The sequence below is a fragment of the Phoenix dactylifera genome, chromosome 11, assembly GCF_051530095.1.
Source record: "Phoenix dactylifera cultivar Ajwa chromosome 11, Ajwa_hap1_PhDact_Kaust_v1.1, whole genome shotgun sequence".
NCBI classification, from domain to species: Eukaryota; Viridiplantae; Streptophyta; class Magnoliopsida; order Arecales; family Arecaceae; genus Phoenix; species Phoenix dactylifera.
The window spans coordinates 18,519,260-18,591,348 of NC_143200.1; the positions used below are offsets into that span (position 1 = coordinate 18,519,260).

The window sequence follows — 72,089 nt, forward strand, 5'->3', positions numbered from 1 at the left end:
AATACTAATAATCGAACTTATTCGGGTACTTCAGAATATAACATCTAGGATTCGTATATTATTATTATTATTATTATTATTATTATTATTATTATTATTATTATTATTATTTTTACAACAGCTACCCATTCTATGCTAGCAGAGATTAGAGCAGATGTTGTATAGCAGAGAACTCCTATTTTTCCTTCATTCTTTCTTCCGTATTCAGTCAATCATTATGGCCATGTATGAGATGCACTTAAATTTTCCCTTAAAATTTGGGTTATACAAGTATCAATTGCACTTAAAATTTCCATCTTCCCAGACTATCACGTGCTAGGGGGCGCAATATCGGTGGTGTTACTTTGATCTATTTCGGTCAATTTATGTGACTAGTGGGGGGGCTTCGTAATTTCCTTTCGAGGCTGCAGGAGATATTTGCTGCGGCTGATGTAGGCTAAGAAGTTGCGCCTCCCCGAGAGATAGGGAGAGGGAGAGGGAGAGTCGTGGCCGGCGGAGATAAATGGGAACGCCTTCGCCTAAGGAGAAGCCGAAAGAAACCGTAGAAGTTTCTAGGGGCTTCTGGAACACCTGACGGGACTGGGACCCGACTCCCCACCCAGGCGACTGCTCTCCTCCAGAAGGCTAATGCAGGATTTCCGGTCGATACCGGGAGTCGCGGGCCGCATCTTCGGCGGCGGGGAGGACCCCAGGCGGCCGGGAGGGTACCCGGCCGCGGCGGCGGCCCAGCAACCGCCGATCAAGTGCCCGCGGTGCGACTCCACCAACACCAAATTCTGCTACTACAACAACTACAACCTCTCCCAGCCCCGGCACTACTGCAGGGCCTGCCGTCGCTACTGGACCAAGGGTGGCGTCCTCCGCAACGTCCCCGTCGGCGGGAACTGCCGGAAAACTAAGCGCTCCTCCTCGTCCTCCTCCTCTGCTGGCCGCGATAGAGACAGCCACCGATCCGCCGCCTCCCTATCCAGCAGCGACAACTGCAGCCTCACCGCCCCCACCATCGAGGCCTCCACCTCCGTCTCCACCACCCCCTCCGCCTCCTTCCCCGACTCTACCCTCTTCGCCTCCTCCCAGACCTCCCTGCCCAACCCTCCCTTCCATCCGCCGCCGCAGCTGGTGGGGTTGGACACCCTTGGCCACCAGGCACCGGAGATCTTCCCGGAAGCGGTGGGGGCAAGCAGCTTCACGGGACTGTTGCCCGCCGCCGCCACTTCACCATCGGCCCTCGGGTTCACCTTCTCCGATCCGCTGCCGCTCGGTCCTCAGCAATCGCCGCCGAAGGCAGCGTTCACGGTGGGGCAAGACATCAGGATGCCGGGAATCATGGATCAGACGGTCCCCGTGGATCTACCACTGTTCCAGGGGCGATCGGGAGGTGGCAACGGCCACACCGGGCTGGAGTGGCCGGCATCGATGCCCCCTTCCCTCTTCGATCTCACCAGCGCCGTCGATCCGGGTGCGTACTGGAACCAGAGCCACTGGGGGGACGCCGATCCCTCTCTCTATCTTCCGTAATTAATTCCTTGTTAACCCCCATAGTTATTAAAAAACGGATGATCTTATTTACCAAAAAAGAGAGAGGGAAAGGATGTGTGTGTCTTTTTATTATGGATGTGTTTGTTTTTTCTTTATTAGGTTGTTTTCAAAATTAAAGAAATATAGAACAAAATGCAACAAGTTATTTGTTTTTCCTCTAAATCATTTCCTTAGTTACGACAATTAGCGTCGTCAAATCTGGAATTTGTTTTGTTAATCAAGGGGCGGGGGGAGCCGACGGTCTGCCACGTCAGCGGTTGGAAACGGACGAGGTGGGGTGCGTGGGGTACGGCGCGGTCGGGGCCCACGGATGCCGGCCCGGCGCATGCGTGGGGGACGTATGCCCACGTGGTTGGGGCCGGGGGCGTGGGTTTGGGGGGTACGGAGGGAAGGCGTCGGAGTGGTGGGGGCGGGGCGGAGCCGACGGCGCACGCGTGCTGTACCCGCCGACGTGGTGGTGGCCGGGAAAGAGGGCTTGGCGTCGTCCGGTGACGCTGGTACGTTGGTGGTGGGTGTGACGTAAAGGTCGTGAGGGAACATGTCAGAGTGGTGGGGACGGGGCGGAGCCGACGGCGTACGCGTGCGGTACCCGCTGGCCAAGCCACGGGATGGATGTTTCCGGAAGGCCAGTTGGCGTGACCCAGCCTTCTGTGGTCCGCTCCAGGGACGTTTATAGGAAAAAAAATTCTTACCATCACCTGGCACGTGCTGCACGGTTGAAGGGAATATGAGATGGCTGTGATGGGAAGCATTTGAGCTTGAATACTAAAAATAAATTATTATATATAATACATGGCAAGATGATGCACAAATATATCACGGATAACTTAGTCATCTAATAAATTAATAATATATTTAGATAAATCGTTACATAATTTTTAAAAAATGGTGTTTATTAGTACCTAGTACATGATCGGATAATACACACTTAATAAATTAGTTATCTAGCAATCTAGTATATATTTTTAAGAAAATTGATCTACAATTTTTAAAATATTATATTCATCAGTATACATATACAATTAAATGATACACAATCGTTGATATTTTTTATATACTACAAGCTTTTTTAATACACATACAGTGGTGATCCAATACACACTTTTTTTTGGTACTAAAACGGACATTTCATACAACACGGGTACGAATATACCTAGTACAATCTGCAACCAAAAGGTTCCGGAGTGCACCGGATAAGTCATCCTCACCAACTCATAGGGTGCCTCCTGAATGGCTCGCAACATATGCCGCCACCCAGTCTGTTACCCCGTTAGCCTCACGATAAACATGCATAGCCCGAAAAGTAATCCCCTTCCTCACCATCAACCATATGTCACGGAGCAATGGATGAACTCCTCCATCGCTGTGAGGGCTCTTCCAGACCTAGCTGATCACCGTGGCCGAATCGCCCTCCAAGAGGATGGAACTCACATGAAGTACATGTCGCGCATACCGCAATCCCATCCAAGCCACTCGTAGCTCTGCCTCTGAGATCGATGTATCGAAGATCTGACAACCCCCTGCTCCCACCGTGCTCGAGCTCGGACCCCTAATGACAAACCCCGCCCCTCCCTTTCTGCCCCCATTCAGGACTAAGCCATCAAAATTGATCTTTAGGAAACTCTCAGGTGAAAAACACCGTATGAAAAGCTGCCGAAGCAGTATGGGGGCCCCAGGTGTCCCGAGCTGTCAAAGGTTTATAATCCGAACCTGTATGAAAGAACTCTGCTGCCTGTGCCCGAGCCCGCTCCATCACGAATTGCGGGGACGGACTGGGCTCCATCACTTTCAATACACACTAAATAGCTATGTGATATGTAGCAAGCAAATTAGTCATGTAGAAAGCTGATACACACTTCTAGGTAAATCAAGGTATAGAATATGGTATTCATTAGTACCAGTATACAATGCACAGTTTTCTAGTTTTGTTTAACATAAGAAATTATATACATATCATTTCTTTGATTTCATGAATTCTTAGGTTCAAAGATTCTAGAAAAAAAAGAGGAATTTGAAGAAGAGGAAAGAGACCGAAAGAGGAGAAGAAAGACATTATGGATGGAAGAGATGGCTTAACGAAGAAGAGAACGAATTGAGATGCTTGATGAGAAAAAAAGAGAATGCCACGTTCGGTTTTCTTTTCTTCATTCTTTTTAATCACATGACCAATGACTTTATTAACAAGAGAAATCCCTTTGAGTTTTTTCTTTAAGATGGACATTAGAAAAAAATGTGGCAAAATAGAAAGCCCACCCCATTTTTTTTCTATGGTGCCCGCCCTATATGATTGTTGATCGTCAATCAGCTACTTGGTTCCCTTCCCGATATTTCCCTCTTCATCTGCAATATATCTTTATCTATAATATATCTCTTAGTAAAGAGTTAGGTTGAAATCTATGAGTAGGTGAACCATTAATCCAGGAAGTCATAGTAACGAGTCACCTTCTAACCAGGCCCGTGTAGCCATAAATTTGAAAACCGCCAGGGCGTAGTCCCTCCCAAGCTTATGTCTAACAAAATAGGGATGGCTCAAGTTTTCACTAAATTCTTTAAACAAGTTGTCCATGAATAACAAGAGTTCGGGCTAAGATTAACTAAGCAAGCTGTAAGCTGTAGCTCCTGCTCAATTAATGAAACGAGCCAATTCTAGGAAGCCTTCTCAAGCTCCTCTCGTTTACACAGCACCCACCATTGTCCATTTAAGTGATTCGAACTAATAAATAGATACTGATTGAACAAAATTATTATATGATATTATTATTTAACAAGATGAATCAAACAGAAGTGAACTGGAGAGGACCCAAACACCATTGTCAAATTATGTGAACTTTTGTGTCTTTAATCATGTTGCTGAGATATGTACCAAAAAGAAAAAGAAATCATGTTGCTGAGATTGCGTTTGGCATGAAACACCATAGGATCCTGAATTTATTAGTGAATTCAATGTTTCATCTCAATTTTATTGTCAAATTCAGTACAGCTTCAAGTAAAGATGAGTTCTGAACCAGGAGGTACTAGCAACTATCCTTTTTCTTGCGGTCGACAATGCCAAAGAATTGGAAGAAGACTTTCATCATATTGATTCCGAAGAGGCAGGATCCCGTAGAGCCTGGACACTTTCGTCCAATTAGCCTATGCACCACCTTTTACAAGGCAGTGGCGAAGGTTCTTGTTCGGTGGATGGGGGAGATCTTGCCTAGGACCATGTGTCTGAAGCAGGAGGGTTTTGTTGGAGATCGTTCCATTTCTGACAATGTGCTTATCGCACAGGAGTTCATATCAGACCTACAACGGACACTGGGGCGAAGAAGCCTAATGGGAGTCCAGTTAGATATGGAAGAGCTTACGACAGGATAAGATGGGACTTCATGGCTCAGTCATTGGAGTGCTTTGGTTTCCACCCGTTATGGATTCGGGGGATCCAGAGGTGCATTGATGCCCATCTTTTGCCATTTTGGTGAATAGCTCCTCTTCATAGTTCTTCGTCTCATCAGTGAGGCTGAGACAGAGATGCCCCCTGTTGCCGCTATTGTTCATCATCTGTGCAGACAACCTGTCTTGAGCACTTCGGGCGGCATCGACCAAGCAGGAGGTGGAAGCTTACAGTCCAGTACCGGGTATGACTCAGATATCTCATCTACTTTTTGCGAATAATTGCTTACTATTAGCCCGAACGACGAAGAGATCGGCTAAGGCACCCCGGAGGGTACTAGAGGAGTACTGTGCGGTGTCAAACCAATGGGTCAACTGGGCCAAATCTGCTATTTGCTTTAGTCCAAAGACTTGGGCCGGAGTCAAGTCAACTATTATGGAGATCCTGGAGATCAGGGAGCAGGAAGGCACCTTAACATATCTTTGGGTTCCCATCACAAGCCGACGGTTGTGTAGAGGGGAGTGCAGTTCCTTAGAGCAAAGCAGCAGAAGGAGGCTGGAGGGCTGGCAGGCGAGCACCTTGTCCATGATGGGCAGGATCACTTTGGTACGATCAGTTCTTACCTTAATACCTATCTCTTATCCAACACCTTGGTGCCTATTGCAGTATTGCAGTGCTTGGAGCGTTCTTTTAGAAATTTCATCTGAAGGAGGCAGGGGAGCAACAGGGGTGCCCACTTACTGGTGTGGAACACGCTCTGCCAGCTGACCAGCTATGGTGGCCCGAGGATCCACTCCTTGATCGAGCGACGGGAGGACTTCGCCACGAGGATGGCTGTCAGGTTTATAATGGAGCAAGCAAGTCTTTGGGGTTTCTTGATGAGGGCCAAGTATGGGAATCCGGCACACTCGTCGATATTCCGTGTGGGCTGACCAGCTCCTTTTTGTGGAGGGAGATATTTCCCGCGCTCCTTTGGTGATCCCGAAGATCAGATGGAAGATTGATGATGGACATGCGGTGGATGCTCTGAGAGATTGTTGGTTAGCCGATGTACCACTAAGTAGGTGGCCCACCTACGTCGACCTTGGCGAGTTGGAGGGGTGCAGGGTTTGTGACCTGTCTGTCCCTGGGGAGCAAGGATGGGATGTGGATCTCGTACGATGGACTTTTGGTGCGCAGCTAGTAGAGCGGGTGTTGGTGGTGCCGATCCCGACAGGTGAGGTGGCGGATAGGAAGGTGTAGGGCAGGACTGGCAGATCAGAGGTGCGGACCCAAGATCTTTTTGGGTTGGTTGGGAGGACTGCAGCGCGACAGATTGAGGGAAGGTGGATCTGGAGGCTGCATATACACTCGAGTGGCACTATTTTTCTAGAAGGTGGCCTATGGATGTCTGCCCATCAGGGGGTGTTAGCACGGCGGGGTTGGCTTTCCCCGGGTTGCGAGGTCTGTCAAAGGATGAGGAGTTTATCCACCATGTTCTTTTTGGTTGTCTACGGGTGGTTCTGATCTAAGAGTGCGCCTCGACCTTCGCCGGGTTGTGTCAAGGATGGACATCGACAGAGGACTTTCTGAGTTTCCTGACCGAGTCCTCTCGAAGACCCGAACTTTTGGAGTAGTGGATTCGGGCAACTTATCTGGTTTACCACTGCTGACTAGATAGGAACACCCGAGTATTTGAGGGTCGAGGTGCACATCCGAGAGTGGTGGCGGACAGGGCTCTACTTCATGCGGTGGAGATCCTTGACACTATTATGTCGTCATCCCTTGAGTTGGGTAAAAAAATCTGAGGTTCTCATAACGCTCTAGTAGCGTCCAGATTTATACTTGTCTTCCAAGAGCCCCTACCCTCTGGTTTCCTCAAGGTGAATTTCGACGGAAGTGTTAAGAAGGATGGATGTTGCGGCATTGGCTTTGTTATCAAGGATCAACAAGCTAAACTTGTGATGGCCGAAGGTCGACGTATTTTTGATCAGTCTGTTGTTTGTGCCGAGGTTAGAGCTGCCTAAGAGGGCATCTCCTATGCGAGACGAAGGCTAGAGGATGGGAGACTCTACTATGATGATCAAAAGGATCTAAGGTCCCGAGAGTGCTCTTAGGAAGTTGCAGCTGCTCTATCACATTCGCTGACTCTTTGGCGAATGCAGCGTTGCTCGAGCTATCCATACTCTCAAGGAGGCCAACAACGCTACAAACTGGATGACGTCCTATGCGGCTAATCACTCCTGCGAGTTTATCTGAAAGACCCACGCTTCTTTTGTCTCCTATGTATATTTTTTTTATTGCCTGATGCTTTGGGCTTCACTCACACCCATTGCAGGCCAATGTACCAAAATAAAATTTAATAAAATAACAAAAATATATCCACATTAAAATCCAAGGAAGACTATCACCTTCCAACAGGAGGCTTGCGAATACATGCGCACTAATCACAAGAACACAACTTTTAACATTTTGATGCCTTCCAATCGCTCTGGAAATTCTTTAAAACTTTAGGGATCAGCATTTTCTAATTTTATACATTTAAAAGGATAAAAATATGAAGTTTAGAAATACATGTCATACAAAAAATCACACAACTTTTCAAACATATATTTCCTGCAGACCAGGAACGATATCCCAGGCACTCCATAGAACAAAAGTATCCTAGATCACCTCTTTTTGCCTTTTTTGATCGAAAAAGGGAGCTGAAAGCACATAGCCTGAAAAAAGAAATTTTTTTACTGCTGGGGGTATTCATGGAAACACAACCTGAAGGTTATTGTTTGATGAGCTTCTCATGGGTGGCATTACAGGGTAAACATCTACAGAAAGAAAACTTGACCTGGAGCTCAGAAAAGATAACAAAGGAAATTTGAAGTTTAATATGAAATCTTCGTTATTGGAAAAGTCTTTTTGGGATGGGAGGGTGCATGAAGGACAAGAACTACAGCAGCACAACTCTTTTTGTCAAACAACAGTTGTATTTTTTGTAGGATGTACAAGTAAAGATACTAGCAAGAACATACTACCAACAGATTTATAATTCACAACTCTCACCAAGACATGAACATATGTATCATGACCATCCAGGGTTTCCCATCCAACTAGACTTGAGACAACACAACTTTGATCAAGGGAAAAGCCAAGAAGTAACTCTTCTATCAAACCACAGACCTTTTTTTTTTAATGAAGAGATGTACATGCAGAACTACTCATAGATCTTATAGTTAAAAACAACATACTACCCACAGCTCTGATTACATGATACAAACCATTATCCCATGCCACAACCCGCTGAGCCTGCTGTAGAATAAATTAAGCAGGATATAAACAGGAAAAGGAGAAAAAGAACTTCAAGGAATTAAACATCATGATACAAAATCAAGATGATGTATAATGGAATAAGGGAATGCTGTAAATCTAGAATTTACAGCAAAGAAGTCCCACCCTCCAACCCCGATGCTTCCTTAAATGCCTGCGATCTGCTTTTGCCATTTTGACTGGGCTGCTGTTCCACTCTGACTGTAGTCTGTGCATTAACAAAATCAAAGTAATTAATTACTGGGAATGTAAAACAGGCAAAAGTAGATTAGGGAAAAATAATCCACTTAATATAGTAAGGCTGTCAGATAAACATTACATGAATTTGCAGGTTTTATGAGCAGAGAAAGAGTTTTCACTGTGATAAGGTTATGATTAAAAGACACAAAGATCCAACTAATTTTGTCCTCACCTGAACATTTTAAAATTACATCTCCGAGTTCCTTACTTGTAAAAAAAAAAGAAAAAATATACATGTACTAGAAGGGAATAAAAAAGGAATGGGATGGAGAACCCACCCAAGGTAAACTATCCAGGTCCAAGTACATGGGATGTACTACCCAGGGCTTAAACCCAAAACAACACCCTTGGGGAAAGAAAAATGAAGGGGTTGGGGGGAGGGGGGTGGGGTGGGTGGTGCGTGTTTGTGCATGACCACTAGAGTGTTGCTTGGTTCAGACATACCAGAACACTATTATCTTGTCTACCTGATCTGTCTGTCTACACTGCAAACCAGTACAGCAATATTATAAAGCAGATCAGAGAAGATACCTACCGACAACATATGTTGCATATCTGAATTTTTCTAACAATAATCGAGAAGAATAGCTCAAAGAGAGAGGTCTCCACAAGCCCAGTATAAGGTGGAAGTTACTAAAACCTGTTGCCACAGTATAATAAGCTAAGACATTCATGGACTCCTATGTAGTTTAGCCAAAATTGGAAGCTAAATGAAATTCCAAAAAAGCAAATCTCAAAATCTTTTCACAAATTGTTTCCTGAGAGGCATTTTGATGGATACACTAATTAAAAAGATGTAGAAAGAAAGGACCCAGCATTGGCAAACTGGGACAACATGCCAGTGTCGTTGCTTACATGCATGTGATTGTAAGATTGTAACAAGCTGTACTCAAGATGATGTTCTTATGGTTAGCAGAACGACAGTTTATAGCACAAACGAACTGATCGATAATTTTTGACAAGGAATGTTAAAAAGAATCTTAAAAGTAGGCTAAAGCAAATTCGCAAACTAAAAAAAACTTGGTGCTGCCATGTAGCAAATGAGAATATTAGGAGAACTATACCCAGCATAGGGATTCCATATGGTAATGTATTATGCCATCAATTTGGGGTTGTTTACACATACTACTTTGTCATGTTTTCCTATCCAAGGCCAAGTCCTTTGATATAGAACGTTTCTAATACACTGCCTCGGTCCAAGTCTTTATTGGCTTCATCAACCTTTTATCTAACCTTCAACCTAGATTTGAAGTCTCAAAGGAGATCCCTAGCCAAAGTCACAAAATGTTGAAAACACCTGGAAAAATTTTCACATTGTGTCCTTTATTCATGCCATTGATAACATCTTAAATACTGCAGAAACAAAGAAAGTGTCTACCGATCTCCAAGTGACTTTTGTATTGGTAAACTTGCGAAGTGTATAAATGTAATAAAATGGATAATGGAAAAGATAAGAATATAAAGAAAAGAAGTAGCTATAAAGATGCTAATAAGATGAGATAAATTGTCATGTAATTTCTTAAAATATGATAATACAGTATACTTTTGGTTATTTCCTACCACCAGTGAAATGCTAATTACACTATATATGTGACAATTACCCAGGTTATTATTTTCCTTATTCCCATTACTTTCCTTAGGCCTTGCTACCAAGGCCACCAGGAAACAAACTTAATCCTTTCTTGCCAGGGTGTCCCACTGCTAAATTAGTCAGCAGGAAAATACATTTGATGAGCAGTCCACCTAACTCTGTTACAAACACCCAGTTCAATGAACTTCTAAGTTCCCAATTTTATCACAACATATAAAAATTTCACCAGACAAGCATTTAATTTAATTGCATAACACAAATAGTCGCAATTTAAGCATTCCATGCATGTGGATAGTTGGAGTGCAGAATTGGAATTGCTCAGAAGGAAGGTTATACTTACACCGGAAATGCAAAGGAACGAGTGCTGGTTGTGCTACTATCAGACCGAAGAGAAATGCTACCAGAATATGGTATATGCCCCGAGGAAGAAATTGGGCCTGACATGTAAACAGGTTCAGAGAAGTCTGCATCTAGATGATGATTATGAACAAATGAACTTCGAGCTGAAGTTGTAGCATTATCAGAAACTGCCTCTTCGGTTACTGGATCATTTTTAGCCTGTCCATCTTGTTGCCTATCTATTTTCTCTTTGCCCTCCTGGCCACCTACTGATGCTAATCCAGAGACTCCACTTTCCAGCTCAGCATTAGCAGGGTTTCCCATGGTCCCGCTGCTTTGGTTGGACTCTTTGGCATCAGATGGCATGGCCATATCTTGAGAGCAAACATCTTTTAACGGACCCTGTGATAAACTCTTAGCAGGTTTTTCCTTGATCCCACTACTTTCCACAGACTCACAGACGTCATATGAAGCAGATGTGCCTACTAAGCACCCCTCTTCCAATGTATCCTTTGATGAGCACTTAGCAGGACTTTCCTTGATCCCGTCGCTCTGCTCAGACTCTCCAACATCAGATGAAGAAGATGTGGCTGTCAAGCACCCATCTTCCAATGTGCCCTGTGATAAACAAATAGAAGCATTTTCCTTGGAGCCATTGCTTTGGGTGGATTGTCTTGCATCAGATGGCACAACTGATGTTGTAGAGTACTCCACTTCCAATGTACCCTGAGATAAATCATAAAGACAAAATGTTGATAATAATCCAACTTTGCTGATCATATTCCTATATCACAGGAAGCACATTCCTATTGTTTATATAGTGAACCAGACATTTACTATTTGAGAAAGACAGAAGGACAGCAACTGAAAAGCGTGACAAGATTCAACCATTGTTAAACTGTAGGAATGTTACGTAAACATTTTCTTCCTCAAGTCCTCATCAACAATAACAGGAGATACTTTGAGTTTAATGCAGGAAATGGAGATGTGTTTACTTCCTCTGCAAACTCCAATCTCAAAAGGCAATGAGATTATACCAGGTGTTTAAAGACCCTTATTCTGGTCAGAAAATTGCAATCTCACACATAGACAGCAACCACTCTATGAACTTTCAGCATAAAATTAGCAGTTTTGAATGAATCATGTATCATGAACATTTCATATTAACTTAAGTTATCTCATTTGATGGTGGCATATCAAGGGAATCATTAATCATAGAATCTACTTCAATACCTGACAATTCAGGAATTAAAGGCCAGGTTTTATATTTATATATCAGAAGAAATAACTGAAAGTGCTGCTGCACATCGAGTACCTGATTAAATTTTTGATGATCAGCCAATTGTTTTTTGCTGCAGTCGATATTGGTAGGCTCCACTCGCAGGGAATCGGTTTCAACCTCTTGCAGAGAGAGGAATTGTTTAAAACTGATCTTCTCATCAGATATATCACTCAGGAACGGATTAGTTGCATGAAACTTGTTTCCAACTTTAGAAAAACTCTGAGAATAATGTTTATGATCATTGCTGCAGTCGAAATTGGTTGGCTCCACTTTCTGAGAGTCTGTTTCAAACTCAAACAGAGGGAAGAATTGGTTTAAACTGATATTCTCATCAGATATATCACTTACGAATGGATTAGTTGTATCAAACTTGGCACCAACTTTGGATAAACTCCCAGAAAAATGTTCTTCCAATGCATTCTTTTCAACAGAAATAAGATGCTCACATGACGTAGACTTAGAATCATGCACAGTGGTTGTATTACCATCTGTCATTTCTTTGCTCAGAACAACATTACCACTTTCCATGGTATAATTAAAACTAGAAGGAAACCTCTGGCTTGACTCATCATTTTCTACCAAAATCTTCTCAAGGGAACATACCCCTTCATCAACACATATGTCCTTTATATTGTGACAGGCACCATCTTTATAACAATCTATCATCTCTGGTGGTTGAATTTCAGTAACAGTTTTGTCAGTGCAAAACTCGGTCTCATTTTCACCCAACTTAATTTCATCAGCAGGAATGGTACATGGAGCTTCCATACATCTATCATCGCTCTTCTTTCCATTAAAGGACTCTTTAATGCCAATATAACTTTGCTTTGATGGATCTATGTATTCACAGCCTTTTTTCTGTATAGATGACATACGATCATCTTCTCCTTCCCATACAGCCTTGTTCTCTACATCCAACATATTAATCATCAAATAATTGTCATTATATCTAATGTTTTTGGAGAAAAATATGAACAGAACTGTGAAGATAAGGTGGCTCACCATCTGCAAGCAAGGACAGATTATAATGCTCAAGAACACCATGAAGCTTAGATGCAATATCAGGAAAGATGCAAATTTGTGTGTGATAATCAACTTCAAGCAACATAATACTAAATATTACGAAGAAGAATATATTGCAAATAATATGTGCATAAATGAAATCTTAGAATAATAATTACTGATGAAAACATTTAGTTGTATTTGCAGTTTTTGCTGAACTGTTTTGAAATATTTTATTGATACTACTGTGAAAATGAAGGAAATCAATCATAAGACTATTCCCGTCAGAATGGGAGTTGTGAAGACTCAATCTGACTTCAGCCATCAACAAATTGGTGTTGAATTCAATTGTCCGCGCAAGAGAAGCGCACCGTGAAACATAAAAGAGCAGCTATATATCTACATTATGTATTACAAAGATTCAGCCTATATCACAAATGGCAACAGGAATTCAGAACAGGCATCGTGGAATATGAAAGAAGAGAAGGTATGATGAAGGGAATTGTGTTTGTCCCTGAGACCTGTAACCCTAACAACAAAATCATCCAACATTTTAGCAAATTTAATAACTAACATTTTGCAGTTAATACAATAGAAATGGAAGACATGTGGTTTCCTTAACTAGACCATTAAGAAAACAGAAAATTAGGATGTACATTGATTACTATATTGCAAAAAATTTGAAATAACCCCCACACCAACCAATAAAAAATGGGCACTATGCTGGACAACCATCTAATATGAATCAACAAGAAAAACTACCTTTCTAACTGAAAATTCATGAACTAAAATTTCATATTTAAAAAAATAAAAAATCTCCACTTTTTAAATATTTTTGGAATTGCATTCATCTCTGAGGCCTATAAGCCAAAGAAATAGTGTTAGGAACAAAACTGTGCAAGGGATTAGTTACAAAATTTGTCAAGTAAACGGAGAGTTTTACATCCTTGGGAGACAAAGACGCATATCAGGCTAATTGCCACATTTAATATGTCGATGGTGATAAGAACTATGACATATACAAGATATTTATAAAATGAAAAGGATATCAATTTAAGAAGAAAGGGATGCACCTAAAATGGTACCAAAATGACTGATACCTTGTGGCCAGCCCAACTCCCACTATTGCAAAGGTCTGGGGAGGGTCAGATATACAAAACCTTACCTAGTTTCATTTTTTGTTACTCTGCTCAAAGCATGGCCACTGTTTATAATGTCCTACTCAGGCAACTTGAAACACAATCATGCTTCCTGCCATAAATTATCAAAGTCAATAATCAAAAATATGGCTGCTATAATGAAATTAACTGAATGCATTTGAGGCAGTTACTAACAATATTTTAATACATAAGTTCACATTACCAACACAAAGTGACTTTGTCTGAGATAGTGGATGGCATTCAACAGAAACTAAACTAATAAAATGCATGATATAAAATTTATGATGTTTACTGTATTAATAAGCTCATTTTACAGCGTCAATATAATTTTATTCTTGTTATAACTAGATAACCCTGGCACTTGTGACCCACTGACTGTTAAATGGCGTGATCAGATCCCAAACAATGACCAGTAGGAAAGATAAGCTTTAGACTGAAGGTGGGGGAAGCTAAAAAGGGAAAAACTATTGCTAGGAGCTGGCAAAGCATGACATGTAGAAATAACACTTGATACTCAGATAATTTCAGACAGGAAAGACATAACCAGAAGCTAAATTCAAGCAAAAGTAAAGTTAGCAACCTTCAAACTGGAACAAGATAACAAATGGGATAATCTCTCAACAATTGCTACAAGATAACATATAATTAGGCATTGAAAGAACATAAATTCAGATAGCTGCAAAGAAGACAATAATTAGCCTAAAGACCATGTCGCCATGCCGAATGTTTCGGAACTCCTGCTGCACCACAGAGGATATCAACAAAACCCCTATATATCTGGAGCTACAATAAACCATATTTGTGATGCGGAGCATATTTCAAAGGATATTATGTTTCGTGCACAATGCAGGACAGCCAAACTAAATGCACCAACTTGCAGCCCAAAAAGATTGAAAGCAATAGATCGTAGCAGCACTGTAATAAAACTCAGAAAGTGACACAACGCAGATAACAGAACCAATTTGATGAAAGGCCAACAACCCATATATGCATGGACCTGCAACTACAGGCATTCCAGCTTGCAAACACACAGAGTTGGTTAACAACTATAAGGTACTCTGTTCCAACAGGTGTTTTGAAAAATCTATTGTGATTGAAACAATGTTATAACGATAACATATCATACGAAATATGTTTAGACACCTAAGATCACACAACAATTTATCATCAGCAAAAAAAATTCAAAACACAACTAGATACTAATCCATTCAAGAATACTAGAGAATAGGCAGGCCTAACCATCTCTTACTACCACAATTAAGATTCTAACTGATGCGCTTGTGGTCCATAAAGAATTAGGGGAGAAGAATAAGAGAGGAGGGATTTTGCGGCTTATTATATCATTTGAATTTCTCAATCACAATACAGCTAAGTACACACTCGAAAAAGAAGGCCAACGAACCAAAAATCGCAGAGAACCGAATTGCTTTTCTTTTTTCTGTTTCTTTTTCTCCTTGGGGTCTTTGGATTGGAAATAGGATCCTTTACAACAAGACTGGAATCCAAATGGGTTTTTCTCTTCCCCAACCTCAGAAAACCAAACGACACTTTGGAACCCAAAGTTTCAAATGCCACTAAGATCTCATCGCACATCCCGCCACTCCAAATCCCAACAAGGAAAACAAGAAACAGAAAAAAAGAAAAGCAAAATCTTTAGCAAAAACAGATCATAGGAAAGGGCTTACCCCCTCAACCTCTCCATCTCTCCAAAGCCAAAAAAAAACCCATTTGCCTCCATCGGAAGACGATCGAAGCAGCAGCATCAGAAGAAGAAGAAGAAGAAGAAGAAGCTATCAGCTAAAAGAATTCCAATCAAACAATAAATAAAAGTACTCGCACATACTTATATCATATTATATGCCCAAATAGCCCTCATACGACCAGTATTAAAAGAGAGAATCCCAGAAATCGAGATCTAGGATCTCTTAAAGCTGAAGGCATAAAAAGGCCGTTGTCTTTCTAAATTTTTTTTTTGTGGGTAGGGTTTTACGGGGTGGACTAGAGAAGAGAGAAGTTGTGAGGAGGTGGTGAGAAGAGGCTGGGATTAATTTAATAAGAAGATATATATCATCGAAGGCAGAGAGGGGAGCGGAGGGGCACTGCCACGATAATAAAGTCAAATGAGAGAGGCATTTAATATAATACTGTGTTAACTTTTTATTCTCTCTCTCTCTCTCTCTCTCTCTCTCTCTCTGGCTCTGCTCCCCAACGCTACCAAAAGAGACGGCAGTTTAGGGCATTAATTCCGGAAGCAGGGGAGCAATTTAATAAGGCGAACGGCCTCCCCGCTTGGATGCCCCGCCGGCGACGGAGGTTTGCTGTTATCGGCGGCAGCCGCACGGGAGCGTAGAGCTCTAGGGTTAGGGTTAGGGTTTAGGGATAATAGTGGCCCTAATGATGATATCGCAAAAATTCCGATCGGGAAACGGAAAGGAAGAACAGGGTGCCTTGCTCCCGGCGAGAATTCGGTAACCGTTTCGACCTCGATGGAAAAAATTAACAAAACAAAAATGAATCCAAAACCCGATTTCTTCGGCGGGGAAATTCTTCCGGAACCGATTTCCGGCGAGATTTAGGCGCTCGCACAAATGTAAAACCCGATTTTCCTAATTTTTTTTCTTCTAACGTGAAAAAATGGAAACTCTTTGGCATCTTTCGATCGAAATCTACACGATCATATATGTCCTCGACGGTTCGAACACGAAGACCAGAAATCCAACAAAAGAAACGAAAACAAAAAAATGATCTACGAACTCTACGGCGCTTACCTATCAACTCTCCGAATCGAAATCTATTAGAACTCCATCGATTTTACCTACTAACTTCTGAGACTTTTAAGCTGTATCCTTTAAGGAATTAGACACAAAAAATCTTCTCGCATGCAGTGGAAAAAAAAAAATCGGTAGTAATCCGTCGTTCTCGAATTAATTGCATCACCATGGTTTGACTTTTATTTTTCCAATTCTAAATTAGGATCGGGGCGGGCCCCGTGAATCAAGTCGCGATAGGAAGCCTGCCGTTATGGATCAAAGCCGATCCGCTGTGGCCCAATTGCAACGCAAATCTTGCAATTCGGAAAAGGCCAAAAAAAGGACGTGGAAAAGCGGGGTAGTTTGATGATGGCTGACACATGGCAGCCTCAGGGACGGTGTCAGGGGCTGGAAGGTGACGGAGAGGGTACATCAGTGTGACGTGGAAATGATGCAAGAAATTCGATAGTGCGGTACAGTGTACACGCTTTCATTCACCAACTCTCTTCAAAATTGAAATAAACCCAAAACCAGAACCTTCCATGTTGGTAGGTGGGACCACGTGGAATTGGAGTTGCGTGTTTTTTTTGTGATAAGTTGATGCAGTAGAGTGCATTATTCTTGCCATTAATATTCCATCAGGAACACGAATGCTTGATGCATGAACCTGCAGTGACATCATCATTCTTTTTGATTTTGGGATATACGACGGCAGAAGGTCCTCCCCCGGATATCTCTAATCCATCAAGTTCTAATAAACAGAGTAATTCCACCAATCACCTGTTTTTATTCCTGCTCAATTCAGCCGTCATACGTGGCAGTCAGGACCTACATGACCATTCAGCCAATCATCGCCTTCCACGGAAAATTGATGATGTAAGTCATGATGGAAATGGGTGATCCATAGCAGTCTTCAATATCAAATTTGATTCCAGAATTCCAGTAAAAACTCGCAATGCTAAGGTCATGGTCTCCATCTTAAAAATGCTTTACAACTTGCGTGAGAAGTGGGTACGAAGCGGGGTAATAGAATTATCCTGCCTTTATCCCGGGATAAGTTGCTTTATTCTGAGATCGGTGGTTGCTTAGATCCCTAGAACTAGGGTTATTTTCAGATTTATCCCATTTCATTTATAAAATGACCAGGAACCATGAAGCCAAGAGCAACTTTGTCTGTTCAACCAAACAAATTCACTATATACTTTGATACAACCTAATTAATAATAGGGGGCCAGAATTTTTTTATCCAAACAAAAAAAGAAACACATCATCCCACCCTTATCCCACCTTATTCTATAAAATATGATGTGTGTTTAGGGATAAAATTTCAAATATCCTAGAGATTTCTCGCGCCGTGTATCAATGAATGCTCAATGGACCGTTTGATGAAGAGATAGAACGATTCAAAACGACAACTAAGGAGATTCCATGGCTGGAAAACCATAATACCAAGTTTAGCGGATCTGAGACCACCTTGTAAAAGATGTGAAATTTATCTAAAAAATATCGTGCATGGTTGCATGTGATGGATTCAACCTATATTCTGATACAGTGGGAATTGCGCATCCAACCGATTCAATCATTTGACTGAAGCTTTAGCCCAGAACACAGTCTAAGAACTGGGATTTCCCATATGATCTGAAGAAATTAGAGTTCACATGCATAGATTATGAGCTCTTTTAAATTCTTGACTAATATAAAAACTTCCCGAGGATCTCTCTCTCTCTCTTTTATCAAACAAAGGAATCTTCTCACTTCTCGGTCACCTGGTCTTCTCTGTGATGTTTCTTAACCTTGTGGTGCAGTGTCCTCTCGTGACTAGGAAAGCATAGTGGTTTGCACCCAAACTAAATTTAAAGAAGAGCATTAAGTGTTCCTCGGCAGCCCTCCCTTCAATGTTTACATGAACATGATGTGCATCACATGTAAACAGTACCGTTCTAAAATTGGTCAAGTGTCGATTGCCCTCATTTGTACTTGACGGCTTGTAGCACAAGGAGCTGACCTTTTTTATCACTAATCCATCTAATATGTTTGCAAGAAGGAGATGGCATAATTCAAGCCCGGCAGGCAAGTGGAATGGGAAAGAATGATAAAAAGAGATGCAGGAATGATAGCCAGAAGATGAACAGAAAAATCAAGAAAATGTATTAGATAGTACAGCTGCAATGTAGTTGGATTAGTTCTGCCTCCATCTTAAGTTATCTTTTAGAAAACATTAACTTCATATAAATCCTGATCTGGCCCTTCTACTTAATGGGTTAGATTGAGTTAGATGAAAGCAAGGTAAAAAAAAAGAAAAAAGAAAAAAGAAAAAAGAAAAAAAAAAAAGAAAAAAAGAAGCAAGGTATACTTCTAGTAACCTTTACAAATATTTTAAACTGATCTTGATCAAGTTATCATGCCCATTAGATTAGTTCCAATACTGCAAGATTCATATTTTAACTGGATTGAGCTCAAACATCAGCTTGAGGCCACTCACATACAACCGACGGGTTCCAACTTTAGGCGTTGGGAGAGTGCAGGTCAAGTTGAGAAACAGGCCAAATTTGAGTTTGCTATAATTTTATTGAACCGCAAACAAAAGACATTCCAGCAAAAGCAGCAGCACAAGCGCACGGGCAAAGAGAATAAACTTTTAAAAACCATTATAGAAAACATACGATCCTTTTCAATATACTAATTCGATGGTCAAAAATTTCCATATACCATTATAGGAAGCCAACATATCCTGAAGTCTTCCCTGATACAAAATGGTGGAGATCAAAATTTCTACCAACATAGCATATGGAGATCACCTAATTTTTTTTAAAAAATTACTCTGATGTCAAATGTGACAGCAGACTTCTAAAAAGAAAGAAATCACACAACATGTAGCTTTGGATTTAGCAATGCTATGGTAACTCAGAAAAATTGCTCAAAAAAGTCACTCAACTTCTTGCACCATTCATCTTGCTTCATTATATGGCACAATTCACAGTGCAAACTCATAAACAGCACCAAGCAGAATATAACACAAATCAACATTGTATTCAGCATAAAATCTCATTAAAGCTCCAAGGGGCATGACTCAACAAGAAACATAAACAGAATATGACACAAATCAAAATCATATTCAGCAATCTCAGAATCTTCTATAAATGGTGGTCTTTCTCTTCATCCGTACAAGGAAAGAGGGAAAAAAATATCAGGATAGTCAAGAAATCACATTGCGCACCCTGCTAACTCCAAAAAGCTTGAGTCTTGCATACAATTATCATACATCAAGCAAAGGAGACCTATGCATCTGTAACAATGCTTTCAGCAAATTCCTTCATCATCATCATTCATTAAAAAAGAAAAGCAAACAAAATCTGAAACCTCGAGATCTTGTTCCACCAGCACTGATTAAAGATCTATCTCACCATCACTTTCTGAAAGTGCGTGGTCAGATATTGCACTAACAGGTGTAAATCAGCAAGACCATTTTCCTGTCTTTTAACTAAAATCTTACATTTCATGCAGTGAAATCTCCTACAACACTTCAAAACATCCCAAAGGTTTCAAACCAAAATGACAGTTACTAAATTGGTTTTTTGGAGCAGAATACCTGCTTCATTCACATCACTCATTCAATCTGTAAGCTCGGAAGAAGTTCTGCATCCACTCAAGAAAGAGGGACCTGCTACTATAGCCAAACCTTTTCCAACTGCTCTTCTAGCTGCATCCATAAATTGGTGAAAGTCAACATATCAGATTTATTCATTACTAAAACAAAAAGACATGCAATAAGTGTAAGTTGATCAAAATCTAGAATCCAGTTTCAAGGAGCCTGAGACTGATGAATTATTTCTTAATAAACTTAATCGGGGACCAGAAATAGAATAAAGATGAACACAAGTCGGACTCGAAGAATCTTAAAGGCCATAAAGGATCATACACTCCAAATAAAAATGGACTAATATTGCATGGGTCATACTTTCTTAATAAAGAAAAACAAGATCAGTATTGGACACTGGAAACAGAACAAAGGTAATGCAGGGACAAGTCTGATGGAGGAGCCCATGAAGTAACAAGCAAGGATACATCAAAAATGGACATAGGATCATTATTCAGTTATAATTTCAATTTGTTGATGAAGGTGCGAACCGTGTGGTGCTGGCAATAAGATGCCACTGCGTTGCAGGCGCATCGCACAACTGTATACCAGCTGCATGCTAGTGCTTGCACACTACGATGCCAGGGTCTAACAAGCATCGGCACAGTAAGGCATGCCAGTGCCAGTGTCCAGCCAGTATACAGTACTTAAAACCTTGTTTGGATTAAAAATTGAAAAGTGAAAACCCCATTTCATATCAACTCCTACATGGAGTGGTACAATAATCATGATACACCAGCATTAGTTTTAAAGTTAGGAGAACATAGCAATGATATGTGAGAGGGGTTTACATATCAACTCCTATACAGAGTGGGACAATAATCATGACACACTAGCATTAGTTTTAAGTTAGGAGAATCTAGCAATGATATGTCAGACTCCTTGAAGGAATTAATAGAGAAAAAGAATTGATTATATAAATGGGGCTTGGCTTGTTCATACAATATTTCATAATGGTTAGGGACAGCAGATTTCCGTGAAGAAATTATGCAATAATCATGAAACCCGCTTGCAGTAATTTTAAGGTTCACTTTACATGACACAGAATTTTGCATCATCATCATATGGTCCCAAACAAAATCATCTACCTTCAAGTTATCTACCTTCCATAGCTTGAGAGACAACACAACCAATCAAATCTAGCAATGACATATGAAACATCTTGTCAAAAAATGATAGGGGATTCATAAAGCTAATTCTACATAAATGGGGTCTGGCTTGCTGGTAATGGTACTTCATGAAGGCTATAACTTAAACGTACAACTAACCAAACATCAAGAATAATTATAGAGACTTTATACCCATGCCATCTATGCAATAGTTGCTTCCAAATACCCCAATTACCGTGCTCATGACTAAGTGACTTTTTACATTGACATCAAGAGAAAAATATATATAGTCTTTAAGAAATCCATAACTGGAAAATAAGTTTATCATCATATACAATTATGAGCAGTTGTCAGTAGAACCAGGAACATCCAAAAGTTCAGGCATTCCTCACAAATAATTTATGCAACAAAGTACATCCAAACAAGATGGCTTACATAATACTTGTTGTTAAATCACCCAAGCAATAATTTTGTTATTACCCCCATGGCATAGTTATATCTCCACAGGATAAAATGAAAAGAAAATCATATCCTTGGGTTTGCAGCCAGATTTCGTTCAGCGAACTATGGCATATGTGGAGACTTACTCTCTGGCCTACTTTTATAGGAGAACCCAGATAAGGTTAAAAGGAGGATAGCTGTCACAGCAATCACAGTCTCAGAACAAAAATGATACAAAGATGACATCTCTTAAAACTCAGATTTACAGCACTAAGAACTTTGGAATTAAAGGCACTATGGTGTCTACCAGCCAGCCAATAATGTCAGCTTAACTTTGTTATCACTGTGGCCCCTAAAGTGCTGCCTCATAATAAAGTTTATCGACCGCACTTTTCCATTTATTGTTATTCCATAAAGTCCTGAAAAGATTCTTAATCAGCAAGACAGATGGACTGGCACTTTGTTCGCTGAAGGGCTCGGCTGCAACTGAGACAGGGATTTTGTTATTTGCGGATGTTTGACTTCCTTCTCCCACATCTCCTCCTAATTTATTTTCTTTTTTTCCACTATTTTCATTTTTGTCTACATTTCACCTCCCATTCTTTAACTCGCTTCCCTCACTGTTTATTTGTTCAAAGTATTCTAAAGTTTTCAGAACAACCTGGAATCAGATTTATATTAGCATTCTGGGTCTTAAAACTCTTTTTGAAAAAAACAAGTTTCCTTTTCCTCCTATGGTTCAAAATCCCCTCTTTCCATTTCTAAACATTAAACATGCTGAACTTGTGAAATCCACAGCTTTGCAAGAAACTTGCCAGCAGACATATGCCATATTAAGAAAATGAAAGTTCTGAATTTCAAAAATATTCTGTTAAATTATTTCTCAAATAAAAAACATTTTTTCAATCTTTTGCTACAAGTATATACAAACATGAAACACCAAGTAAATATTTGGCCTCTTTGTAACTTTTCTCTCTGTTTGAGACTTCTTGCACACCCATGATTTTTCCTTTTTACTTCTTTTGTGATTTTTAATAAGATTTGGCCCACCAAGGAGAGAGGATGAACAATGAGTTCCCACTCTCCTGCAAAAAATGTCCCATTTATTATTCCAAAGAACTGATTTCTCCATCCCTAAAATCTCTCATGCACTCAGAGATCGGATTCCTTAACTACGAATCTCTAACTAGATGCGGGTGCCACTCTCTCTCTCTCTCTCTCAATTCTCACCGATGATCCTAATTCTCACGGTACCACTTCCCAACTGTCCCTCTACCCCAATCCATTCCAATGGATATCTTGCATTTTTCTCTTTATTATTCCATTCAAATCTCTTTAATAGTATCCTTATATAGTACATCAGAAAAAAAATAAATCTTTCGTATACACTCTTTATACACACACCCCTTGCATTTTTTCCTCTTTACCATTCAATTCTTTTTAACATATCCTAAATTAGTACATCACCACCCCTTGAACATGGCAAAAAATAAATATTTTGCATACAACATTTATGCAGACACACAGAGACACCCATGTGCACATGCCACACACAAACTTCCTGTTGACTCTCTCTCTCTCTCTCTCTCTCGGAACAAGAAAGGTTAAGTTTAGGGAAGGTGAGTGTGCTTAAGAATTTACATCAATAATCCAGATATATCAAGTGCCAATGAGATCACATCTCAAAGGTTGCAACTAGTTACAGCCTCCACCATTAGACTTGTTCACGGGCCAGGCCCAGGCCCAGGCCCAGGCCACCACTGCCTTTGGACCTGCTTTGCAAGCCCAAGCCCTGCCCTAACTCGGACTTCAGGCTTCGGGCTGAGCCTCGAGCTTCCTCACCCTTTTTCACTATTTTTTAAAAAATATGAAAAATAATTAAAATGCTTTTAAAAATGCTAAAAGTGCTTTAAAAATACTTATATAATTAGGTTTAGAATTCCAATTTTCTAGATTCCATCATGTTTGGATAAGTTCAACATAATACATATAGAGCGTGGAGAAATCCAAGAGTATAAAATAACTAAAAGTAGTTGTAAGCTCACACAAATGAAAGATGGACGCATGCTAAGAACCACCATGAGAAAGGGTCCTATAAGCTTAAAAACGAATTAAAAGAAAGCAAGATGATAAAAAGAAGTCTTGAGGACCAACATCAATAAAAATCAACAAAAAAGATGTCAGGAGCCTAACCAGCCAAATAATTGGACCAGGACTCAATACTCAATATACTACAAACCTAACTGGAATGATGTCAATATGACAAAACAAATCAATTATGACAAATACAAAGCCACACTTCAAGAAAAGCTCTAGAAGTGGATTCAAAGCTTGATGACCGAAGTTGGTAAGGAAAAGAAAGTACCAAGTTGGAAGTGAAAAGGCTAAAAGACAACCAGCATAAGCACACGAGGACCAAATAACAAGAAGTTGACATCCGATAACCACAAAAGGACCAAAACTAGTAGAGTGTCTCAGGAGGAGCTTAAGAAACTCGAGACTAATAGGAATACTTGATGCACCATGAGGAGTCATCCTAGAGGGTGGCTCCGAAAAAATGAGGGAGAACCATCAGAGCATAGAGGTAGAAAAGGCAAAAGAGGACTAAGAGCCAACTCTCCACCACCTTCACCACCTCCAAAGCCTTCTTCTCAGTGGTGGTTGTTGTGGTTGCCGGCAACAATGGGAGAAGAAGAAGAAGGGAGAAGAGGAGCAGGAGGAGAGGAGATCTGAGCAGATATAGGAAAAAATAAGCGAGGAACTGGCAACCCAATACCCAAATGGGAGTGGCAAACTGACCCTAGGATTACAAAACCTAGGTTAAAAAAATTCAAGTCAAGTTTTAATCCCCAAACTTAAGTCCAACTTGTTTAATAGACGACTTTATTTTTCCAGACTTGGCACAACCCACTGAGCCTAAAATCTTGGCCCATGTCCACCCAAAAGTCTTCTGGCTTGAGCAGGCCAGGCGACACAAGTTTATTTGTCATTTAGCTGTTGACAATAATGCTTGTGTTTTTTTTCTTTTGCTACGACGGGCGATTCACACCATTCTAGTATGAATACATCCAAAAAAATAAAAAAAATAAGATGTCCCAAAGCGCCCTTGGTATCAGCGCCAAGTCAGTCCACCACATCTCGCTAGAGCGCTCTACCACATAAGAGGTCATCCAATCTGCAGCCCCGCTCGCCTCTCGGTAAACGTGCTTGGAAGGAAGTAGTCTCCCTGCCAGTCTCCAAATATCCTTCAAGGGGGTGTACCTATTTCTGTGTCCTTCCTTCAGATCCAACCAATCACTGTAGCAAAATCCCCCTCTAGGAGGATGAGATCAGCTCTTAAGATGCAACAAGCATAGGTAATACCCACCCAAGCTGTCCTCATCTTCGCTCCTAGGACTAATGTATCAAAGATGGGGCTACCCACAACAATGAGTCTAAAGTCCAGGCCTCTGATCACAAACCCTACTCCACCTCTACTGCCACCATCCATCACACAAGCATCAACGTTCACCTTAAGAAAACTCGAGGGTGAGGGCACCTAAGTGATAAACACCATTCAAGTTGCTGCAGAAGCTACAAAAGAGTCCTAGTTGTCCCAAGCTGTTATAGGCTCTTCAACACCATGTGTGTGGATGATCTCAGCGGCTTGAGCCAAAGCTCTCTCCGAGATAAATCACATCGACCGATTGACCTCCTCAAAAATTTAGGCATTCTTGGCTAGCTAGATATTATAAGCAATATAGGCAACCCTGATGGCAACATGTCTGGATGACGATCTACTGGAGCATCCTCTCAAGTGCACAAGGAATGCAAATGGGGGTCACCGACTAAAGAAGCTCCCGTGGGGCATCAGCTAATCTTCAAACTCGCATAGCTCTCCCACAGCGAAAGAGAACAGCGTCAACTGATTTCTCCTCATAGCAAGGGCAACCAAATAATGCTTGTGTTCAGAGATGTTGGGATCGCATCGTATTAGCTTACGAAAGTTCTTAACTTCAATATATTCATATTAAATCTCTCCAAATGCATTGTGCATTCTCGATATGTTCTACGTGCTTGAGTTATAAAGGAGTGTCTACAAGGAAAAAAACAAAATAGACCAAAGTGTTAAGCCAAAGTAGCGCTCTATTACCTAATTAGAGAATAAAGATGTTTTTAAGTTATAGACACAAGTATATTTTAACAACACGGACAAATTTTCCACACCCCACATTGCATCCAAGAGCCAAAAACATCACATATAGCATCCCACATTGCACGTTTCTCAACATGTCTTGACCAAGCATGTCATAGCCTCTAATCATCAGTGCTACTTCCATACGTCAAAAGTGGGTTCTTATACAAATATTTTAACCTCACTTACGTCAAAAGTGGGTTCTTATACAAATATTTTAACCTCACTTGTCACCAAAAAACTCATTCATTAACTATACCCAAGATATTGCTGTTCTACAATTTCAGTTAATGAATTGGGATGGGTTTATTATCATAACAATCTGCCCTGGTAGGTGCATACAGACTAACAAAAACTGAAAGCTTTACTATTCGATGATATCAGAATGGTTTCAAACATAAATTGAGTAGATTTCAGAAAGGGAAAGATTGACTAATCAAAAAGGTGTGAATTACTCAAAACGGTACCTATTCTTTGTCTACCAAATGGCATGTAGCATGTAGAATAAGAGAGGCAGCATCAACTGAATGTATTGGTTACCAAATAATATTTCTTAAAAATTAAAAAAGAGCAATCTGACAAAATTTTGATCAAGGCATATATTTGAAGCTCCTCTTATCTTCTTCAGATGGGGGAGAGGAATTGAAGATGGCAGTATTCCAAAATGGTGATTCAAGATTACATGAACTAGCAAAGACCTAGATCTGAATTTCTGTTGTAAGAAACCATTTATGGATCTAAGGAAACATGCTAGCAACCTGCTGGCTGCACATTTCTTCTTTTTTTTGTGGGATATTTTTCCAAGCAGGGAAAGAATTAAAAAAATTAAAAGAAGAGAAACATAGAAGGGAGGGAAACAAGGATAGAAAGAAGAAAAAGAAGAGCACATGCCACCTGTCTCTTGTGTCCCTTTATCGTGCTAAAAGGTGCAATAAGTGATGGTCAACTGACCAAAATACTATTATACTGGCTGGCCATTACTTATAACATCTACATCAATAATGGACCAAAAGAATGAGCCAAAATACAGCCCAAACAACAGCCAAAAAAAAAAAAACATATCCGGTCTTTTAAGGCCAGAAACAAAAATATGTAATGTATTCCGACTTTCGATGTTCAATAAAATGAAACTTTAAAAGCTAGATTACAACAAGACAATGCTTCATAAGGCACCACCAATGTGGTCACAGTCCTACTTATACCCTTATGATGGGATATAACTCTATGAGTTTGATAAGTAAATATAAGTACAAATGAGGTAGAAACATGAGGATCCAATAAAAATAATACAATCAAGAAACAAAGAACCATGCAGTGTTTCAAAAAGAAGCTGCAGCATGTGGAAAGTTGAGATACTACCATGCAGTATGCGCGTGCATATGCAAGCACATATACAGTTGGCATAAAGTACTTAAAAATAAATATAATGCATACAATAAGATAAAAATAAGCTTAAAAAAAGAAACAGAAAAGTTATTTCAGGACAAAAAGATTATGTATGGATGCTATTCCACATATTTGAGACCCTATTATATTAACCAAAAAAGAACAAAATACTTCTATCAACCATTCTCAAAATTTGAAATTTACAAATTGTCAAATGATAGATGACCTAAGAATGAGCAACAAGGATGCACCACTTATAATTAAGTATCAAATACCTAAATTAATAAACAAGATGTGGTAGTTAAGTTATTAATTTTTCAAAACTACACTCGAAAGATTTCTCATAGGAAGGTGACTTGTCAACCAACATCATCACAATTTTGTGCATTCAGGCTACATATGCGAGCTGCTTGGGCCTATGTAGGCACTTGATGGTTCACTATGCATCCCAACCCCAACGTGGTGGCTGCTTTCACATATGGGGGAGTATACATAGCCACATGAACTGCATTTTAAAATGCTGGAACCACGATCCCTACCATTTCCATTCAAGGCTTCGCATAATAGGTATTAACATGTGCTAATGCCTAGCGATCATAGAGGTCATATACCTATATCAGTCATGCTGAATGTTGGACTGACATGATCTAGCACAGACTAGAACACATGGTACAGTGGTGCTATCATGATACCTTATCAGCACAATGTATGTTGTACAGTACAGACCAGTATGTTGTGGCACCTCAATCCGTGGATATAGTTATATACATTACCCTTGCCCCACCTTCAAGACCCAGCCCCAAGAAGACACAAGCAAAACAAAAATTATGATGAATCAAAGTTACAATGATGAACATGGCATAACATTGTTAGCAACATTAAATATGGTGTGCATTTGATGCACCAATCAAGCGATCTATTTTAAGTGTACATGAACCATGTAGCTAGGATCAAGGTTATTAAACATGATATAATCAAGATTAGAGAAACTGCCCATGGTGATCTGAGATTTGTGGAACAACATATTTAAAATACAAATCATCGAAACCATGACTTCTGTTGCTTCCTGAGCTCATAAATCCATCAAGTCAAACATAATTTTCCTATGGTCCAATCATTTTCTTCATCAATCTGAGCAAGTTAATAATTCATCCACTAGATATATAAAGAAGACTTCGCTATGAAGTTGTTCAAAATTAAATTTCCCTCGTGGGTGTGAACTCCTTACTGCTTGCCAATACAAGCTTGTGCAGAAATTACCCGTTGCGCTGTGATGGATTGGATGAAAAAACAACTTTTATATAATTTGGATAATCCACTTAGTACTCATGATTTTCTGCCAAAGTATTTTAATTTAATAATATTACAGCTTGTTAAGAGCTGCTCTACCTGTAATCTCCTTGTCGGACAATCCTAAACCCAATGGAGTCCTTGGTTTAAGGTCCTCAAAACATTTCCACAGTTAAGTTACCAAGGTAGTCACTTTGATCATACTTGATGTCCTATACTTCTCCATAACTTCAGTTTACAGAGTAATCTGGTGATCCACAAGTTTCTGACATCCAGCCCCTCTGCTTTCTGAATGTTTTCCAGATACCAAGCTGATTTTAAACAGAAACTTCGATATTTAAAAGATGTCGGTCCTTGCCTCTAGTGAGCAACAAATGAAATACAGACAATTCTTTCTGAACATACAACCTACGTCAGTTGTTGCACCAAGTACAACATAAGTCGAACAGAATAGGGTTTAAGGAACTTCTCCATACACTGCAAAAACGGCAAGCCCAACTTCATGAAGCAAGCAATAATGGTGATGGTAACAGTAACACTCTTCAAGATAACTGAATGTCCTTGACCAATATATGATATTTTTGATTGTTTGCAACTAAATATATTGTCTAAGTAAAGTTGCATGGAGCCTATACATCAGAAAACCAGTTTCAGTTCAATGTTGCTGCAATAAACGCTCTAAATTACCCTCATCTACATTAAATTGACCCACAGATATTGTGGCACAGGTCAATTAGCAACATTTAGAAGCACTTTCAAGTCTCTGCACTCTCTGTAAAAATAAAAACGAGAAAAAAGGCATTTGCAATAACTAGACATGCTGATAGCCAATGACACGCAATCGAAGAAACACATCAATGCAAAAAAGAATGTTGACTAGTCAAAGCATATATGCACGTATACATAAAAAATATTTAAGTATAAATCAAGGGGCAAAATATTTAAACTTAACTTATTAATAAGAGAGCACTACAACTGGATGGAATTAGGAAGTGGAAGGCTCCATTTACCTTTAATTGTTAGCACCTTCTTAGATAATAGTTATCGCCTTTCAGGCGCTCAGAATCTTTTGATGCATTTATGTCCTCCACATTTCATAGATTAGGACTTTTCCATTGTTTACCCATCAACTTAAGGGCCTGTCAGTGACCCCTATTGTCTTCATCTTTCCATTCCATTATCATAAAGGCTCTACTTCTATCATTTCTTTTTAAACTTTCAATATATCCAACAAACTAACCATAAATGTACTTATAGTTCCAGAAGATAACAATCATAAAATTTTCACAATGTTTCCAGCTCATGTCAAACTTCCCAAAGTCAAGTTTGAATTAAAAATAGATATACGGAAATCTTTTGCAGCCAAAATTCAAGAAATACACCAACAGGATGGCATGCCCTCCTCTTTAAAATCTAAAGGCACACAGTTAGCACTCTAATAACTATGGACAGCATATTAATATGATAGTACAAAAAATGACCACACATTGGAAAGAAGAGTTGCCACTATAAGACAAGGCTATCAACAATTATTGTGTACTTGATGAAAAGCAAGTATCATACATCTAAATACACACCAGTTATGAAACATAAGAAAAAAGCCACAGAACAATGATGAGCCACATATAAAAGTTTGTGCAATCAAAAATTGCTGCTGAGACCAAAACAAAAGTTATTGGATTAAGCAATCTATAATAAAAATGTGCTCAAACATTTTAATTAACCATCCCTAGAAAGGAATTTCATATATCATAGGTATTCTGGTAAGTGGTATCAGAAGTGTAGACCATTAGAAGATTGCCATTGAAGAAAGCTCGGGTTGTATGCAAAAGGAAAGCACTAAGCATTGAGAATAAATTAATTTAATAAAGTACAATTACATCGTGCATTAAATTGCACAAAAAGGTTACAAAATGCACCAGTGTCATCAAGCACATCAGTCACAAAGCAAACAAGCTAAGCATTAAAAACACAGATGTCAGCGACAACGAAACTACGTCTAAAATGATAGCTACAACAGGTCCCTCCAAGCAACCTCTGCATGTGTCCCATGGGCATGAAATTACTAAAAGTCTAAAACATAAATAGGAGTGACTGACATACTTGCCCACAAATCATTGATCTCCTTCCTAGCCAAGGAATTTGCTAACACCCCATCTCACTCCGGTGATAAATGCCGCCTCTTTGAATGCTCAACCTCCCGTGACTTGCTTCTTTGCATCAATGATCGTCCTCTATCCGAGTCATCATCACGCTCCAATTCACGGTCCCTGTGCCTGTAGTGATCTCCATGATGGATTCTGTCGTCCCGATACCTATCTCTTTCCCTCTCCGTTGCCCCCTCTCTGTCTCTGTCCCTCCCCCTCTCCCTCTCCCTCTCCCTCTCCCTCTCCCTGTCTCTCTCCCAATCACGATCCCTCTCCCTACCCATTTCTCTTCCATCATGATGTCTCCTCTCCGACCATTCTGGCCCAGGACCCACGTCCTTCTCCCTGTCATGCTTTCTATCTGAAACCCCCGACCAATCCCGGTCAGGACCCTGATCCTTCCCATGGCTTCCTTCTCCATACCGCTGGTCTGAAGCAGCATCATCCCCATAACTTGACTGCTCTTCACCTCCCCATCCACCCATACTGGGATCCAGCCACATCCCAACACCACCAGCGGCCAGCCCTCCCCTCCCGAAGAAGGCCGGGTTCACATGAGGAGCCACAACTGGAGGAAATGAAGGCATCAATCCCGGGAATGGAGCTGTGGTCGGCCCTGCAGGAAAGCCTCCATACGCACCACCCATTCTCCCCATAGCCACTGCTCCGTAACCAGTTGGATCAAAACCTTGACCAAGCATAGCACCAGGATGGAGCATCGGTGGAGGTGGAGCAACCATCCCGCCGTTTCCCATGATTCCTCTTCCACCCACAGGCCCCATCCTGTTCCTCATATTCCCCATTGGCCCTCGATTCCCCATGCCACCCCTCCCCCAATTACCACCACCACCACCCCTCCCATAATTCCCACCCATCGGGGCCCCTCCCCCTCCTCTCCCCTTCTGAGGCGGTGCTGACGATTGGGCTGCCATAGGCTGATTCTTGAGTTGAGCTTCTCCCATCCGACGAACGGTGTGCGGCGATGCAAATGCCACGACACAGGGCCGGCCATTGAAGACGTGCCCGTTCATTCCCTCCTTGCACGCTGCCGCGGCCACTGGATCATAGAAATCGACCTGGCAGAACCCCTTCGACTTCCCGCTCGCCTTCTCATCGAAGAACTTCACCTCCTTCAGCTGCCCGTACTTGCTGCCCTCTGCCTCGAGATCAGCGTCCGTCGTCCACCAGTGAAGCTCCCCCACAAAGAGAGTCGTCCCTCCAGCTCCTTCTCCTCCACCATTAACGCTCCCTCCTCCCGCTGGCCCGCCTCCTCCCTGCCTCGTCTCACCTCCAAAGCCACCCCCTTGCCTTTGATAACCCTCGTTCCCATAGCCAGAGTTCCTCGACTGCCCCTGGAGCTCGCCGGGTCGACCAGAAGACCGCCCTAACTCAGGCCTACTTCCACCGGGCGGCGGCGCGGCCCCAGATGCTTGCTCATGAAAGCCACCAGATGTATCCACCGGCCTCCCGATCTTTGGGTCGCCCGCGATCCCAGGGATCTGGACCTTCTCCGGCGCATCCACCGACGGCGGGAGCGGGGGTGCGGGGTTGCTCCTGCTCCCGTCCTCCCTCGGATACCCTCGGGGCTCGTCGCTCCTGTGGACGGCATGTTGGAAGCCCTCACCGACGTTGACGTCGTTGTAGAGGTCCTCGTAGTCCTCGTCCTCCCCGTAGAACTGCTCCTCTTCCTGGACGGCGGAGATGGCCTCGTTGCGGTGGAACCCGCCCCGTTCTCCGCCGCCGCCGGGCTCCATCGCGGAAATCCTCAGCTTGGGCTAGGATTAGGGTTTCTGAAGAGGAAGGGGGGACGAAACCCTAATCCCTTGGACGGCTCCCTGAAGGCACGATGGCGGAAGAGAGGAGGATGGGTTTTGTTTTCAACAACAATAATAATAATAGTAATAGTAACAATAGTACTACTAAGAATAATTATAATTATAATATAATTATATTTAACAATGGCATTTGCATCGTCCGGTCTAGCCGTCGAAAAGAGGAGCATTTAGCAACGGAGAAGGTCCAAGCGGGATGGCATTTGCTCCCGTTGGAAGGGGGCCGAGAGAAGGATAGATATCGGCTTCCATTAATGGCGCTTCCGCCAACCTCCTTCACCTTCCCACCTTCTTCTCCGCCTCCGAGATCCTTTCCCCCTTTCCGCCCTCCACTTCCTTGCCATCTTCCTCTCATCTCCTCATCTGGACCCACCATATTGACGAGCCAGACCCCCTCCTCCACTAGCAAAGAACATCGAAAAGAGTCCGCTTTAAGTTTAAAAGAACTATTTTTATAGCGTAATAGAATTCTCTAGTCCATGATCTCAGCATGATTGCTAAAGCATGGACCCGTTTGCTAATGGATTATCTAATTGATTTCTTTCCCCACTCTCAGATATAAGAAATGAGCAAGCATTTCTAAAACATAAATCGCTTATCTTTTATCCCCTCTCTATTCCCTTTTAGTTTGCACCATTATACTTTGTTCTAAAAATTCATAGATCATAAACCATGGAGTTGAATATGAGTCCAGCCTCTACTCTGAGGACCCCTTTGAGATGGTTAGAATAGCCACCAACTTCAACGTACACAAGGAGAGAGTAAGGTCCTCAGATAACCAACCGCACAGGTAGTTATACATGCATCAGTCTTCGTCTTATTCAAATGTACTCGATTCCTATTTTTCTTATATACTGTTGTTGATGTTTATAGAGAGATTGCCTTGTTGTTGTCTCTAGCTTTGGGCCTTGAAGAGGAGGATCTGTCCAATAAATTTGGTGTAGATCATCCCCAATGGATGACCTCACAATTGTGCTGCATGGGCATTCTGATGCACCTGGGATCGGTATCCTCATGCAGGACTTTGGTTGACTCCAAGTGCTCAAAGATAGGAAGGGGTTGAATTTGGATCCCATCCCTAATGATTTTCTAATTAATATGGGTGACATCTTGGAGGTAATGCTTACCCCCCTGAACTGCTTCCAATAATGATTGAAATTTACCATAGAAGGGTTGCTTATAGAGAAGCACATAAATTAGAAAAGAAGTACAAGCCAATTCCTTGAGATAATACATTGAGAAAGAATATTAAGAATTACAGTTAGCTCCTAGAAAGACGTTCAGGTGAATGGTAAACCTATTATTCTTAATTTGGTGCTTTATATGCCTTGAGCAACGGGAAGTTGAAGAATGATGGACACCCAGTACTTGGAAACTCATCCACAGCTCGATTGACAATTGTGTCCTTCAATCACCTATGCAAGGGTGATGTGATCACCCCTCAGAAGGGTTTGGTTGATTGGAAACATCCACCTCCCATGATCTATCTCATCAATCTATTTCTATGTCTGAAGGCATATAATATATTTAAAAAAATTAGAGCATATTTGGATATTTCTATAAAATTGGGCCGAATATTTTGCAAGAATAAGACTTGCCGGTTTGTCCGTCTCCTATCTTTCGAGGATTACCCAAAGGCTTGTTAGGCTGCAGAAAGAGAAAAAGATTTATGATTTTTTTTTTTTATTTCCATAAGATTTTAGAAGGTATTTCATTGATAAAGTTATGCTAAAATGGGCAACCTAATCTATGAATCTAGTAGAAAATTTAGCATAATCCAGCTGAATTTTCCAAAGGCTTTAAATTAGTTTTTTAAAAGTATGATGCAGCACTATCTTTTAGAAAGAAAATGATGCTAAAATGAAGGGATAACCACCGCTCCATGGCATCTTTTACTGCATGCATTTTAGACTAAAATATACTATTAAACTCTTTTGTTTTATTGAAATACTATTGAACTCTTATATAATAAGAGATTGGCTAGCTGATTTGCTTACTTTGCCGCCTCTACCTCTAGCTTGCAATCTGAACTGCCGAATATGCTTGGTGACAATGTTTCTCAAATGGTCAGGACAAGGCTTGTGAATTGCTGTCATGGTTATTGGTCACGCAAACTTTTTATGATATCCATATACATAGTAATTTTGTGAGTAGTATAATGAAGCCTCTAGTCATTCATAACGCTTTCTTTTTGGGAGAAAAAGGGGAGAGAAGTCCTAACCCCAAGTGTAAAGGTTGGCCTAAGACATGGATTTTTTCACTGGGAATAATCTATGAATTGGGATACTCCGAATTTTTACCTAAGAGCTTGTTTGCTTAGGAGTAATCTGGTATGGAAAAATAAATCTCATGTCAGAATACTATATTTAGTACTAAAAATAAATGAGAGAAATGGTAAAATAAATAGTGAATCCCATATCTATGTTCTTGAGAGAGAAGATAAATAAATATCATCAGGGGATAGTATTTATTTTCACGCATTGGATTACCTAGTGGAGGTAATCTAAAATTATCATTTCTTGACAAAAATACCCTCACTTATATTATATTAATATTACATTGATTATATTATATAATTAATATTAACTATATTATATAATTAATATTAATTATATTAATATTATATTATATATTATAAATACATTAATATATTGATTAATAATATTTATAACTATTCATATATTTAATATATATATATATATTAATACTTATTAATTATTAATAAAAAATTAACAAATATTTATTAATTATCATAAGATTTACTAAAATTAATATATTTATTTGTATACCAAAATATACTAAAATATATTTATAATAAGCAATGTATTTTCTAATAAATGTATAATTAGTTTTAAAATATTTATTAACTCATATAAACATAATTTAATATTAAAAATAGTTAATATTAAGAACATTTCTGTAAGTAGACTATAAATGGCTAACAAATGGACTAAGAAAAAAATATCATCACTTGAATTATTTATTTAAAAATATTATTAAAAATTTGGCAATATTTCAACTCAATATTGCCTCCAACCAAATATGATAATTTTTTTCAGTATTTTTTTTGAAATAATTTTTTCACCAACCAAATATAATAAAATTTATTTTCCTCCAAAATTATTTTTTTAAATAAATAATTTCCATAAACTATTAGATTATTCCATAATCTAATATATCCCAATTAAACAAACCCGCAGAGTATATTATGTAAAAAAAAAAAAAAAGAGAGAGAGAGAGAGTAACGAACTGCTACTCGGAACATGAAGCAACCAAGTGTTGATATCACAAACTAACCCTAATGATACCATAGCAGCATGGTAATGGTACAGATACCGAAATCATTATTTTGATGACTTGCACTAGGATCCTAGAGGCAGCACTTATATTAGCAGCTTCCCCCGAGGATTTTTTTTTTTTTGGTATTTCAGAGGATCAAAAGCTGTTTGACTTCCTTAAAGCCAACATATCCTGATATCTTCGCTGATACAAAATGTTTTAAGAGATCAAAATTTCTACCAATATAGTATATATGGACAGCAGATTTCTAAAAAGAATCATACAATATATAGCTGAATTGGATTGAGTAATTCCATGGTAACACAGAAAAATCACCCAAAAAGGCTACTCAACTGTCTTGCACCATTCACGTTGCTTCATTATGTGAATTCACAATGCAAACTCATATACAGCACCAAGCAAGTTCATCATTCAAAGTGCTGCATAAATTGTCATACAAGCTCCAAGGGGCATGACTCTAACAAGAAACATCAGTGGGATAGCACAAATGAAAATTGCATCCAGCGATCTCAGAATTTCCTATAAATGGTAGTCTTTCTCTTCATCCATACAAGGCAACAGGGAGAAAGAAAAGGATAGTCGAAAAAATCACCTTGGGCACCCTGCTAACTCCAAAAAAACCTTGAGTCTTGCATACATTTATCATACATCAAGCAAAGGGGACCCATGCATCTGTGGCCATGCCTTCAGCAAATTCCTTCATCATCATCATTTATTAAAAAGGAAAAAGCAAACAAAATCTGAAACCTCAAGAACAGCATCTTTTTCTACCGGTACCGACCAAAGATCTATCTCACCATCACTTTCTGAAAGTGCGTGGTCAGAGATTGTGCTAACAGGTGTAAATCAGCAAGATCATTTTCCTGTCATTTAACTTAAACAGGTGCAGTGAAATCTCTTACAACACTTCAATGCATTCCGAAGATTTCGAACCAAAATACAGTTACTAAATTTGTTTTGGAGGAAAATACATGCATCATTCACATCACTCACTCAATTTGTAAGCTCAGAAGAAGACCTGCATCCATTCAACAAAGAGGGACCTGCTATTGTAGCCAAACCATTTCCAACTGCTCTTCTATCTGCATCCATAAAGTGGTGAACGTCAGCATATCAGATTTATTCAATAGTAAAACAAAAGAACATGCAAGAAGCGTAAAGTCGATCAAAATATAGAATCCAGTTTTAAGGAGCCTGAGACCAATGAATTATTTCTTAATAAAGTTAATCGAGGACAAGAAATACAATAAAGATGAACACAAGTCTAACCCGAAGAATCTTAAAAGCAAAAAACGAAAACCATATATCATACACTCCAAATAAAAATGGACTAATATGGCACTGTAATGGGCGATCCTTTCTTAATAAAGCAAAACAAGATCTGTATTGGACACTGGAAATAGAACAAGGTAATACAGGAACAAGTCTGATGGAGGAGGAGCTTATGAAGTAACAAGCAAGAACACATCAAAAATGGACATAGGATCATTATTCAGTTGTAATTTCAATTTGTTGATGAAGGTGCCAACCGCACGGCACTGGCATGAAGATGCCACCGGCTTTCAGGTGCATAGTACAACTGTATCCCAGCTCATATTCATCAAAAACATGACTTGTGTTGTTTCCCAAGCTCATAAATCCATCAAGTCAAACATAAGTTCCCCAAGGTCCAATCATTTTCTTCATCAATCTAAGCAAGTTAACAATTCATCCACTAGATACATAAAGAAGATTTTGCCATAAAGTTGTTGAAAATTAAATTTCCCTTGTGGATGTGAAAATCCTAACTGCCTGCCAATACAAGCTTGTGCAGAAATTACCCTTCGCATTGTGATGGATTAGATGAAAAAACAACGTTTGCATAATTTGGATTATCCACTTAGTACTAGTGATTTTTTGCAAAAGTACTTTAATTCAATAACATTAAAGCTTGTTAAGAGCTACTCTACCTGTAATCTCCTTGTTGGACAATCCTAAACCCAATGGAGTTCTTGGTTTTAGGTCCTCAAAAAATTTCCACAGATGAATTACCAAGGTAGTCACTTTGGTCATACTTGATGTCCTATACTTCTCCATAACTTCAGTTTACAGAGTAATGTGGTGATCCACAAGTTCTAACATCCAGCCCCTCTGCTTTCTGAATGTTTCTTCCAGGTACCATGCCAATTTTAAACAGAAATTTTGATATTTAAAAGATGTAGGCCCTTGTCTCTAGCGAGCAACAAATGAAATACAGTCAATTCTTTCTGAAGATTCAACCTATGTCAGTTGTTGAACCAAGCACAACATAAGTCAAACAGAACAGGGTTTAAGGAACTTCTCCATATGCTGCAAAGCCGGCAAGCCCAACTTCATAAAGCAAGAAATAATGGTGATGGTAACAGTAGCACTCTTCAAGGTAACTGAATTCGTCCTTGACCAATATATGATCTTTTCGATTGTTTGCAACTGAATATATTGTCTAAGTTGCATGGAGCCAATACATCAGAAAACCAGTTTCAGTTCAATGTTGCTCCAATAAATGCTCTAAATTACCCTCATCTAAATTAAATTGACCCACAGATATTGTGGCACAAGTCAATTAGCAACATTTAGAGGCACTTTCAAGTCTCTGCACTCTCTGCAAAAATAAAAACGAAAAAAAGACATTTGCAATAACTCAACATGCTAGTAGCCAATGACACGCAATCGAAGAAACCCATCAATGCAAAAAAGAATGTTGACTACAGTCAAAGCATTTATGCACATATACATAAAAAAATATTTAGTATAAATTACGGGACAAAATATTTAAACTTAACTTAGTAATAAGAGAGCACTACAACTGGATGGAATTGATGGGCTTTTCTTGAGAAGTGGAAGGCCTGTACCTTCATTTTTCTTTTCATTTGGTAAGAGTCTCATCATTTTTCTTGTCAGGTTTTGGTCAACCAAAGCCAAAAATTTTAACCTTCTAAGATCAAAATGGGTTCTCATCTCTACGACAATAAAGCTTCCTCTCAGACCATTTCTTTAGGAGACAAGATTACAATTACCACGGTCATGTCAATTATCAGCCTCATGTATACTTATATAAGCGCCCCATTTGCCTTTAATTGTTAGCACCTTGTTAAATAATAATTATCGCCTTTCAGATGTTCACCATCTTTGGATGCATATATGTCCAACACATTTCATAGATTAGGGCATTTTTCCACTGTTTACCCATCAACTTAGGGGCCTCTCAGTGACCCCTCCGGTCTCCAACTTTCCATTCCATTATCATAAAGGCTCTACTTCTATCATTTCTCTTTTATCTTTGAAAATATCCAACAAACTAACCATAAACGTACTTATAGTTCCAGAAGATAACAATCATAAAATTTTCATAATGTTTCCAGCTCATGTCAAACTTCCCAAAGTCAAGTTTGAATTAAAAAGAGATATAAGGAAATGTTTTGCAGCCAAAATTACAGAAATAAACCAACAGTATGGCATGTCCTCTTCTTTAAAACCTAAAGGCACACAGTTAGCACCCTCATAACTATGGACATCATATATAATATGATCAGGGATCAGTGTGCCAATACCCAGGCCCAGACCGATTGCCAGCAGCATGGTTTAGTACACCCCCCTTGCCATTTTATGCCGGGCCCATATAGACACAGCAGAGAGGGCGGCGGAGAGGGTGAAAGGGAGACGAAAAGAGAGATAGAGAGAAGGGGGGAGGGAGGGAGGGAGAGAGAGAGGAGGAGGGAGGGAAGGAGAGAGAGGGAGAAGACCGATGGAGGCAACCAGAGCGCATCCCGAGAGACAGTTGAGGAGAGGGAGAATGAAGGGAGGAAAAGAAAGAGAAGGGAGAGAGAAAGAGGGTGGCAAACATTTGGCGGAGGTCGGTGAAAAAGGCTTGCCGACTTCACTTAAAATCTTCAAAAATAAAAAGAGGCCCTCCTATAGGACCCCTGTTTCGAATGAAACAGGAGAATTGGAGGCAAAGCCCCTCCTCCACCCCTCCGCGGCCTTTTGTCGGCCGTTTGCCAACCTCCCTCTATCTTTCTTCCTCTCCTTCTTCCTCCCTACCCCTTATCTCTCTTTTCCTCTCTTTTCTTCTCTCTCTCTGCCTCCCCCTCCATCGCCAGTTTCTTATTTTGCTTGACAGAATTGTCCCTGTCCACCACTAGTGCAGCTCAATACGCACCAAATCGGACGATTCAGAATGATTTTGCTGTCCTTGAATATGATAGTACAAAGAATGACCAATCATTGGATAGAAAAGTTGCCATTATAAGACAAGGCTATCAACGATTCTTGTGTACTTGATGAAAGTCAAGTGCCATACATCTAAACACCCAATGCTAATAAAACATAAGGAAAAAGCCACAGAACAATGATGAAACACATAAAAGATTGTGCAATTAGCAATTGCTGCTCAGACCAAAATAAAAGTTACAGGACCAAGCAACCTATAATAAAAAGGTTCTCAAACATTTTATAAAAATAACTAACCATCCCTAGAAAGGAATTTCATATATCAGCAGTATTTGGGTTAGTCGTATCAGAAATCTAAACCATTAGAAGATTGGCATTGAAGAAACTTCAGGTTGTATGCATAAAGAATGCACTGAGCATTGAGAATAAATTAATTTAATAAAGTACAATTACATCGTGCATAAAATTGCACGAAAAGGTTACAAGATGCATTAGTGTCATCAAGCACATCAGTCACAAAGCAAGATTACAAACAAGATAAGAATTAAAGACACAGATGTCAGCGACAAAGAAAACTTACATGTCTAAAATGATAGCTACAACAGGTCCCTGCAAGCAACCTCTGCACATGTCCGATGGGCATGAAATTACTAAAAGTCTAAACCATAAATAGGAGTGACTGACATGCTTGCCCACAAATCATTGATCTCCTTTATAACTAAGGAATTTGCTAACACCCCATCTTACTCAGGTGAAAAACGCCGCCTCTTCGAATGCTCAATCTCCCGCGACTTGCTTCTTTGCATCGATGATCTTCCTCTATTCCAGTCATCATCACGCTCCAATTCACGGTCCTTTTGCCTGTAGTGATCTCCATGACGGTCTCTGTCATCCCGATACCTATCCCTTTCCCTCCCCCTCTCTCTTTCCCTCTCTGTTGCCCCCTCTCTGTCTCTGTCCCTCCCTCTTTCCCTCTCCCTCTCCCTCTCCCTGTCTCTCTCCCAATCACGATCCCTCTCCCTACCCATTTCTCTTCCATCATGATATCTCCTCTCCGACCATTCCTGCCCAGGACCCACGTCCTTCTCTCTGTCATGTTTTCTATCTGAAACCCCCGAGTAATCCCGGTCAGGACCTCGATCCTTCCCATGGCTTCCTTCTCCATACCGCTGGTCCGAAGCAGCATCATCCCCATAACTTGACTGCTCTTCACCTCCCCATCCACCCATACTTGGATCTGGCCACATCCCACCACCACCAGCGGCCATCCCTCCCCTCCCGAAGAAGGCCGGGTTCACATGAGGAGCCACAACTGGAGGAAATGAAGGCATCAATCCCGGGAATGGAGCTGTCGTTGGCCCTGCAGGAAAGCCTCCATATGCACCACCCATTCTCCCCATAGCCACTGCTCCGTAACCAGTTGGATCAAAACCTTGACCAAGCATAGCACCAGGATGCAGCATCGGTGGAGGTGGAGCAACCATGCCGCCGTTTCCCATGATTCCTCTGCCACCCACAGGCCCCATCCTGTTCCTCATATTCCCCATTGGTCCTCGATTCCCCATGCCACCCCTCCCCCAATTACCACCACCACCACCCCTCCCATAATTCCCACCCATCGGCCCCCCTCCCCCTCCTCTCCCCTTCTGAGGCGGTGCTGACGATTGGGCTGCCATCTGTTGATTCTTGAGTTGAGCTTCTCCAATCCGACGAACAGTGTGCGGCGATGCAAACGCCACGACACAGGGCCGGCCATTGAAGACGTGCCCGTTCATTCCCTCCTTGCACGCTGCAGCGGCCACTGGATCATAGAAATCGACCTGGCAGAACCCCTTCGACTTCCCGCTCGCCTTCTCATCGAAGAACTTCACCTCCTTCAGCTGCCCGTACTTGCTGACCTCTGCCTCGAGATCAGCATCCGTCGTCCACCAGAGAAGCTCCCCCACAAAGAGAGTCGTCCCTCCAGCTCCTTCTCCTCCACCATTAACGCTCCCTCCTCCCGCTGGCCCGCCTCCTCCCTGCCTCGTCTCACCTCCAAAGCCACCCCCTTGCCTTTGATAACCCTCGTTCCCATAGCCAGAGGTCCTCGATTGCCCCTGGATCTCGCTGGGTCGACCAGAAGACTGCCCTAACTCAGGCCTACTTCCACCGGGCGGCGGCGCCACGGGCGGGGGCAGCGCCGGGGGCCGCACCGCCACCGCCGATTCTCCACCTCCCCGGAATCCTTGCGCATGAAAGCCACCAGATCCATCCACCGGCCTCTCGATCTTCGTGTCGCCAGCGATCCCGAGGATCTGGACCTTCTCCGGCGCATCCCCCGACGGCGGGAGCAGAGGGGGCGGCGGAGCAGGGTTGCACCTGCTCCCGTCCTCCCTCGGATACCCGCCGGGCTCGTCACTCCGGTGGACGGCGTGGAGGAAGCCCTCGCCGACGTTGACGTCGTTGTAGAGGTCCTCGTAGTCCTCGTCCTCCCCGTAGAGCTGCTCCTCGTCCTGGACGGCGGAGATGGCCTCGTTGCGGTGGAACCCGCCTCGTTCTCCGCCGCCACCGGGCTCCATCGCGGAAATCCTCGGCTTGGGCTAGGATTAGGGTTTGTGAAGAGGAAGGAAGGACGAAACTCTAATCCTTTGGACGGCTTCCTGAAGGCACGAAGGCGGAAGGGAGGAGGATAGCTTTTCTTTTCAATAATAGTAATAGTAATAGTTATAGTAATGATAAAAATAATAATAATAATAATTATTATTATTATTATTATTTTCAGTGACTTGTCGCCGTTTGATCACGACGGTCTGGCGCTTGCGGCCAATCTGGACCGTCAGTTGGATGGACGCCAAAGTAACAGGCACTGTTCGTTTCCACCGATATTTGGTGTTTTAGCCTTGCAGGGTGATCTGTGTTGGGCGGCTAACAGCAAGATCATTGCCGAAAAAAAAAATTTAATCTTTTGACCGGCTTAGAATTGAGTCAGCTGGGACCCACAAAACGACAGGGACACGTTAGAACTGGATATGGTTAATATCTGCGTAGTCGATAGGCAAATGTAACTTTGGGATGGTTGGCTACCAATTCTGGCGGCAAATTATCTCCCGTAATTGAATAAGAGAATGGAGATCTTTCAAATAATCAGACTTCAAGGATGAATAATACTGTATCTTGGATCCTTGAAATTATATAAGAGACTGAGATTTCTTTCATGCAAACTTTCACACTTTCAAGACATCTCTTCTTCTTTTCTTTCTTTCTTCTTTTTTTTTTTTTTTTGTACATCGATAGCTTATACTAGTCTTGCATGAGCATTATTATCAGAGTCAATAAACAAAATACTCCACAGATATGGAGGAATGGAAACAAAACAGATTTAAGAGAACTTCTTCAGAATGGTGAGCAGCAAAGAAAGTGATCTAGTTAGCAGCTATGTTGCCTTTCGGAACACATGCACAACCTGAAAGGTATCACACACCCTCAACAGCCTCCGGACGTCATCTAAAAGCGGGTGGTCAAACACTCCCGACCCCTCCTGTAGAATCCGCTCAATCACCTCCTCTGAGTCCCCCTCCATGATGATGCTCCTAGTCTCCAGTACTCACCTCGCATAGGAGACTTCCTCTCAGACGGCCCGAAGTTCCGCCTCCGAAATTGAGTCTTGAAAGTACGCCGCCCTCCCACCACAATCAGCTTGGACTCATGGTCCCTAATCACAAAAGAAACACCATAACAGTCTTCGCCAACTGGCAGACTACCATCAAAGTTTATTTTTAGGTGGCCAAGGGGTAGGGGCTCCCAGGATTGAGGACATATCTAGGTGATATACCAGCAGAGGGGGAGATCTAGATGTCTCTAGCCAACTCAGATGAAACAGTCATGGTAGCTTCATGACTTCGGCGGCCTAATGGATAGCTTTATCCACCAAAACCCTCAAGGGGACTCTCTTGTCCTCGAAGACTCTATCGTTTCTATCCAGCCAAATATGATTAGCTAGATAAGCACCAGCAACACCCCAGCCAGTAGAACTCGGAGCCCACATGGCGGTCCTTATGTGCCGAAGTAAATCCTCTGCAGACTCAGTGAGCCTCGGCAGGAGAAAGGATGCACGCCTCTAGATCTGAATGGCTCGGGAGCACTATAGTAGGACGTGGCTGACCGTCTCCTTCCTCTCCAGGCAATCCATGCAAGACAGAGAGATTCCAACCCCCCCTGCCAACATGCTCCTAGTCGGTAGGCATCCCTAGGCTACCTTTCAAATGAACAGAGCAACTCGAGGGTGGACCTGCAACTTCCAAATCCAGCCATCGTCTAGTCGCCTCGAGCTCTTCCCACCCATCACCACTTGCACATTAGCTGATCGAATTCTGGCCCTTCTAGTGGTCGTCCAAACCAATCTATCCGCCATGACCTCATGAGGTATAGGATAGCAAGGATCCTCTTAGCCAGTTGGGGCCCGAAGACCCCTCTAATCAGCCCCTCGTCCCGAAGACATCTCTCTCTATATATATAGATATGTATGTATGTATGAAATATGTATATATGTACATATGTATATATATATATATATATATATATATATATATATTCTAACTCAATCAAAAATATTGATATATCCAAACCTTATTGTATCCTACTTTTTATTATTTACTGTATGAATATGTCTGCATCATGTTATGTGTTCATATGTTGTATCCATATTCAGGCTTTGTAATTATAGGTGAGAAGACATGGCACCAATTTGTTACAAGAGGGATTGTATATTTATTTTCAAATGCGAGTCTCTAGTATTATATTGGAGACTTCTAAGGGCAAAATTTTGTATCCTCTTATTTCTGCTTTCTAATTAAAATTGCCATGTTACGATTTGAAAAGTCTTTACAAGTATTATAGTTTTCGTTTCTTTTAAGGGTCTGTTCAGCTATTCCTATAAAATTTTGCTGAAATTCTTATAGGATTCATAGATTTGGCCATCCATTTAAGCATGACCCTATATCAATTAAACTTCATCCAAACCAAATCCTATAAGAAGGAAAAAAAAGTCCACCATAGGTCTTTTTTTCTTGCTACAGCTCAAAAGCTAGGATCGGAGCTGAATTTATAGAGAAATATAATAAATATTGTAACTTCTTATCTCATTTCTTCTCGCATAGGATTGTATCGAGGCTGCCTTTGGCGGGCTCATCGCTACTTTGATGGTTGTTGCTACTTTCTAAAATAACACGGGGAACATATGATTACTTATTAAAACAAGATTTAATTTTTAGATTCTTTTGAACTGAATTGGTAGGTTTGCATAGTGTATTCCTTTTTCTCGATATATTAGTTTTGATTTATAATTCTCAGGGCTATAGTAATTTATTCAAAGGATCATTAGACTCAATGTGGACTGCTTTGGCTACTACAGATAGGGCTGAATAAGATTTAGGAGTGAGATCTGCCACATCAAAAAACTGAATCACGAACAAAACTTTCGGAGTCTATAACTTAGTCATATCATGTCTGATTGAGATGATCTATTTTTTGAAATCGAGTAACTTTCGAGATCTACGATGTGATACTCCTCCTAAAGGGGGTCACACCTCTAGTGATCATGCCCAAATTCAATCGTTTGGGCCTTTGAAATAGGCTGGTCAAATTGAAAGTTTGTTTTTTCAAAAAGAAATTTGATCAAATGTATCTCCCAATCCAAAACGAACAGATAGAGCAACAAAAAACAAATTTTATGTAGGAGTCAAGATCTACCTCCTGTAGAATTTTAGTTTTTCAAGTTTATTTTTACTAGTAATGTCAATTTTAAAAAAGTGATCTCTATTAGAACTAGAAGAGAAATCCGATCCGAATTATGCAAGAGCGAACCTCGCCCTTAAAAATAGAGGCTATATACCTTGAATTTATCATCAATAAAAGAAAATAGGATGTAAACCCTACCTCGCCAATTTTTCAACTTTTTTTTTTATTTTTTTTAAGAAATTCGAGTTGAGCGGGATGAGAAAAACTTTCCTTCTCCCGGATCGGATCAGTAATATGAAAGATTCTTTGCCTCCATATGGAAAAAGGTGTGATCAATTGTGCTCCCACTAAGTCGCCTATACAAAGCCTAGGTATGGTTAGCCATTCATGGCTATCAGCATGTTGTATAATGATCCAACCACGAAGAAGGCTCGCTCAATAACCACATTGTCGATGTCTATAATTTTAATAGTTTGTAGTCACTCTCTCTTTACCCATCTTAAATTATTTATTTTTTTTGAAATGCTACTATATGCTCATCTCTAATTTCTCTACCTTTGTAAAATAGTTGCTATTATAATAATGCTAGAAATTTTGTGAATATTCAAGGTTTAATTTGACATATACATCTCCATGTACAGTGTCATTATTTCTTTCAGCAACCTCTTGGTAGGTCACACACTAATATATCTTGGACTTCCCAACTAATAAAGCTTATGGTCGCGAAGGCCATGAAGCTTATAAAAATGATCAATAACCCACGCCAATATCAAGCTAAAGTAGAGTTAGAGATACATTTTGGAGGGCATTGTGCTTCATGCCACTCGACCAAAAACCCTCTCTTAGATCCTGATATATTTTGGTGCCTCCAGAATGCATGGTGTAGGCGGAACTATGGGCCTCTTCCAAAATCTTTTTCTTCAATTATGAATTCTTAGGGACACAGTGGCTATTACCAAATCTTAAAGACCGATACTCATGAATTCGAAACTCTGTTTAGGCTCTAGATTCTACTGCCATCCTGATCTTCTGGAGCTATGAATCTTCTTCCTAAGATGCCTTGATCCTTTCAATTAGGGTATGTTGCACTATGAGATGGGTGTTGGCATTATGTAGACTCACTTCAACCTCTCCAAATCTGCCAAGATAGTCTTTTGTGAAGTAATTAAAGCTGCTAACTTACCCGAGGACTTCTTGCTCAAACTATCTACCACCACATTCATTTTTCCTGGATGATAATTGATAGTGAGGTCATAATCTTTTAGCAGCTCCAATCATCTTACCTGCCTCACTTTCAATTCTTTTGGGGTGACAATATACTTCAAACTCTTATGATCAGTGTAGACTTCACAAAACTCTGCATACAAATAATGTCTCCATATTTTTAGGACAAAAACTATAGCTGCTAGCTGCAAATCATGGGCAAGATAATTCTATTCATAAGGCTTTAGTTGTATGAAGTCATAAGATATTGCCTTTCTATTCTACATCAAAATAGAGCCTAGGCCTTTCTAGGAGGCATCACTACAAATGGTAAAACCTCTTATCCCAAATGGAATGGTCAACATTGGAGTTATCACCAATTGCTTTTTTAATTCTTGGAAACTCTGCTCGCACTCCTCTATCCATTCAAATTTCATCCATGTTTGAGTCAGGCAGGATAGAGATACAATGATGCAAGAGAATTCTTCAACAAATCTTTGGTAATAGCCAGCTAGTCCAAGGAAGCCGTGTATTTTGGATATATTAGTAGGCTGACTCCACTTGACCACCACTTCTATTATCTCTGGGTAAACAGAAATGTCATCTTTGGAAATTGCATGCCCAAAAAGGCGACACTATCGAGCCAAAATTTGTACTTTAACAATTTTACTTAGAACTTCTTTTCTCTAAAGGTTTACAACACTATTCTTAGATGTTTCTCATGCCCTTGTTGACTCTTGGAATAGATCAAACTATCATCAATGAATACCATCACAAATTGCTCCAAATAGGATTTGAACACCCTATTCATGAGGTCCATGAAGGCTGTAGGTGCATCAGTCAACCTGAAGGGCATGACCAAGAATTCATAATGTCCATATCTTGTTTTGACGGCTATCTTGGGCACATCATCCGTCTTAATATTTAGTTGGTGATAGCAAGAGCGAAGGTCGTTTTTTGAGAAGACTTGTGCTTCCTGTAGCTAATCGAATAGATCATCAATTCTTGGCAAGGGTATGTATTCTGTGCTGTTACTTTCTTCAGCTCTTAATAATCAATGTAGAGCCAGAAGCTTCCATCTTTCTTCTTTGCAAATAGCACAAAAGCACCCCAAGGAAATACACCAGGCTGAATAAAACCCTTATTCAGTAACTCTTGCAATTATTCCTTCATCTCTTTCAGTTCAGCGGGAGCCATTCTGTATGAAGTCTTAGAGGTGGGACTAGTTCCTGGAACCAAATTAATAGAGAACTCGATCTTCCACTTTCAGGGTAGCCCTGCAAGCTCCTCAATAAAGATGTCAAGGAATTCCCTCACAACTGGGATATCCTCCAACTTCTATTCCTTTTGCTGAATATCCCTTACAACAACTAAGAATCCTTCACATCCCTTAGAAGCTTTTCGGCTGTAGAGTCGGGATTAACTTTAATGGAGGATATGACCAACTGCCTGAGAAGCTAAATTTTAGCTAATCTGGAATATGAAAGTTTACTGTTTTCTTAAAGCAAACCATAGTGGCTTGATATGCTATTAGCCAATCCATGCTGAGGATCATATCAAAATCCTTCATCTCCAGCACTAACAGCTCTACCACCATTTCTCTGTTCGTTGATGCTAAGGGTGCAAGATTTACAGATATAATCCACAAAAATAAGGTCACTGCTCGGAGTGGAGACTCCTAGATCAAACTCAAAGTGGCACAGGTAGAATTTATTATTTCTCCTAATGAAATGGACAAATATAAAAGAATGTATAACACCAGGGTCAAACAGAACATGGACGTAATTAGATGATACCTTGATCATACCCATTACACATTCTCATTTTGAGTTAATCCCAACACAAGTTTTATATGAGATTTACTTATCAAATATGGTAAAAGAGAAGGTAACATTAGTAAATAGATCACTGTGGAATTGGAGGCATTAGCATCCTACTAAGTGAGTGCATAAACTCTTCCTTGGGCCCTAGGCCTCTGCTGTCGTCCTCCTAGCTATGGTCCTCTTTTCAGCATCCTATCTCTTTTTTTGCCTGGGTATTTCATTAAAGCCCTTCTCAACTACTAATGCTTTGTTGACCACCACTTTGTACGTAGAGAGCTCAAAAGTGGATACATGTTGTCTGGTTTGGGCTCTGAGTCCAATCTCAAATTTCAAGCCCGATCATTCTTCTTTTCCACTAATCCTAAACCATAGCCGGCTAGCTCTTCAAATTTGGCCACATATTGAGCGACCATCATATTGACCTACTTTAGGTGGCCAAAGTCCTCATACTTCTAGTACCGGATGTTGAAGGGAAGGTACTTTTTGCAAAAGGCCACTCCAAAGGCTTCCTTGTAACAGGTGCAGCAGCTACGCCCGACCTTTCCTCTTCTATTTTCCACCAACTACGGGCTTCTCCTTGCAACATGAAGGAATACATAGATTTTTGACGACGACAGCCCCCACCCGAGGGTGGTGACGGACCGAGCTCTACGGCATGCGGCAGAGATCACCGACACCATTGAGGCTTCACCTACTAAGTTGGTCAGGAACATCTGGGGCCCCTATTCTGCTCTTGCAGCGTCCAAGACGATATTGGTATCCTGGGTGCCCCCACCTCTGACTTTCTCAAGGTGAACTTCAATGGCAGCGTAGCAGAGGATGGGAGCTACGGAGGTGTGAGATTTGTTATCAGGGATCACGACGCCAGACTTGTAGCGGTAAGTGGGCGGAGAATTTTTGACTCGTCAGTAGTGACCGCTGAGCTTCGGACAGCCTGTAAGGATGTCTCATGTTGTGGTTCAAATTTGGCCCCAGGGTGACCATGCTGGTGGAGTCGAGGGAGCCACCGGTAGTTGGAAGGAGAAGACGGGAGCCACCTCCTATGCGATGGCCGTGGACCTGCATAAAGCCTCACCGGTGTTTCCGATGAGGACCTTCCGACGATCAAGTTAGAGTGGGGTAAATTTGGTCCAGCCAAAAGTCCATTAGAAGTTACCTGAGCGAGCTATTTATAGTCCTGGTGGAGAGGCACTATCGGCCCTCATCATGAGGGGGCGTGGCTCTGAGCTGGATGGCGCGCAGCTTAGATTGGTTGGTGGCATATAGTACTGCCCGTTTTTGAGAATGGTAGGGTGTTGACAGTCACAGCAAGATATGGCCGGAGTAGTCAAGGTACCGTCTGACTGTTGAAGGCCGGCTATGAAGACGTGGCATGGTAGTGTGGTAATGTACGGCCATGTAAGTGGGCGTAGGCGCACACATGGGTACGGTCGTTGGCGAGGCCGAGCTCGTTGAAAGGTCGCATCATGCGTTTGACGAGGTCGGCTTGACGGGTACTGAGAGTGGCTCGGCTTTCCGGGTTTCGAGGTGTGCTCGGTGGAGTGCCCCGAGCTCGAAGGTCGGGTGGTACTACTGAGATAGATGCCCTAAGTTTGGTCGAGGTGGGTCGGCGAATACCGGAGGCACTCCGAACTTGGTCGGAGAAGTTGGCAAATATCTGAAGCTGGTGGATCTTTTAGCGGAGTTCGAAGTCGAACTAACTCTGGGTCGAAGTGAGGATTCAGCTGATTAGCGTTGATGTTTATTGGACCGAAACTGGGCGGCCTTTTAGTTGTGGGCTGAACGATCCATTTTGCCCCCCATCATCTCCTATGCGAGGCGGGTACTAGATGTGGGTCGCATACTCCTTGAGAGGGATTCGACCACAATGATCGAGTGGATCCGGAGACGGGGGTGCTCAGCTGGAGACCGGCCGCTGCTCCATGATATTCGCAGAGCATTGGAGGAGGTTGATTTCTACCAAGCCACGCACGTATATCGGGAGGCGAACGATGCTGCAGACTGGGTTGCTTCCTTCGTGGCTCATCACTCGGAAGGTTTTTTCTGGCTAGACCACGGGACTGTGCCTATGCCTTTGCGCAGCATTTTGTTTTCTGATTTTGTTGGCTGTTTTCACTCTCCTCAGATATGAGCTGCCGATGTACCAAAAATAAATAAATAAATAAATAAATAAATAAAATAAAAAAAGGAGAAGTAAGAAACCTTCTCCTCGTGAAAGCATTTCAACACCTCAGAGACTTGTTCTATCTCACCCAGCCAGTTTTTGGCCCCATAAGGATTATTAGAGGCACCCTAGAAGGCCGGCAGGACAAGTTTCTTAAATTCCTCCAAGCTAGCACGATGCTCTTGCTAGACCCCGATACTTCTTTGCTTTTGGGGAGGAGACTGTTGATGATACTGTTACTGTTACCAGTGCAGTTATTGTTGCATAAACTGTTGCATCAGCTGCTTCTGCTGTTCCATCGTCCTCCTCATATTAGCCCATGCAGCAGTTTGCTCTTGCACCATTCCCATGAGTGTTTGAATTAACTGGAAGGAGCAGACTTGCTCTCCAAGGGCAATCCTGGGTCCATACAACCTCGCCCCTTAAGAGCTACCCCAGTGGGGTTGTTGAGATCCCCATACTGGTTAGTGCCGCTTGCTAGTGCGAAGGGAGCACTAGTTTGCTGTTCAAGAGACTCCCAAGTAGTAGAGCCACCAGCAAACTGAGTCAGCCTCCGAACATGTCCTCGTCCACTTCCACAAGCCATCTTAGCCTACACTTATGAATATTTACATTCACAGTCACACCCCAACCATGCACTCCAAGCATCCTCTCATAGACCTGGGCCTTGTCCAAGGGTCCTCAAAATCCACCACTATCAAAAATATTGCAAAGGCTTGCGAGGATTATGGCTTCTTTCATATTAGGATACCTGAAGTTTTGCTAACGAGCAACACTAGCTAGTATTCATGATTAGCATTCATTCAATTTTATTTTCTGAAATTAAAATCTATTTTCCAAAGATCTATAGCTAATTTGTAACTAGCAAATATAGGTTGATCAGTACTATAGAATATCATAAAGAGTCAGTTTTAAGTTTAAAAGATGAACTATTTTTGCAGTATAATATAATTTTCTAGGCCATGATCTCAGCATGATTGCTAAAGCATGGACCGTTGGCTAATGGACTATATAATTGATTTCTTTCCTTACTCTCAGATATAAGCATTTAACCTTATGGAATGAGCAAGCGTTTCTAAAACATCCATTATAAATTGCTTTTCTTTATCCCCTCTCTATTTCCATTTAGTTTATACCATTATGTTTTGCTCTAAAAATTCCTAGATCGCAAACCATGGAGTTCCCAAAGATATCATGGAAGGATGCATGACAAGGGGAAGGAATTCTTCGAGATGTCAGTTGGATACAGATCCAGCCTCTACTCTGACTCATTTGAGATGGTTAGAATAGCCACCAGTACAGCATGCACAAAGAGAAAGTAAGGTCCTGGAGGAACTCCCTCAGATACCCATGCAATCCTCTGTATGTGCTGTGGAATAAAAGGCCTAAGAAATCGCTTGTTTGCAAGTAGTCATTCATGCATCAATCTTTAACTTACTAAAATGTATTTGATTTCTATTTTTCTTATATATTGTTGTTGATGTTTATAGAGAGATTGCAGTGGCATACTCAGAAGAGATCAGGGAAATGGAAGCAAAGTTTTACTACAAAAAAAATAAAAAATTCCGACTGTAATGATCTGCCAATGCTAAAAAGAAGCGTCGGATATGGTTACTGCATTAAAATTTGTCGATACTTTTTAGTAGCATCAGTATATTACGACGCTTAAAAGTATCGAAAATAGATTACAGGATTTTACCGATGCTTTTTGGCAAATGTTGTTGAAAGCCAAAAATTAGCCGACGCATATAGTCATCGGAGATACTTTATTGATGTTCGTGGTGGATTGGAGAGATAAGATGATGCAAATAAGCGTCGTTGGAAGCTAATAAAAAAATAACACTTATAAGCGTCATTGGAAGCCATATATCCCTCCAAATTCCTACCCAACCTGCACTATCAGTCCCTTTTGTTCCACACAACCACTGGCCAAGCTCCTCCTCTAGAGCTTGTGCCTTATAATGTTGTGCCAACTAATTAACTAAATGCTACAACAAGTTTGGTTAGGACGGATATTAAAAGAGAGAATAATAATGCTTGATTCTTAATGGTAAGAAATATTTACGATGCATACATTGTGGCGTCAAGCTTTTCTAGATGGTAAAAAAAAACTAATCACAATTATGATCTCTTGTATTGTTTCTTTTCCAGTTACATCAAAAGCTCAGAGAGTCATTTAAAGTAATCCGTCTTATTTTTATTGCTTCCATTTCTTTTCTTACTCGTTCCAGAGGGATCAGTTGAACGTCTATAGATCGTGATTTGAATATAAAGTGGATTCCAGGGACAGCTGCTTCTATAAACACAAGAAACGATCTTGTGAATTATCAATTTATTCAGTATTGATTTTTATTTAACTGATATTAATTTTTATTTATGCATACTAGATAACATCATGTGCCGAAGAAAATAATTCAGAGATATGGAGTTTTAGCATTCTCAAGCTGAATCACCTTCTAATCAATTCTTGCAGTCCCAGCAGCCCCAGGATACCCAGCATCACGAGCTACAGTCCCAGCACGAGCCTCCTACTAATTACCGCAGAGAGGAGATCATTATGGATGACTTGCAAATCCAGAATAATTGAATTAAAATATTATATTTCTATTATAATCTAAATATTTTACTACATTTGACTTCAATTTATTTAATGCATATTCAATAGTTTTGGACATAGCTTTTTTTATGTGTTTTTCATAGATGGACAAGAGAGAGTGAGGACGAGATGGAAGCCACTCAAGTAAGGAATGTGTGGCAGCTTCGTAAGGGTGAAAAGATTGTCATCTAATGCAACAAACTGAGGCAACCCATTAAGAGGGTTGGAAGCATATTAGCAAGTTTTCTAGGATCGGTTGTGCGAAAAGGTCAGTTGTATCCGCTCAACTATCCTAAGTTGAATCATATGCTTCCCACATATAAGGTTGAGCTTCTACGAGTTGTATAGGTAAAAAATTAAATTTGATATTGTATGTTAATATGCTAACTATCATAATTATAATTTTTGATGTAATATTGTTATAACATTCTTTACTTTGGTATAGAGTAAGTTTGTGCCTCTTTTAGAGAGCCATGATTGAGAGCTAAAGTGCCTCAACTGCAAATGGAAAGAATATAAGGAGAAGTTGAACAGGGACTACAAGGGTGAGGGTATGATAGAGGAGGGGGTTGCTCATAAGTGTTCTCCTGATATATATCCTCATCAGTGGAGGAAGCTTTGTTTACTACTAGTTTTTCGAGAGAGAACTTATTGTGTATACTCTCTCAATACCTTATATTATATTTATTATTAATATAGATTGCAAATATATATATCGAATATATTATATTGTTTACTTTTTTGCTAGACATATTTCGATATTGCTAAAGCTGCACGAACATCTCAAGCGGTTCTTCACCCATCATGCTCCAAGAGTTATGCGAGGCGTAGAGATAAATTTGTATATTTCTTTGAAACTCTCTGTCATTTTTCAAACTACTCAATGAAACACTTATATTGGAACTCTTCTCAAGCGGTTACTTTTTGTTTTATATTGAAACACTTATGTTTTTTATTGAAACTATGTATCATACATTGTGCACTATTTATCGTGATGCTTATGATTTTTATTAAAACTCTTTGACTTCTTAAATTCAAATTGAAACTTTAATTTTCATATTGAAATATGTATCATATATCATGTATCATATAATGCGTATCATGAATTATATAATGTGCATCATGAACCATGTATCTTCTATCATATATCACGTATTATGGATGATGTATCATATAACACATATTTTTTATTATAGATGGAAGAGCATGATAGAGAGCCTGGTGAGGTGGAGTTCTACAAGATGACTCATACCCATCGAGATGGCAGCTTTGTGCGGAAGGAGTCAAGAGAGATAGTTGTATGTATTGATAATCGATTTGGCCAACAATTTGTGGTTTTATTTTTTTCAAACATTAATATGTGACTTTTTTTCTTAAATATAGAATATGGCTATATCCCTTATTGTGGAGCGTGTCGGAAAGTCATCATCATATGGTAAGATCGGTCGCATCAAAGCTCAGGTGTTCTCTAAATTGATGGGACCAGAGCGTTATGGTCAAGTGAGGGGTTATGGTATTGGAGTTACTCCTACTCAGTTGTCTGCAGGGAGCAGATATATCCAAGATGTTAGACATTATAGTAGCACTATAAAGGTTCGTAATCTAAAGGCAAAGATAGAGAAGATGAGGCAGAGCCTCAGATAAAGATACAATCTTTGATGACTTAGCTTGACCAGATTGCATCCTTATTGCATAGGTTTGTCCCTCGTGAGGTAAATAACTCCGTTTATTTGAATATTTTACATAATTATTATGTATATTTTTATATGAGCTTAATGATTTATAATACTTTATGATTTTTGTATTCTCAACTTCTAAAATTTTTATCTTTTTTTTGCAAGTTCCTGATACTTTCAGTGGTTATAGAGAAGATGATGATGATGCCATGGATTCCTGATAGCTCTTAAACTATTTTTTTAGGAGTTTTATGTGTATATTTTTATATTTTTCAAAGCACATTGAGTTGTAAATTGACTTTCAATAATGTTCGACAATGTAAATGTAATCATATAAATTTTGCTTATATATATATTACATATGTTATTATATAATTTCTATTATATGTATTTGGTGTATATATTTGTATACAGAGTTTTAATTTTTTTAAATAATTTTTTAAAAAAATAATTTATGCTTCCAGTATTAAAAAACGTTGGCAAATTTTTATACCAACGATGCTTTAAAGCGTCATTAAAATATACATTAGCAACGCTAATTTGCGTCATTAATTAGCAATGCAAATAAGCATTGCTAATATAAGATGCTTTAGCGCCGATGTTTTTAAAAAGCGTTGGCAATTAGCAATGCATATAAGTGTCATTTGTTATAACTCGATGCAAACCAAAAGCATCATAAAATTATTTTTCCACAGTAGCATTGCCGACGCTTTTGTGACGCTTTAGAAAGCCTCGAAAATCTGACTTGCGACACTTTTTCGCATTGACAAATGCATTAAAAAGCATCAGCAATACCAGATGTTCTTGTAGTACTTCTTGCCTTGCTGTCTCTAGCCTTAATCCTTGAAGAGGAGCATTTTTCCATTAAATTTGGTGTAGATCATCCCCAAGTGATGAGCTTGAACTACTATCCTTTATTCCCAACTGCTCCGAGATGGGGAGTGGCTGAATGTGGCTCTCATCCCTAATGTCTTTATAGTTGATGAGGATGACATATTGGAGTTAACGCTTACCCCCAAAATTGCTTCAAATAATGATTAAAATTTACCATAGAAGGATTGCTTATAGAAACATATAAATCAAAAAGTTCTTTGAGCTAAAACATAGAAAAAGAAGATTAGGAATGTCATTTCCCTCCTAGATAAATGCTCAGGTGAATGGTAAACTTATTATTCTTTGGTGCTTTGTCGGTCTCGAGCCATGGGAAGTTCAAGAGGAATGAACATCCGAGTACTAACAAACTCATTCACAACTTGATCAACAATTTTGTCCTTCAATCACCTATATAAGGGTGATGTCATCACCCCTCTAAATGCATTGGTTGATAAGAAACATCCACCTCTCATGATCTATCTCATCGATCTATTTCTGTGTTTGAAGGCATGTAATATTTTATAAAAAAATAGAGTCTATTTAGATATTCCTATAGGACTCATCTGAAAATTTTGGAAGAATTGAGTCTATTGGTCTGTCCAACTCACATCTTTTAAGCGTTGGTTCAAATCCCAGCCTAAATCCTTAGTCTATAGACCTCTTAGGCTCCAGAAAGAGGAAAAGACCCATAAATGTTTTTTTTCCTTCCCATGGGATTTAGGCCAGAAGATGTTTGGTTGATAGAGCCATGCTAAAATGGGCCATCTGATTTATTAATCTAGCCGAAAATTTGGCTCAATCCTGTTGAATTACCCAAACAAGCTTTTAAATTAAGTTTTTAAAAGTATGATGCTACCCCAGTCTTTGAGGAAGCAAAGAAATTTTAGTAAGACTGACGTGATAACAACTGCTCCACAGCGTCTTTTGCTACATGTACTTTAGACGAAAATAAACTATTAAACTCTTATATAATAGGAGATTGGCTAACTGCTTACTTATTTTGCCGCCTCTACCTCAAGCTTGCAAATTAAACTACCAAATATGCTTGGAGAAAATGTTCCTCAAATTGTTGGGACACTGCATGTAGACTGTAGTCACAGTTACAGTTCAGGCAAATTTTCCATCCTATCTATATGCAATTTTGCGAATAATATAATGAAAATGCCTAATTTTTTGAAATATGCATATTGTGGAGCCTTGAAGCCTCAATTCTTTCACACAAAACTTCCTTCTTGAAAAAAGAAAAAAAAAAGGTAAGTCCCAATCCCAAGGTTGACCTGAGACATGGACTTTCCCCGGGGAAAAATCTCTGGATACCTGTAAAAGGCCTCAGAATATGTTAAACTTGCATTTTTTTTGGAGAAATTTAGGGTTTGGTGACCATTAAGCTAATATCATGATTCTCCGTATCATCTCGCATATCATACCATATCAGTAACAAACCAATATTTAACACAAGAAGCGACCAAAATATTGATGTCATGAATTAACTGTACTGAAACCTGTAGCAGTATGGCAATGGTATGGATACCCAAATCTTTATTTTGAACCATGACTAACACCGGGATCCAAGAGGCAGTGATTACATTAGCAGCTGGTCCCAAGGAATTTTTCAAGTCATGGTTTATCTGAGGATTAAAAGCTGACTGACTTCTTAAAAGCAAACATATCCTGATGTCTTCCCAGAGACTAAGATGGTGGAGATCCAAATTTCTACCAACATAGCATATGGAGATCACATATTTTTTTAGAAAAAATTACAAGACTCCGATGTCAAATGTGACAGCAGACTTCTAAGAAAAAGAAATCGCACAATATATAGCTGAATTGGATTGAGCAATGCTATGTCAACTGGGAAAAGTCGCTCAAAAAAGTCACTCAACTTCTTGCACCATTCATGTTGCTTCATTATGTGGCACCATTCACAATGCAAACTCATAAACAGCACCAAGCAGGCTCATCAAAGTTCTGCATAAAATCTCGTACAAGCTCCAAGGGGCATGATTCAACAAGAAACATAAAAGGAATATAACACAAATCATAATTGTATTCAACGATCTCAGAGTCTTCTATAAATGGTGGGAGTCTTTCTCTTCATCCATACAAGGAAAGAGGGGAGAAAATATCAGGATAGTCAAAAAAATCACCTTGTGCACTCTGCTAACTCCAAAAAGCTTGAGTCTTGCATACGTTTATCATACATCAAACAAGGAGACCTATGCATCTGTGACCATGCCTTCAGCAAATTCCTTCATCATCATCATTCATTAAAAAAGAAAAACAAACAAAGTCTGAAACCTCAAGAACAGCATCTTGCTCCACCAGCACTGACCAAAGATCTATCTCACCATCACTTTCTGAAAGTGCGTGGTCAGATATTGCACTAACAGGTGCAAATCAGCAAGACCATTTTCCTGTCATTTAACTAAAATCTTACATTACATGCAGTGAAATCTCCTACAACACTTCAATACATTCCAAAGGTTTCAAACCAAAAGGACAGTTACTAAATTGGTTTTGGAGCAGAATACATGCATCATTTCACATCACTCAGTTTGTAAGCTCGGAAGAAGACCAGCATCCATTCAATAAAGAGGGACCTGCTACTGTAGCCAAACCATTTCCAACTGCTGGCCTAGCTGCATCCATAAATTGGTGAAAGTCAATATATCAGATTTATGCATTACTAAAACATAAGGACATGCAATATGTGTAAGTTGATCAAAACCTAGAACCAGTTTTAAGGAGCCTGGGACCGATGAACTATTTCTTAATAAGGTTAATTGGGGACCAGAAATAGAATAAAGATGAACATAAGTCAGACTCGAAGAATCTAAAAGGCCATAAGGGATGATACACTCCAAATAAAAATGGACTAATATTGCATGGGTCATCCTTTCTTAATAAAGCAAAACAAGATCTGTATTGGACGCTGGAAACAGAACAAAGGTAATACAGGAACAAGTCTGATGGCGGAGGAGATTATGATGTAACAAGCAAGAATACATCAAAAATGGACATCGGATCAGTTGTAATTTCAATTTGTTGATGAAGGTGCCAACCATGTGGTAGGCATGCAGATCCTACCGCCCTACAGGCGCATGGCACAACTGTATCCCAGAACGCCAGTGCTTGCACACTATGATGCCAGGGTCTAACAAGCATCGACATGGTAAGGCATGTCACATGTTATGCCAGTGTCGAGCCAGCATACAGTACTTAAAACCTTGTCTGGGTTAACAATTGAAAAGTGAAAACCCCATTTCATATCAACTATACGGAGTGGTACAATAATCATGATAAACCAGCATTAGTTTTAAAGTTAGGAGAACCTAGCAATGATATGTGAGAGGGGTTTTCATATCAACTCCTAAACAGAGTGGTACAATAATCATGAGAAACTAGCATCAGTTTTAAAGTTAGGAGAATCTAGCAATGATATGACGACTCCTTGAAACTAATAGAGAGGAAGAATTTATTATATAAATGGGGCTTGGCTTGTTCATACAGTACTTCATAATGGTTAGGGACAGCAGATTTCTGTGAAGAAATTATGTGATAATCATGATACTCACTTGCAGTAATTTTAAAGTTCATCATCATCATCATCATACGGTCCCAAACAAAATCATCTACCTTCAAGCTATCTACCTTTCATAGCTTGAGAGACAACACAATTTTTCTCATCTAGAAATGACATATGAAACACCTTGTCCAAAAATGATAGGGAATTCATAAAGCTAATTCTACACAAACGGGATCTGGCTTTCTGGTTATGTTACTTCATATGATGGGTATAACTTAAAGGTACAACTAACCAAAGATCAAGACTAATTATAGATACTTCGTACCCAATTCCACCTATGCAATAGTTGCTTCCAAATCCCCCAAGTACCATGCTCATGACTAAGTGACTTATTACATTGAAATCGAGAGAATATATATATATATATATATATATATATATATATATATATATATATATATATATATATTTATTCTTTAAGAAATCCATAACTGGAAAAATAAGTTCATTGTCCTATACACAAATGAGCAGTTGTCAGTGGAACCAAGAGTATCCAAAACTTCAGACATTCCTCACAAATAATTTATCCAGCAAAGTACATCCAAACAAGCTGGCTTACATAATATTTGTTGTCAAATCACCCAAACAATAATATTATTATTACCCCATGGCATAGTTATATCTCCACCGAGAAACACAGGATAAAATGAAAAGAAAATCATATCCCTTGGGTTTGCAGCCGGATTTCATTCAGCCAACTAAGGCATATGTGGAGACTTACTCTCTGGCCTACTTTTGTCGGAGGACCCAGATAAGGTCAAAAGGAGAATAGCTGTCACAGCAATCACAATCTCAGAACAAAAATGACCTTTTTGTTTTTAGTTTCAAAAGTTTCCATAGAAAAAGATGACATTTCTTAAAACTGAGATTAACAGCACTAAGAACTTTGGAATTAAAGGCACTATGGTGTCTACCAGCCAGCCAATAATGTCAGCCTAACTTTCTTACTGTTGTGGTCCCTAAAGTGCTGCCTCATAATATAGTTTATCTACCGCACTTTTCCGTTTATTGTTATTCCATAAAATCCTAAAAAGATTCCTAACCAGCGAGACGGATGGACTGACACTTTGTTTGCTAAAGGGCTCGGCTGCAACTGAGACAGGGATTTTGTTATTTGCAGATGTTTGACTTCCTTCTCCCACATCTCCTTCTACTTTATTTTCTTTTTTTCCCCTATTTTCATTTTTGTCTACATTCCCCCTGCCATTCTTCAACTCTCTTCCCTCACCTTTTATTTGCTCAAAGTATTCTAGAGTTTTCAGAACAACCTGGAATCAGATTTCTATTAGCATTCTGGGTCTTAAAACTCTTTTGAAAAAAAACAAGCTTCCTTTCCTTCCTATGGTTCAAAATCCCCTCTTTCCACTTCTAAATATTAGAACATGCTAAACTTGTGAAATCTACAGCTTTGCAAGAAACTTGCCAGCGAACATATGCCATATTAAGAAAATAAAAGTTCTGAATTTCATAAAGATTCTCTGTTAAATTATTTCACAAATAAACAACATTTTTTCAATCTTTTGCTACAAGTATATACAAACATGAAACACCAAGTAAATATTTGGCCTCTTTGTAACTTTTCTCTCTCTTTGAGACTTCTCTTGCACACCAATGACTTTTCCTTTTTACTTCTTTCATGATTTTTAAGATGAGGCCCACCAAGGAGAGAGGATGAACAATGAGTTCCCACTCTCTTGCAAAAAATGCCCATTTATTATCCTGATGAACTGATTTCTCCATCCCTAAAATCTCTCATGCACACAGACATCGGATTCCATAACTACCAATCTCTAACTAGATGCAGGCGCCTCTCTCTCTCTCCCCCCCCTCCATATTGGCTTCCCATCTCAATTGCTCTCTCACTCTCTTAATGTCTCGATTATTGTCTCCACCTTTCTGCTCCCCTCTCTCTCTAAAAAAAAAGAGGCTTGCCACTTTATTTCCTATTGCCACCGATGATCCTAATTCTCACAGTACCACTTCCCAATTGTCCCTCTACCCCCATCCATTTCAATAGATATCTTGCCTTTTTCTCTTTATTATTCCATTCAAATCTCTTTAATAGTATCCTTATATAGTACATCAGGAAAAAAAATAAATCTTTCGTATACACTCTTTATACACACCCCCCTTGCATGTTTTCGTCTTTACCATTCAATTCTCTTTAACAGATTCCAAATTAGTACATCACCACCCCTTGAACATGGTAAAAAGTAAATATTTTGCATACACTTTTTATGCACACACACAGACACACCCATGTGCACACGCCACAAACAAACTTCCTATTGATTCACTCTCTCTCTCTCTGGGAACAAGAAATGTCAAGTCTAGGGAAAGTGAGTGCGCTTAAGAATTTACATCAACCTAATCCAGATATATCAAGTGCCAATGAGATTACGTCTCAAAAGTTGCAACTATATACAGTTGCTATCGCTAGACTTGTTCATGGATCGGGCCATGCTCTACCTAAAGGGTAACTCAAGTTAGTTAGGCCCAGGCCCAGCTAGCCACTGCCCTCGACCATGTTTTGCAGGCCCAAGCCGCACGCTTACTCAGGCTTCGAGCAAGGCCTTGGGCATACCCCTTTTCCCAATTTTTAAAAAATACAAAAAAATAATTAAAAATGATTTTAAAAATGCTAAAAGTGCTTCAAAAATACTTATAAAGTCGGGTTTAGAATTCCAAATTTCTAGATTCAATCCATCATGTTTGGATAACTTCAATATAATAGAGATAGAGCGGGGGAGAAATCCAAAAAATATAAAATAGCTAAAAGTAGTTGTAAGCTCACACTAATGAAAGACGGATGCACACCAAGAACCACCATGAGAAAGGCTCCTATAAACTTAAAAATAGATTAAAAGAGAGCAAGATGATAAAAGAAGTCCTGAGGACCAAAATCTATAGAAATCAACAAAAAAGATGCCAAGAGCCCCACGAGCCAAACAATTGGACCAGGACTCAATACTCAATATACGACAATAGGCTCTCAAACCTAAGATTGGGATGATGTCAACGTGAGAAAACATATCAATTATGACAAATACAAAGCCACACTTCAAGAAAAGCTCCAGAAGTGAATTCAAAGCTTGATGACCGAACTTGGTAAAAAAAAGAAAGGTACCAACTTAGAAGTAAAAAGGCTAAAAGACAACTAACAAAAGCAGGCCAGGACCAAATAACAAAAAGTTGGCATTCCAATAACAACACAAGGACCAAAACTAGTAGAAAGCATTAGGAGACTTGAGACTAATAGGAATACTAGGTGTGGGAAAACTAGGTGCACCATGAGGAGTTATCCTAGAGGGTAGCTCGAAGAGAGAGAGCGAACCATCACAGCATAGAGGTAGAAGATGCAAAAGAAAACTAAGGGCCAACTCCCCACCACCTTCACCACCTCCAAAGCCTTCATTTCAGTGGTGGTTGTTATGGTTTCCGGCAGCAATGGGACAAGACGGGAAAAGAGGAGGAGAGGAGATATGGGCAAAGATGGAAAAAAATAAGTAAGGAACCGGGAACCAAATACCCAAATGAGAGTGGCACACTAGCCCTAGGATTGAAAGACCTAGGTTAAAAAAATTCGCATCGGATTTTAATCCCAAGCTTGAGTCCAGCTCGTTTAACAGACAAGTTCATTTTCCAGGCCTAGCACAGCCCACCAAGCATAAAATCTTGGCCCATGCGTACCCAAAAGGCTTCAGGCTTGAGCGGGCCAAGTAGCACAGGTCTATTAGTCATTTAGCTGTCAACAGCAATGCTTGTGTTCAAAGATGAGATATGGGGTTGCATAGTATTAACTTACAAAAGTTCTTAACTTTGTTCTATTCATATTAAATCTCTCCAAAATGCATAGTGCATTCTCAATATGTTCTAGGTGCTTGAGTTATAAAGGAGTGTCCAGAAGGATAAAAAACAAAACAGGCTGGAATGTTGAGCCAAAGTTGTGCTCTATTAGCCTATCAGAGCATAAAGATGTTTTTAGATTACAGACACAAGCATATTTTAATAGCACGGACAAATTTTGCACACCCCACATTGCATACAAGAGCCAAGAACATCACATATAGCATCCCATATTTCATGTTTCTCAACATGTCTTGACCATGCATGTCATAGCCTCCAATCATCAGGACTACTTCCATATTTCAAAAGTGGGTTCTTATACAAATATTTTAACCTCACTTGTCACCAAGAAATTCATTCATCAACTATGCCCAAGATATAGCTGTTCTACAACTTCAGTTAATGAACTGGGATGGGTTTATTATCATAACGATCAGCCATGATAAGTGCATACAGCCTAACAAAAACTGAAAGCTTTACTATTCGATCATATCAGAATCGTTTCAAACATAAATTGAGTAGATTTCAGAAAGGGAAAGATTGACTAATCAAAAAAGCAAGTATTACTCAAAACGATACCTATTCTTTGTCTACCAAATGGCATGTAGCATGTAGAATAAGAGAGGCAGAATCAACTGAATGCACAAACACCAGATGAAGTGTTGTACACATTGGCTACCAAATAATATTTATTAAAAAATTAAAAAAGAGTATCTGACAAAATTTCAATCAAGGCATATATTTGAAGCTTCTCTTATCTTCTTCAGGTGGAGAGGACTTGAAGATGGCGGTATTCCAAAATGGTGATTCAAGACTGCATAAACTAGCAAAGTGCTAGATCTAAATTTCTGTTGCACAAAACCATTTATGGATCTAAGAAACATGCTAGCAACCTGCAGGCTGCACATTTCTTTTTTTTGTGGGATATTTTCCAAGCAGGAAAAGAACTAAAAAAATTAAAAAAAAGAGAAACAGAGAAGGGAGGGAAAAAAGGATGGAAAGAAGAAAAAGAAGAGCACGTGCCAACCATCTCATGCACAGTCTGCTGTGCCACTACCTGGCACCGTACCGGTTGCCCAGCGGTATGAGTCGATACGGGCCCAAGCCGTGCCGTGCCGAGCCTGTACCGACACAGCAGAGGAAGCGGGGAAGAGAGCAAACGGGAGAAAAGAAAGGAGAGAGAAGGAGGGAGAGAGAAGAAGGCCGGCGAAGGCCGGTGCCCGGGCAGGAGGCGGAGGCCGTGGTCGGGCCTCTATTTCTTTTGAAATAGAAGTTTGGCCGCTAAAAAATTTTATGATTTTTAAGTTAAGTTGGCAAATCATTTGCCGACTTCATTTAAATATCGTGAAATTAAAAATATATATATTAAAAAAAATAAAGTAGAATCGGCAAAGGATTTGCCAACTTCAACTTAAAATGTGCAAAAATAAAAGAGTCCCCACTCCGGGCTCCTGCTGCGAACGAAACAAGGGACCGAAGGTGGAGCCCGACCTCCGCTCTCCTCGGCCTCCGACTTCCGCCTCATCCGCGTGGAGGCTCCCCGCTGGCCGTCCTCTATTTCTTCCTCTCCCTCCCCCGCTCTCGCTCTCTTTTCCTCTTTTTCCTTCTCTTACTCCTCTGGTGACAGCGTCTCAATTTGGTTGCTGGAACCGTCCCGGTAAGCCGCCAGTACGGCTTGGGACGTCCTAAATCGTCCGACCATGGTCTCTTGTGTCCCTTTACCATGCTAAAAGGTGCAATAAGTGATGGTCAACCGACCAAAATACTATTGTACTGGCTGGTCATTACTTATAACATTACATCAATAAAGGACCAAACGGATGAGCGAAAATACAGCCCAAAGACCAAAAAAAATGCATATCCGGTCTTTTAACATCAGAAACAAAAATATGTAATGTATTCGCACATTATATGTTCAATAAAATGAAACTTTAAGAGTTAGATTGAACAATGATGAACCACTTATAAAAGTTTGTGCAATTAGCAATATCTGCTGAGACCAAAATAAAAGTTATTGGATTAGGCAATCTATAATAAAAAGGTTCTCAAACATTTTAGAAAATTAACTAACCATCCCTAGAAAGGAATTTCATATATCATTGGCATTCTGGTAAGTGGTATCATAAGTCTAGACCATTAGAAAATTGCCACTGAAGAAAGCTCAGGTTGTATGCAAAAAGAATGCACTGAGCATTGAGAATAAATTAATTTAATAAAGTACAATTACATCGTGCATAAAATTGCACGAAAAGGTTACAAGATGCACTAGTGTCATCAAGCACATCAGTCACAAAGCAAGATTACAAACAAGATAAGCATTAAAGACACAGATGTCAGCGACAGAGAAAACTTACATATCTAAAATGATAGCTACAACAGGTCCCTGCAAGCAACCTCTGCACGTGTCCTATGGGCATGAAATTACTAAAAGTCTAAAACATAAATAAGAGTGACTGACATACTTGCCCACAAATCATTGATCTCCTTCCTAGCTAAGGAATTTGCTAACACACCATTTCACTCAGATGATAAATGCCGCCTCTTTGAATGCTCCACCTCTCGTGACTTGCTTCTTTGCCTCGATGATCGTCCTCTATCCCAGTCATCATCCAGCTCCAATTCACGGTCCCTGTGCCTGTAGTGATCTCCATGACCGTCTCTGTCATCCCGATACCTATTACTTTCCCTCTCCCTCTCTCTTTCCCTCTCCATTCCCCCTTCTCTGTCCCTGTCCCTCCCCCTTTCTCTCTCCCTCTCCCTACCCATTTCTCTTCCATCATGATGTCTCCTCTCCGACCATTCCTGCCCAGGACCCATATCCTTCCCCTTGTCATGCCTTCTATCTGAAATCCCTGACCAATCCCGATCAGGACCCCGATCCTTCCCATGGCTTCCTTCTCCATACCGCTGGTCTGAAGCAGCATCATCCCCGTAACTGGACTGCTCTTCACCTCCCCATCCACCCATACTGGGATCCGGCCACATCCCAACACCACTAGCGGCCATCCCTCCTCTCCCGAAGAAGGCCGGGTTCACATGAGGAGCCACAACTGGAGGAAATGAAGGCATCAATCCCGGGAATGGAGCTGTCACTGGCCCAGCAGGAAAGCCTCCATATGCACCACCCATTCTCCCCATAGCCGCTGCTCCGTAACCAGTTGGATCAAAACCTTGACCAAGCATAGCACCAGGATGGAGCATCGGTGGAGGTGGAGCAACCATCCCGCCGTTTCCCATGATTCCTCTTCCACCCACAGGCCCCATCCTGTTCCTCATATTCCCCATTGGCCCTCGATTCCCCATGCCACCCCTCCCCCAATTACCGCCGCCGCCCCTCCCATAATTCCCACCCATCGGGGCCCCTCCCCCTCCTCTCCCCTTCTGAGGCGGTGCTGACGATTGGGATGTCATCTGCTGATTCTTGAGTTGAGCTTCTCCCATCCGACGAACAGTATGCGGCGATGCAAACGCCACGACGCAGGGCCGGCCATTGAAGACGTGCCCGTTCATTCCCTCCTTGCACGCTGCAGCGGCCACTGGATCATAGAAATCGACCTGGCAGAACCCCTTCGACTTCCCGCTCGCCTTCTCATCGAAGAACTTCACCTCCTTCAGCTGCCCGTACTTGCTGGCCTCTGCCTCGAGATCAGCGTCCGTCGTCCACCAGTGAAGCTCTCCCACGAAGAGAGTAGCCCCCCCAGCTCCTTCTCCTCCACCGTTAACGCTCCCTCCTCCCGCTGGCCCGCCTCCTCCCTGCGTCGCCTCACCTCCAAAGCCACCCCCTTGTCTTTGATAACCCTCGTTCCCATAACCAGAGTTCCTCGATTGCCCCTGGATCTCGCCGGGTCGACCAGAAGACTGCCCTAACTCAGGCCTACTTCCACCAGGCGGCGGCGCCGGGAGGCGCAACGCCACCGCCGATTGTCCACCTCCCCGGAACCTTTGCTCTTGAAAGCCACCAGATCTATCCACCAGCCTCTCGATCTTCGGGTCGCCAGCGATCCCGGGGATCTGGACCTTCTCCGGCGCATCCCCCGACGGCGGGAGCAGCGGAGGGGGCGGCGCGGGGTTGCTCCTGCTCCCGTCCTCCCTCGGATACCCCCCGGGCTCGTCACTCCAGTGGGCGGCGTGGAGGAAGCCCTCTCCGACGTTGACGTCGTTGTAGAGGTCCTCGTAGTCCTCGTCCTCCCCGTAGAGCTGCTCCTCGTCCTGGACGGCGGAGATGGCCTCGTTGCGGTGGAACCCGCCCCGTTCTCCGCCGCCACCCGGCTCCATCGCGTAAACCCTCGGCTTGGTCTAGGATTAGGGTTTCTGAAGAGGAAGGAGAAACGAACCCTAATCCCTTGGAAGGCTTCCTGAAGGCACGAAGGCGGAAGAGAGGAAGATAGTTTTTCTTTTGAATAATAATATTAGTAATAGTAATAATATTATAATTATATATATTTATGACAGTGACGTGTCACCATTTGGTCTCGAGGGTCCGGCGCCTTGCGACCAATCTGGACCGTCAGTTTGATGAACACCAATGTAAGTGTAAGAGACGTCGTTTCAGCCGAGTATTGCTGTTTTACAGTTTTAGCCCTCCAGGGGAATCTGCTGTTGGGCGGCTAACAGTAAGACCATTGCCGGGAAAGCGTTTTTGACTTTTGACGGCTCAGGACTGAGTCAGCTGGGGCCCACGAAAAGACAGGACCGTGTTAGACTTGGGTACGATTAATATCTGCGTGGTCGATCTGCACATGTAATTTTCCGGATGCTTGGCTACAAATTTTGGCGGGAAATGATCTCCCGCAACTGAATCAGACGATGGAGATCTTTCAAATTATCATATTTCAAAGATGAACGATACAATCTCTTGGATCCTTGAAACTATACAAGGCATTGAATCAAATAATCCTCTATTAGATCTTGTTATATTACAGGAAAATTTATGAAAAAAATAAAATAATGTCTTTCATGAAAAATTTTTTAGAAAAGCAGTGATGAACTTTCTAAATATAATAATTTTTTTATAAAATAAATCAATAAAACCTAGATTTTTTTTGAAACTTTTAAATAATTATCTAACCAACGCTTTCTTGAGGATCATATATGGGCCATGGAAAGGGTACAGCAAGTTCACCAATTGATGTAAATAACTTTATCGATTGTGCTTAAGTCGCCGAAGCCCTCCAAGTTTGATGAAAAGAGGGTGGTAGTGGGTTAGGAGAGGAAGAGTGAAATAAGCCAATTGGGAGGAGAAAGGCATCTATAAATTGTTATTCAATGGCGAATGCATAAAATAATTTTTATTCATGTTACGGTCATAGAAATGATGCTAATATTAAAATGTTCCATGATTACAATCTCATTCGATGGGCTATAATCGTGGTTTCCAAACCAATATCCACCAACATAGATTTCTAATTCCCTTATACTATGGGCTGTCTCCCACATTTTTATTTGATTTTTTTCTTTTCTTCTGCATGCTTTCCTAGATGACGTTGCCACTCATATGGGGAAAGAGAAGAGACGTATCCACAGTTGAATCATCCGCTGCATAGATCTCAAAGCACTCAAATTCCACCATACATCCATTTACATAGATCTTAAAGCAACTAGTAGATGATCCGATGGATTCACCTGAAGGAGGAGGAATCCTTTTTTTCGCACGAAAAAGACACACTTGACCCAAAAGAGAAATGAAAGTGTTCTCTGACCTCTTGCCCAGGCTATTTGGCAGTCGTCTATTCTAGCTTGATATAGTCATGCCGCAGGTGCTACCTCAGTTCTCTTGCCACCTGATAATGCTTCCATCAATTTCCTATATTGCATGCACGGTCCCAAGGATATTCTCGTAATGAAATGTTGTTTTAGTAGGTTATTACTTGTTGCGCTTTATGGATGGCTACTGACTTCAAAATAGCTAATGAGTATGGACGAAGGAAGGTTGATTATGTTCGGAAAGCATTGGGGTAGCCTTGGCTCGTTGTTCCTCCTATCTGCCTTACTTGTTCTTGGCTACCTCTTCCCTTTGATGTGATCAAGCTTAATTTTTTTTTTTTTGGGTACAACGACTGCTCATTCTATTCTAATGTAAGATCAGCCAACAGAACTAGAAACTAAAATCTGGCTCAAATGCGAGGGAGGGGCTCCCCGGTATGGTCAAAGCTTAATTTTTTGATGGTTCGATAGTGGAGAGCTGGGTTGGTGCCTTTCTTTTTTTGCATGATTATTATGGCAGGTAATTAGTTCATGATGGTGCTATAAACTACCCCCAAGGTTGAGCTCTGTGCAAGTTGGAAGGTGTTGCTGCCAGGGACCACTTTGTTTATCTCCTATCTTCAAATTTAAAAGTCGATCATATTTCTTTTTCTCTGACCTTTCCTACTGTTAGTGCTTGTCACCGGAGATTGTGACCAGTTCCCCGCATTAGTTCATTGCTGTTGTTGCTGGAGCCTAGCCACCGAACACCATGAACATTTTGGCGGAAGAGTCAAAACCCCTGTTTCCTTTGCCATTTCTTTTTATTTTAATTTTTTTTTGCATGTATACCCTTCAAAATATACAAAATTATATAAATATTCTCGTAAAATTACTATTTGTATGAATATCCTCATAAAATACGTATTTTGCATGCATAGCCTTCTTGTTCTTTCTTTTTTATATATGTATCAATACCATTTAACATCATTAAAAAAATAATTTAAATTTGAAATGACTAAAATACCCTTATAGATAGACGCACAAAAAAACTTTATAAAGATATACATGTAAATCGCAACTTTGTAAGGGTATTCATCTAATTACGTATATTTAAGAGGGTATACACTTAAAAAAATTTAATTAAATTATTAAAATTCAGAAAAGATAATTCAATTATTTTTAATTAAAAAAGATAGCAAAAAAAGATTATTATTATTATGTCACATTATCTCGTGTTAATATCAACTCCTATAGAATGAATCATGTTGTTTTTATAAAATTCTCGCCTAAAAAATAAACAACAACTCAACATTTACAAATCACTAAAAAATATTTTACTAATCTCAGCATCTATAATTAATTTAAATTTGATATGATTTAATATTTTAAAAATAATAAAAAATATATAGATATCATAGACTCAATAATGATAATTATATCAAAATCAAATAGAGAATAGTATTACCAAAATGATCATCTAATATTCTAATTTGACCAAGTCATGAAATTGGTAATATGGCTCAATCTATTTTTGACTTGTCGATCCAACTGAATTATAAAAGACTTAAAAAGTTCCATCCGAGTTTTGATTTTTTTTAATAAATTTTTTGAATGTATACCCTTCTAAATATAAAAAAATTGTATGAATACCCTCGTAAAGTTGCTATTTAAGTGTTACCCTTATAAATCTTTTTGCATATCTACCCATAAGGATATTTTAGTCATTTTAGTTTTAAGCCATTTATTTTTTAACGATATTAGATGGTATGGATATATATGCAAAAAAAAAGAAAAAAAAAGGATATACATACAAATAGTAATTTTATTAGGGTATTCATTCAATTTTATATATTTAGGATGATATACATGCAAAAAAATAAAATATTTTTTATCCATCAGCCACCGGCATCGTGAACCATTGCCACCGGCTACCAAACCCTTGGGCCTAACCACTGTCCCACTGCCAAATCGCCATCCCTTCTCCCCTTCTTCTCCTTAAGAAGACCACCAAACCACCCACTTCGTTTTGCTATGCTACTACAAAAAAAAGAAGAGGAGAGACAGTCCCATGTATTCTCTCTCGTTCTCTCATTTCTTCTCCTTTCTCTCTCGAAGTTCTTTTTCTCTCTACTCGATCTATGGAGCTAGAGGTGGGGTCCCGAGTCCTTTGTTTTGGACCCAGTTGACTTTAGTAAAGGGGCTTTGATCTATCCTATTAGTCGGACAATATGTAGTCTTTATTGAGTACCATGGAATTTGGTCCTAATTTATTTCCATCGAGCCTCTCTATCCTAGTCTAACCTTGATTGGACCAAACTGGGATACCGAGCACTCCTGCTTGACCAGCTCTATAAGGATGTTGGGATTTAGAATTTTTATTCTTAAAACAATCATGGCTATATTCTGATAAAAATATAATTTTTAAAAATTAGGCTCTGAGAGCGATTTTTGAAGTTAATTGAATTGTCGGTTGATTCCATTTGTGAGAAAAGTGATATAACCCTTTCTCTAGATTTATTGATAAATTATAAATTATTTATATCATTGAATTTTGAGTCATATTAATAGTATTTAATTATTGAATACATCTTATTAGGAAATATTATTTGATGCATAATCAACTGTTTTGAATTTGTTTATGGAATATGATTGATTGATTTCGATATTGCATGAAACATGTTTGTGAAAAAAAGCTTTGATATACGATCGATTTGGACTCTCAGCCTGACTATGTTAAGGATCCTGCTAGTGGGGTATATACGTTGACACGTGATTATTCCTGATGGATTTATGTCATAAGAGAATATATGGGATACTGCAAGCAGATACATGATCTTGAAGG

General features: G+C 40.4%; 5 protein-coding genes across 16 annotated transcripts; 1 reads left to right on the top strand and 4 right to left on the bottom strand.

Moving 5' to 3' along the window:
- Window positions 1-237: 237 nt before the first annotated feature.
- Window positions 238-1,634, top strand: LOC103721302 (uncharacterized). The gene has a single exon (XM_008811455.5). The coding sequence runs from the start codon at window positions 628-630 to the stop codon at window positions 1,516-1,518; it is 891 nt and encodes a 296-aa protein (XP_008809677.2). The 5' UTR covers window positions 238-627; the 3' UTR covers window positions 1,519-1,634.
- Window positions 1,635-8,047: 6,413 nt separating this feature from the next.
- LOC103721303 (uncharacterized) lies at window positions 8,048-16,751 on the bottom strand. Of its 11 annotated transcripts, none has more exons than XM_008811457.5 (5): window positions 16,595-16,751; window positions 13,832-13,917; window positions 11,698-12,572; window positions 10,384-11,108; window positions 8,048-8,420 (listed from the first exon to the last, which is right to left on the bottom strand). In XM_008811457.5, the coding sequence occupies exons 2-5, from the start codon at window positions 13,839-13,841 to the stop codon at window positions 8,312-8,314; spliced, it is 1,719 nt and encodes a 572-aa protein (XP_008809679.1). In that variant the 5' UTR covers window positions 13,842-13,917; window positions 16,595-16,751; the 3' UTR covers window positions 8,048-8,311. The 11 variants fall into 11 exon arrangements, with proteins under 11 accessions (XP_008809679.1, XP_088563172.1, XP_008809678.1 ...); XM_088707046.1 differs by having other exon boundaries at window positions 13,740-13,917; window positions 16,595-16,747; XM_008811456.5 differs by having other exon boundaries at window positions 15,512-16,747.
- Window positions 16,752-20,132: 3,381 nt separating this feature from the next.
- LOC103721307 (uncharacterized) lies at window positions 20,133-32,661 on the bottom strand. Its single transcript, XM_039128281.2, has 2 exons — window positions 30,717-32,661; window positions 20,133-20,276 (listed from the first exon to the last, which is right to left on the bottom strand). Exon 1 carries the CDS (start codon window positions 32,512-32,514, stop codon window positions 30,772-30,774), a length of 1,743 nt encoding a protein of 580 aa, XP_038984209.2. The 5' UTR covers window positions 32,515-32,661; the 3' UTR covers window positions 20,133-20,276; window positions 30,717-30,771.
- Window positions 32,662-36,734: 4,073 nt separating this feature from the next.
- Window positions 36,735-42,743, bottom strand: LOC103721305 (uncharacterized). Its single transcript, XM_088707040.1, has 2 exons — window positions 40,661-42,743; window positions 36,735-36,974 (listed from the first exon to the last, which is right to left on the bottom strand). Exon 1 carries the CDS (start codon window positions 42,636-42,638, stop codon window positions 40,824-40,826), a length of 1,815 nt encoding a protein of 604 aa, XP_088563166.1. The 5' UTR covers window positions 42,639-42,743; the 3' UTR covers window positions 36,735-36,974; window positions 40,661-40,823.
- Window positions 42,744-58,161: 15,418 nt separating this feature from the next.
- On the bottom strand, window positions 58,162-67,950 carry LOC103721308 (uncharacterized). 2 transcript variants are annotated; one of them, XM_039128278.2, is made up of 2 exons: window positions 65,917-67,950; window positions 58,162-58,769 (listed from the first exon to the last, which is right to left on the bottom strand). In XM_039128278.2, exon 1 carries the CDS (start codon window positions 67,835-67,837, stop codon window positions 66,080-66,082), a length of 1,758 nt encoding a protein of 585 aa, XP_038984206.2. In that variant the 5' UTR covers window positions 67,838-67,950; the 3' UTR covers window positions 58,162-58,769; window positions 65,917-66,079. The 2 variants fall into 2 exon arrangements, with proteins under 2 accessions (XP_038984206.2, XP_038984207.2); XM_039128279.2 differs by having other exon boundaries at window positions 58,354-58,769; window positions 66,025-67,950.
- Between the last annotated feature and the right edge of the window lie 4,139 nt (window positions 67,951-72,089).

What these genes read in the sequence shown, in the direction of transcription:
- LOC103721303 (XM_088707042.1), bottom strand. Translation starts at nt 12,708, where the DNA reads ATGGTGTTCTTGAGCATTATAATCTGTCCTTGCTTGCAGATGGTGAGC. An exon ending in ATCATCAAAAATTTAATCAG is followed by an intron (nt 11,109 to 11,697) that starts GTACTCGATGTG and finishes GATTTATCTCAG; the next exon opens with GGTACATTGGAAGTGGAGTA. An exon ending in CGTTCCTTTGCATTTCCGGT is followed by an intron (nt 8,421 to 10,383) that starts GTAAGTATAACC and finishes GTTAATGCACAG; the next exon opens with ACTACAGTCAGAGTGGAACA.
- LOC103721302 (XM_008811455.5), top strand. Translation starts at nt 628, where the DNA reads ATGCAGGATTTCCGGTCGATACCGGGAGTCGCGGGCCGCATCTTCGGC.
- LOC103721305 (XM_088707040.1), bottom strand. Translation starts at nt 42,638, where the DNA reads ATGGAGCCCGGTGGCGGCGGAGAACGAGGCGGGTTCCACCGCAACGAG.
- LOC103721307 (XM_039128281.2), bottom strand. Translation starts at nt 32,514, where the DNA reads ATGGAGCCCGGCGGCGGCGGAGAACGGGGCGGGTTCCACCGCAACGAG.
- LOC103721308 (XM_039128278.2), bottom strand. Translation starts at nt 67,837, where the DNA reads ATGGAGCCGGGTGGCGGCGGAGAACGGGGCGGGTTCCACCGCAACGAG.